The sequence below is a fragment of the Lycium barbarum genome, chromosome 9, assembly GCF_019175385.1.
Source record: "Lycium barbarum isolate Lr01 chromosome 9, ASM1917538v2, whole genome shotgun sequence".
Lineage (NCBI taxonomy): Eukaryota > Viridiplantae > Streptophyta > Magnoliopsida > Solanales > Solanaceae > Lycium > Lycium barbarum.
In genome coordinates, this window is record NC_083345.1 from 125,176,817 (window position 1) to 125,236,779 (window position 59,963).

Genomic DNA, 59,963 nt, shown 5'->3' on the forward strand with positions numbered 1-59,963 from the left:
TGTGGTAAAGAAATTTCCATGAAATAGAGTACTTAGACTTTAACAGGACAATTGTTTTTTGGAGGTATATGACTGCTTGATTAATTAGTACGTAATCAATATATATGGTAATAGCGCACTAATGATGAACTGGAATCGTCCCACCTTTAATTATTCTCCTAGCTAAGAGTTTAGTGAAATTTTCGCAGTTTATCCCTTTTCGGATAGTTATTTAGTAACTGATCTTCATTTAAATTCTTTTGTAAGGTATGGACTTTTTAGATCATATCTAAAGATCTCTTTTAAGCAAATTGAAAATATTACGAGAAAAATATTAGATCGCCGTCTAAAATTTTATAAGTTATTACAATCGTTAGACAACAATTCAATGTTTTGTTTGTAACGTTGAAAGATATGTGAGAAAACATTAGACGTGAGTCTAAAGTTGTGCGGAAATGTAATTTTTCAAGGCCTGTATTTTCATAATTTTTAAAAATAAAGACAAAATCTAAATGTTGACCTGAAAAGGGGATTTCGCGTAAATCAATGACAAAGAATTAAAGTTTTATGCACGTGCACTCACCGTGTTAAAAATATTTACACAATTAGATCATTTAAAAGATAACTACAATGCCAAAAAAGGACTTCTACTGCCTCGCTCTTTTCCATTTAAGCTGATTTAATTACGTTTGAGTGAAAAGGAGCTTGCAACTTAGTATATCAGAATATTTTAACTCGGAAATTGGATTGAATCATGAGCGACATTAAATGTGTAATAACATGTCGAGGATATGACCATTGCATGCCAACAAAAATATAAAGTATAATATAAGTATATTCTGGGCTGTTTGATTGCTTTTTTTTTTTTTTTTGACAAAAACTACATTCTAAGTTTTTGTCACACTCTTGTGGGATCGGATGTGTATATTTTATAATTTCTTATTTTGAATTAAAAGAGAATTAGTAGGAAAATCGTACCTTATCTCCAATTTAATACTGCATCTATGACGATGATACAGAAAATAATTTGGTTCTATCCAAATTAAATTTGCAACATACATGTAACGGTATACCTGAATAGTAAGTCTAGAGAAAAATACTTAATATGTCACTAACACCCCAACAGATATAAAGAAAATGAGATTTTAGTTATACATTGATGATGTAAAGAAATTTTATATCATTAATGCAATTTAATTCGTTGTAGGAGATTATCACTACGAAAAACACTAAAATTAGCTAATGAGAGCATTTTCGTAGCTAAACTGCTTAATTCCATTCTAACTATCTATTTTCGTTGTTATTACGTTGGTAATATGTCCATAGTTAACTCATCAAAGTCTGACGTTAAAATTAGTTTTTTTTTCGTGAGCCATATATTCCTTCCGTCCCATAATAAGTGTCACCTGAGCCAAATTTTTTTGACCCATAATAAGTGTCACCTTAGGAAACCACGACATAAATAGTCTATTTTTTTCAATTCTACCCTTGGACAATAAAGTAACATCTAAGTGATGATTGGAAAAGCCACATAGTAACTTGGTATTGTTGGATTTCCAATGTCAAAAGGTTTACTTCTTGTGCATGCTCTAATCAAGAGGCAAAAATAATTTGTTTTTATTATATGGGGGTAATTTGATAAACTTCACATTACATTATTGGTTTCTTAATATGCATGTTTTTTGCTAAGGTGACATTTATTATGAGACGGAGGGAGTAGTACTCTATTTCTCAAATTATCTTATTAGGTTGGTTATGAATTTTTTTTTATACCATATCAGTATACTAAATTTAAACTAGTTTAAAATAATTACCACTGACTTGTGGGAACGAACAATGAAACTAGTGGTTGTCATCTTCTTGAACACGTGCTATGTTTTTGCTTAAACATAGAGTTAGAAATTGAATTAATTGGACCCACACGTTACATGTTGAAGGCCAAGGGTATCTTCAAAAATAGAAAAGAAATATGATTAATCCATTTTTCATTTAACTCGTTTGCAAACTCTCTAATAGTTATAGGATATGCGGTGGGACAATCTTTTCGTTCAAATTCTTCTCTACATATCAATCAATCAACTACAAAGGTAATTCACTAAATTCATTATACTACTCATTACTGTATGGATTTATCAAACTTTATCCACTTTTTCTCCAAAATAAATATAGTGAAGAATTTTCGATCCAGATTCCTGAAGTAGTTAGGGTCCGTTTGTAATTTTGAGGGGTTTGAATTTGAACCGTTCAAATTCCAGTCAATTAAGTGCATCTATTTCTTATTGTCACTTTTTTTTTGTGAGTAGGTCTGATTCACTCACATTTTGTATTGGGTCTTAAAATTATTAAGATGTTGCTCATGGCTTAAAGATCCCTGCAAATGTGATATTTCACGACATTATGTCCATTATTACCCCGCGTATAAATAGGGGTGAAATCAAGAATTGTGACAAGACGATTGATAAAAGTCCAAGTATGTCCCTCGTGGAATTAGAACTCATATTTTTCTTATGTTATGGGAATTCAATATATATATATTGATAGCGCTGAAGCGATAAAAACACAGTAATTAACGTAGTTCGGATCTATGTGATCCTAGTCCACAGAGAACGATCGACACTTTTATTAATATCAAGGGAGAAAGTAAGTTACAAGATTGAATATTCATAGGTTCTATGTTTTGTCTTACTTAATAAATCCTAGCTAGCATGTATTTATACTACTAGGTCTAATCCTTTCCTAGAAAGGATCTAAATCCCAATAACAATCGAAAACCAACAAAGAAAAAAGTTTTCTTTTATTTCTTTCCGCTTTTGAGTAGGAATTGGCTTGAATATCTTCTCAATTTCACAATCTCCACCTTGAGATGAATTTCGAGCTTCCATATGAATGTCATTCAGTCCAATGTCCCTAAGCCTACGTGAGCTAACTCCGTGTAGGAAACAAGAGACACTAACCGAAACCTTGTACATACTAGTAGCTCTACCTTGCCCTGCCGTTCTCCATCCTAACGTATCAGTTGATGCGAACTCCCGCCAAATTCATACAATGACTGAACTTGACAAAAGGAACCACCTTGGTCAACATATCCGATGTATTGTCCTTTGTGTCAACCTTCAAGACCTTAATTGTGCCTTGTTCAACAACATCACGAATAAAATGGAATCTGATATCAATGTGTTTGGTGCGATCATGAAATCTCTGATTTTTTATCAAGTGAATAGCACTTCGGCTATCACATTTTAGAGTTGGTTCATGTTGAACCCTACTCAATTCTGACACCAAACCTTTCAATCATATAGCCTCCTTTACTGCTTCTACTGCTGCCATATATTCAGCTTCTGTTATGGACAAAGCAACTATAGACTGGAAAGTTGCCTTCCAACTTATGGCACTACCTACAAGAGTAAAGATATAGCCCGTTGTTGATCTCCTTATATCAAGATCACCTGCAAAATCAGAATCCACATAACCAAGGACCGAGAAGCCTTCATTTCTCATCCTACAAAAAGTTAGACCAACATTCGAAGAACCTTTAAGATATCTCAATATCCACTTAATTGCTTCCCAATGTTTCTTACCCGGATTAGACATGAATCGACTTACCATACTCACTGCTTGGGCAATATCAGGCAGAGTGCAAACCATAGCATACATAATGCTACCAACTACACTAGAATAAGGAACTTTTGACATGTACGCCACCTCTTCCTTTGATTGTGGTGCCATCAAAGAATAAAGTCTGAAATGTTGTGCTAACGGTAAAGTAACGAGTTTACATTTATTCATGCCAAACCTCTAAACTACCTTCTCAATATGCTTTTTCTGTGAGAGATGTACCTCACCGTTCTTCCTGTGAATCTCCATTCCAAGGATTTTCTTAGCTTCACCTAAATATTTCATGTCAAACTCCTTACTTAGCAGTTTCTTCATATCATTTATCTTTGTCATACTATTTGCAGCAATGAGCATATCATCAACATATAACAGTAAATAAATATTTGAATTACCAGATACCGTCATGTGATACACGCAGCTATCAAATGCATTTCTCGAGAAACCTTTAGTAATCATGAACGCGTCAAATCTCTTGTACCACTGTCGTGGCGACTATTTCAAACCATACAAATATTTCTCCAACTGACAAACCTGGTCTTTTTTTCCTTCAATAAGGAAACCCTCAGGCTAATTCATGAAGATCACCTCTTCAAGTTCACTATGTAAGAATGTTGTCTTGACATCAACCTGATGAAGCTTCAAGTCATAATGGGCAACCAAAGCTAGCAACAAACGAATTGAGCTATGCTTCACGACTGGTGAGAAAATCTCATTGTAGTCGATTCCCTCCTTCTGACAAAGCCCTTAGCAACCAATCTCGCTTTGTATCTAGCATTTTCTACACTCGAAATGCCATCCTTTTTTCTAAAAACCCCTTTGCAACCAACAGTTCTTTTCCCCTTTGGTAGACTCACAAAATCCCATGTCTGGTTCTTGTGCAGAGAGTCCATCTCTTCGGTCATGGCTAAACGCCATTGATCAGCTTCACCACACATAGTAGCTTTTGTATAGCTTGAGGGTTCCAGATCCTTTATTTCCTCCTCGGCAGTAGCTAATGTATAGGCTACAAGATTAGCTTGTGAAGGCTGAGGATAATATTTTAGATTAGGCTTCAGAGTTCGTTTGTCCCTTCCAGTAGCTATACTGTATGGTTCACCTTCAGGTACTACTGTGTGAGATTTTTCATTATCGAACTCCACCTTACTCACTTGATCCTCCTGCTCGGTGAGTTTCACATTTTCCTCCACCGTTTCTGTTGTAAGAACTTTCTGTCCTATAAACTCAATAGAAGTTTTTCCAGGATCAAGCAAAGAGGCCTCATCAAAAGTAACATCTCTACTAATTACAAACTTAAGAGGATCTAAACTCCATATTCTATATCCTTTTACCCCTTCAGCATATCCCATAAATAAACCTTTTCGAGCTCTAGGTTCTAGTTTTCCATCACTTACATGATAATATGCGGGACATCCAAAGATTCTTAAGTACGAGTAATGAGACGGTTTACTTGAGCATACCTTATTTGGAGTTTTGAAGTCAATCGCCGATGCTGGAGAACGATTAACAACATAACAAGCAGTATTTACTGCTTCCGCCCAGAACTCCTTAGGCGTCTTGGCATTAGAGAGCATACATCGTGCTTTCTTAAGAAGAGTGAGGTTCATCCTTTCAGCTACTCCATTATGTTGTGTTTTATGCCTAACAATTCTATGTCTCAATACACCATGAATCTTGCAGAAATTGTCAAACTCTTCATTGCAAAACTCCAAGCCATTATCTATTCGAAGAAACTTAATCTTTCAGTCACACTGATTTTCAATTAATGTCTTCCAGTTTTTAAAATTCTCAAAGGCATCACTTTTAGCCTTTTATGAAGTATACCCAAACCTTGCATGAAAAATCATCAATGAAAGTAAGAAGATACCTCTTTCCACCCTTGGATAGAACTTAATATGGACCCCATATATTTGAATGAATGTAGTCAAGTACCCCTTCGGTTTTGTGCTTGCCCACGCTAAAGCTGACCCGTTTCTGCTTTCCAAGGACACAATGCTCACAAAAATCAAGTGTGTTAATCTTCTCACCTTTTAAAAGGTTTCGATTGCTTAAAATTGCCAACCCTTTCTTGCTCATGTAACCTAATCTCATATGCCATATCTTAGCCTTGTCATCATTTGCTAACTGTGAGGTTGCAGCATTCGCAGTACCTATAATGGTACTGCCCATAAGTACATAAAGACCACCCTCCAGTTTGGCCTTTAACATGACCAGAGAACCCTTGGTCACCTTGCAGATTCCACCTTCACCTGCATGCTTATATCCGATCTTATCAAGAGTACCAAGAGAGATCAGATTCTTTTTCATATCAGGAACATGTCAAACATTAGACAATGTTCTTATGATGCCGTCATGACACCATATACGGGCTGAACCAATGCCTGCTATTTCACATATTGTATCGTTATCCATAAGTACAGTCCCACTCGTATGCTCGTAGCTAGTAAACCAATCTTTTCTGAAACACTTGTAAAGGTACAAGTTGAATCTAAAATCCACTTGTGTGTCTGAATGTCATGTGTTGAAGCAGTTAGCACATAATCTTCTCCAGATGTCTGAGCTACCTGAACCGTAGATGCACTGGCTGTTATTTTATCAATCTTCTTATTCGAGCAATCCCTCTCAAAGTGACCCTTTTGATGACAACCCCAACATTTAGCATCCTTCATATTCACCCTTTTCCTGGACTTTGACCTAGCAACTGATTTGCCTCTCCCTCTTTGGCTCGAGCGACCTCTAACCGTCAAACCCTCACCATTGTCCTTTTTCTCACCATTGTTGATATGGTTTCTTAATTCATCCGAATTCAATGCATGTCTTACCATCTGTAACGTGACCATCTCTTTACTGTACATCATTGAATTAACTACGTCTTTGTACGCCGGTGATAATGAAAACAGTAGAGTGCACGCTAGTTCTTCATCTCCCACTTTAATATCAGTATGAGAAAGATCCATAGCGAATTTATTAAAAGCATCAAGATAATCCTGTAAAGTTGTACCTGTCTTCATCTTGAAGGTGTGTAAATGCTGCCTTAACAACATTCTAGTTGTTACTGATTTCTTCTGGTAGAGATCTTCAAGTTTCTTCAACAAACTCGTAGTTGTTTTCTCGGTAGTGACTTCACATAACACGCTGTCTGATAAGGATAATTGAATTGAGCTAAATGCATCCATCTCAATCTTCTGCTTCTCGGCTTCTTTCGTATTTCCAGGATACGAGTCGTCCAAAGCATAGACTGATCCTTCTCTCCGTAACAACGCTATGATCTTGATCTTCCAGATGTTGAATTTGTTACTTCATCCTTCAAAATTCGTTACCTCAAACTTCATAGATGCCACAGTCTCCTCGTCTCCTAGATCTCACGACCTGTAGGCTTCTGATACCAATTGTTAGCGCAGAAACGATAAAAACACAGTAATTAACGTGGTTCGGATCAATGTGATCCTAGTCCACGGAGAACGGCCGTCACTTTTATTAATATAAAGGGAGAAAGTAAGTTACAAGATTGAATACTCTTAGGTTCTATGTTATGTCCTACTTAATAAATCCTAGCTAGCATGTATTTATACTACTAGATCTAATCCTTTCCTAGAAAGGATCTAAATCCCAATAACACTCGAAAACCAACAAAGAAAAAAGTTTCCTTTTATTTCTTTCCGCTTTTGAGTAGAAATTGACTTGAATATCTTCTCAACTTCACGTGTATATAATATATATACACGCACAAACTTTATTCAAAAGAGATCCAAATCCCTTGATTGCAAGTGGCTCTGTCACTATGCACAACTATCACCATTGCCCACCATCACACAACCACGACATATTATAAAATTGGCATGCATGTGATCCTGGCAGTGATGGGTTGAAAAACTTGTTTCAAACAATTAAATCACTCTTACAAGGGTTGCATTATTCATATATCTAAACTCATGAAAGGTCATGGTGGAGTGGTAAGTACTCTTTCGTTATTAATTAGAGGTCTCTTATTCGAGTTTTGGGTATGAAATCACATTTATTATGAAATATGTTAACTCCAAAAGTAAGACTTTTAGAGGTGAATTTGAATTAATCAGGCTCCAAAGCGAATATCAGATCAAGCAGATAGCGAAAGAATCTAAAATAAGGACAGCGAAGAATAACTTGTTCCTGAAATCATGCATGCACTATATTTCAGCAAGATCGTAGTGCGTTCCCTATGAAACTTTTTTGCTACAACAAGTAATAAGTATAGGCTTTTGACTTATGTAAATTCAAACAGTGAACTACGTGTGGTGGTTGGTTTTTCTCGGTCCACTAGTCTTAAGCAACAATTGGTCGAATCAAATTACACTCTCTACTGACAGTATAAAAATATTTACACCATCAGATTATATAAAATTAGTAGTAATTATAGATTACATTATTGATAAGAATTGATTAACAATCGATCAACAAGGATTGTGGTGGAGTGATAAGTATACCTTCATTCTTAATCAGAAATCTTAGGTCCGACCTTTAGGTGTGGAGTCATCTTTCTTAGGGAGTGTTTTACTGTCAATATGAGACTTTCCGCTGCGAATTCGTATTTAGTCGGACCCAATATGAATACCGAACAAATGATGAGAAGCCAAAAATAAAATAAAAAATTAATTAATAATCTTGAGTAATTGATAACTAATCTACTATAACACATTTAGATCGCACAGATGGTGTTAATAACCGTTTATTGATTAACAATACTAGACGGCGTATGCCCGTAACACTTTGGATTATAGTGTATCTATGCGTATGTAGTTGTGTCTGCGTAGTGATAATATATAGTATATTTTATATTGCTAATAAACATACATAAGTTTGCACTGTTATTATATATATATATACTATGTTCAAAACACGATTAATATAACATTGTAGTTTGTGCTCCGTATCCAAAACTTTTTTATATTAGTGTTTGCTACGAATGCAAAGTTGCAAAAATTTATTAATACTTTTTAGAGAAAATACATAACCCCCCCCCCCCCCCCAAACGTATAGCCAGATTAATTATGACGCACCCAACCTTTGCGGGCGACCTATTACCCCCCAGTCTTAATTTTTCAGTATTTTAGTACCATTTTCGATTGACGTGGCAAAAAAAAATTATGGCGAGTGAAAGCAGTAAAAATATTTTTTATATTTTAATAAAAAATAATTTTTAAAAATTTATTTATATTTTATCCTCTCACCCACCCCCACCCTCCCTCTCTTCCACATTTCAATTGTTAAATGCAATTTATTTTTCTCTTTCTTCTTCTTTCTCCTTTTTCTCTTTCTTCTTCTTTCTCCTCAACCACTGTCGTCGCCACACTGCCGCCGCCGCCACACCGCCGCCACCGCCACACCGTAGCAACACCGCAGCAGCAGAAGCAACAGGAGCAACAACAGTAACAACACCAAGATGAAAATGGGTCTGACCCATTAAAACATAATGCCATTTTGGTGGAGGAGATATTTTGGTGTTTGATTTGCCTTCAAATGAATGTGTGCGTTAATGGAGAAAGAAAATGGGTTGAATGTGTGTGTGTTAATGGAGGAAGAAAATGGGTTGAATGTGTGTGTGTTAATGGAGGAAGAAAATGGGTTGAAGAAAATGGATTTTAATGGAGGAAGAAAATGGGTTGAATGTTTCTTGAAAATAAGCTCTTTATGATTGATGATTAAATTGAATGTGTGTATTAATGGAGGAAGAAAATGGGTTGAATGTGCGTGTGTTAATGAAGGAAGAAAATGGGTTGAATGTGTATTGTTAATGGAGGAAGAAAATGGGTTGAATGTGTGTGTGCTAATGGGGGAAGAAAATGGGTTGATGGATTTCTTGAAATGAAGAAGAAGAAGAAGAAGAAGAAGAAGAAGAAGAAGAAGAAGAAGAAGAAGAAGGGTTTAGTGACGAAGAAGAAGAGTTTAGTGATGAAAAAGACAAAATTAATGGTTTAATGGTTAATTAGAGGTTAATTAGTGTAAATATAATTAATAAAAGAAAAATCAAATGAAAAAAAAAAAAGGAAAAGTGGCAGTGACGTGGCAGCAGCGTGGCACCAATTTGGCGGAGAGTGTGCAACACTCTTCACTGTGCAACTGGGCTTTAATTTTTTTTTTGTCACGTCAGTCAAAAAATGGTACAAAAATACAGAAAAATTAAGACTGGGGGGGTAATAGGTCGCCCGCAAAGGTTGGGTGCGTCATAATTAATTTGGCTATACGTTGGGGGGGGGGGGGGGGGTGTTATGTATTTTCCCTACTTTTTAAAAGAGAAGACTTGTTTAAAAGGAAACTATTTTCCTTTCTTTGAGACAACACAATAGCAATATTTAAGCATAAGTTGATTGAATTTTAATTCGATTAATTTAAAGGTGTAAAATATTCTATTGTTAATGTATGTAGATTGGACCTAAACAATACTTATTATTTTTTTATCAAATTTTGATTTGGATAATTCTAATTCAAATTATTAAATTAATTTTACATATTTAAGACAAAACAAAGTAGAAATTTGATTTCTCTTTGAGATAAAACAATAACAATATTTAAGCATCAGTTGATACTTTGAATTTTAATTCGATTAATTTAAAGGTGTAAAATATTCTATTGTTAATGTATGTAGAGACAATACTTATTATTTTTTATCAATTTTTGATTTGGATAATTCTAATTCAATTTATTAAATTAATTTTACATGTTTAAAATGAAACAAAGTAGAAATTTAATTTTCTATTTAAACAAAGAACTACTATTTTTTAATTTTTGGTAAATATTCTTGGTTTATCTCATCTTACTTGTCATGTTGTCTTTTGCACGATTTTTTAAGGAAACGTCAATTAGAATTAGAATTTGACTAATTTACCTTATTAATTATTTGATCTCCATTTAATATTATTTTTTCTTTTACGACATTAATCTCTTTTCACATTTATTAGAGTAAGGAAAAAAATGAAAAAGTAATTAAATTCTTTCGTTTTAAAATATAAATAAATAAACATAACAAATAAATGACATGGCGGAATAGCAAATACAACAGTTAAATATCTAGATTAGATCTCAGGCTAATATAAGAAAAGAAAGGAAATTGTATGGTTTAACTACTTAACTTTTTGAAGAAAAGCAATAACATGGGGTTCATGTTTTTTGTTGTACAATGATTTCATTTGCTCCCACTAATGGATTGATACACATGTGACAATGAATCCACCATTATTTACTTAATGGGGATACTTTGGGAATTACATGAATATTGTTTAATTTTTTAATATGGGGTGCACGTTTTTTTTTACATTACTTGTTTTTTTAATATGGGGTCCACTTTTTTTTAACATGAGTTTGGTGATGGTGGGGTCTATTTTTTTTTTTTAATATTGCTTGGTGTTTTAGTAATGGGCCCACCCTTTTTTTTTTTGAAAGAGTGACTGACGACGAAGCATGGGTTTTACCCATGCTTCTATATAGTAGTAAAGTAAAATGCTTTGTATTTTGGTGTATTTTAATTTTTCATTCATTTACTGTACTTGAATTAGGTTCATTTGCTTCTCCATAGTGGTTAATTATATTATCATCATTATTCCTTGAAATTATGAGAATTTAAATTATATCCACTCAGTGTACACTCGATTTAATTAAGTGAAATTTTTTCTTTCTAAAATATCAAATAGTCTGATCAAAACTACCATAGTCCAAAGCTCTTACGAAGAAAAATATTTGGTCAGCATGCTCATAAATAAACAACGTGAGAAAAAATCGATTATTGGTTGAAATGTTTAGTCTATTTTGGTTAAAAGCAAGAGGAATATTTGCAGACTACGCAAGTGAGGGAAAAAGTGAAACATGTGATTTATAAGAAAAGGCTTTGGTTCGTTCATTGAAGATGAATTGAACTTGTACCAAAAACTGGGGGAAAAAAATTATAAGTAAAATAAGAGGAGAAAATGGTCAAACATCATGTGGGGGTGGCATTCTTTATGATAATTTTCTATAGTCAAGTTGAATTGCTTGGCTCTCAGTTTCTAATATACTAAGTTTGAACGCCAAAGGGGTATGGGGGGCAGTTTGAGATATTTGTCCATCCTTAATCAAATATTACGAGTTTGAGTTTTCGTACAGTATTTTAATATAAATATAAGGTTAAGAGGATTACGGATTTCTCCTTGCGAAAGTAGAAATCTTGCAACCACAATTTAAATCAATGTTCGTTGGAATTCTCATAAAATAAATGAATTCCCTTATTTTCACAGCCTGTCATTGACACAATAAATGTTTCTGTATAGCTAACCCTAACCGTTGTTTGTTTCTCGCAAGAAATGTTAGCTAGGAAAATCTTAATTTTTTACACACTACTAAAAAATCATTATTTTCCCATTGAAATTTTCCACTGAAAAATGTTCAGTGACTATTTTCATCGAATGTCAAGGGGAAAACCTAAATAGAGTGTTTTCACACGAAAAAATTAGGAAGTTTTCTAGTGTTTCAATGGGAATCTGTTTCCCACCATGCGTTTTCCCAGTGAGTTGGTTCTGTGGGAATGAAGTGGGAAAATCATGTTTTGTAATACAAATCTCCCACTGAATGTCGGGGAGAAAAACCTCTATTTTTAATGGTGGCACCCATAATGAGCTAGTATTTAAGTGAAAGATTAATAACTAACTAGCACCTTTTATTAGTGGACTCGATCCAATAATATTTTCCAAACACTTTTGAAATGGAGAAATTCTTAGTAAGAACCACTCTACCCCTTAGTAGGACTATATACCTAGCGCGAATCTAAATTAATCGGGTCGGTAAGTATCAAATGCTCAATTGTAAGAAAAATTATGCAGTTTCAACTTAGGTTTTCAGGTCAATATAGATCTAACTAGGAATGCAGCCCTACGTTGTGCTGAAAGTTGACAATCAACATTTGTAAAATCTCAGTCAGAAATTTAACTATTTTGGGCAATGTTGGACTTATTTTAGCACTGTCTTTAAATAATTCTTGGTCAATTCCTCACATGATATATTGCTTTCAGAATTGAGTCTCCATTTCCAGAACCATTCTTTGGTCAAATCCTTCATATGACATGTCAGATATTGGTCCCGATTTCCAGTCATTCTCCTCCAAAAACCTGCATGTTAAGGAGTCAATTGGTTCACAACGTGAGATTTTCGGACACGAATTCGAATAAAATCGGGCTAATGCAGATACGAACACTAGATGGAAAATAAAATAAAAAATGAAAGGAATGTTATACAGTGAGAAAATAAAATAAAAAATGAAAGGAATGTTATACAGTGAGAAAATAAAATAAAAAATGAAAGGAATGTTATACAGTGAGGAATAATACAAGATAAAAGGAATTATATAATTTACCTCACAAAAAAAAAAAAAAAAGTAATTAGCGATGGACAACTTCTATCATCAAACAGCAAAATTTTATTTCTAAATCCTATTTAACGATGAATTATCACAAAGACATGTTAACTATTGGTTATTCGACAATAGATTCGACGAATACTAAATAGCTAGTTCCTTTTTTTTTTTTTTTTTGTAGTATAGCATTTTTCACTTTCAGTACTTTTTATCTCCGTTTAATTATTGATATACTTATAGCCTGTTTGGCCAAGATTTTAAAAATAGCTTATTTTAAAAAGTACTTTTGGCTAAAAGCAGTTTGTGTTTGGCCAATTAATTTAAAAAATACTTTTTAGTAGCAATTAGTGTTTGACCAAGCTTTTAAAAAGTGCTTCTATGTATATTTTTCTCAAAAGTATTTTTCAAAAAAGTGCTTTTGGGCAAAAGCTATTTTTTTTAGCTTCTGAAAAACTGTTTCTGCTAATCCCAAAAGCACTTATTTTCTCTCAAAAGCTTGGCCAAACACCTCACTTTTTTTAAATTAAGCACTTATTGAAAAAATAAGTACTTTTAGGGAAAAATAAGCTTGGCCAAACAGGCTATTACTCATATTTCACATTTTATCCCGAATGAAATAATGTACATATTCATGCATAACTTAATGTGGATACTATTTAATGTCGCCAACTGGACATTGTACTGTTAGTTATGTGGGGATTATCTTTTTCTTATGCAATCAAGTAATCGTAGTACGTATTAGTTATGTCAAATTTATTTTTCCTAATATCTCTAACTAAACATCGTGCTTGTATTAGGTTGTCTACATCACACTTTTGGAGTGCGGTCCTTCCCCGGACTCTGCTAACGCAGGATGTTTTGTGCATCGAGCTGCTCAAACATCGTATTATTTGTTTTAACGCGAAATTTTATGATGAGATTTTATTTCCTAATCCATCCAACCAAACGATAGATAAGGAAATGTCCACATACAAGGCAAAGAACAAGATCATATGGTAACCTAAAAAAAAAAAAAAAAAACTTCAACTAGGATTAATCAAAGCTGGAGCTTATACTTAAATTTTTTGTTAAATTTTTAAGGCTACATTTCTACTCTTGGCTAGCAGACTTGGCCGTTATTCAACATGAAGACTAGACAGGATATTATTTGACTAGGAAAAATTATAGGAACATATGTGTGTGTGGAAAGGGAAATGTAACTTAATCAATTAACTAATATCATAAGAAATGAGTTAATTAAGAGCCAATGGGAAATAGATGAGAGGTATTATGTCTCTGATCTTCAAACAAATTGACCGAGTCTTCTTTGAATTGTTGATTAAATATAATATATTATGCCTAAGTTGGAAATAAATTAAACCCCTCATAGCAAATTGCACATGTTACGATTAAAAAAAGAAAAAAAAAAGATGTTACGATCATTTAAAATGTTAGTTGTTTAGGGCGTATACAAATTTCTTGCCGTTTCAATTTGTGTGGCGGTGTTTGACTGGCCATAAAGTTCAAGAAAAGAAAAGAAAGACTTGTAAAAACTTGTAGATTAAAACAAGCTATAGATATGTATAAATCATCTCATTAAAGTTAAAATGAAAAGTTTAAATTTATATTATTTCTAAATAAAAAAGTATAACTTTTTTTTGGGGACAAATTCCCAAGAAAATTATAACACGTAAATTAAGACAGAAGGAATATTCCTTTTGTGACGTTCTGGATGGTTAGATACTACATGTAAGTGAATCGATTTTATAGCAGTAAAACAAAAAAGAAATTGTTAGGATCATGATTTTGTAATCTAACATGGCGATTAATTAAAAATGGCATGAAATAGAAAAGCAGGAGAGTTGAGAATCAATGTTATGCATCCAGGCAATAATACTCGAAGATTATGATAGGGGGTCAAATGAATCTCTTTTCGCCTCTTGCTGGAATTCCGATTTCGAACAGTTTAAATTTTGAATCTGCCTCTAATACATTTACGTATGGTTTTCTAGCTTTTATCATAATTATAAACCACTAATAATGCTAAGTTCTTTTTTTTGCCATTTGGTATCCGAAACCCACTGGCCAAGATTTTCACCAGGTAAAAATGTATGATTTTCCAGCTTTTATCATAATTATAAACCACTAATAATGCTAAGTTCTTTTTTTAACCATTTGGTATCCAAAACCCACTAGCCAAGATTTTCACCAGGTAAAGTGTAAGGGTTCATTCAAGGCAAAACATTTCCTGCCAAAAATCACTCTATCCCATAGCTCGAACCCGAAACATATAATTACAGGAAAATGAATCAAAGTACTTCTCCCACATCTAATACCACCTACACAAAGAAAACCATATACTCTATGCATGTACTATACTATCAATGCTCATGCAGAGAAATCTCATCCAACAACATTTTCATTGGTGTACATCTCATTTGCTATATGACAATTGCCAAGCAAGCTCTTCAGAGTTTTACAACAACATGCATCTGCATCATCACAACAATATTTACAGAGCTATGCAGAAAACCAGAAGATTTTAACCTATTTGGAAGTTAGTCAATCTTCGAAAACCAAGTTGTTACTATCCAGTTTGTACTATACTATCAATGCTCATGCAGAGAAATCTCATCCAACAACATTTTCATTGGTGTACATCTCATTTGCTATATGACAATTGCCAAGCAAGCTCTTCAGAGTTTTACAACAACATGCATCTGCATCATCACAACAATATTTACAGAACTATGCAGAAAACCAGAAGATTTTAACCTATTTGGAAGGTTAGTCAATCTTCGAAAACCAGGTCGTTACAATCCAGTTTGCAACCGCCACATTTCGCGTTTTCTCATCGCTGCACTTAACCCCCCCCCCCCCCCCCCCGGGGCCGCTTTCCCCACGGGTAGCATCTTAGGTGGACACCTTAAGATGCTTGGATCCATGCTCGGGTGCCAGATTTTCAGCAGCAGCTCGCTTTGGTCTCAACTGCAAACCAAAACAAATTAAAAATCATCAAAGGAATCAGAGACCAAGCCAGGATTTGAACCTTATGGATTCTAAATTCTAGGATACCAACATCAGGTGTTAGTAACTAGGTTCTAATCTAATATTGTAAACATTTATAGTGAATTTCTTAATACAAATACAGGGTTTTGCCGAACTGGTACGCAATAGAACAAATATCACAAAGGATTTAACTTATATACATCGACAATGCAAAAAACTTTTACACTATCAGCTTAGCGTATCGTAACCAGATGTAGCAAGTAACTTCCTTATTTTCCAAGTTACTAAACCTACTTTATATGGATAATTATGTGTAGTTATCTTTTCAGTGAGTGTAAAAATTATATACAGTCAGTATATAGAAGTTAAAACTCTTTCACAAATTGCCGAAATATCTATAGTAGAAACGAGAATGAATGTCGAATAAAAATGGATACTGACCTTCTCTTCAGCACGCTGCTCAAGGTGTCGCAGAAGTATATTTTTGGCTTCTGAACAAATAACTGGAAATTCAAATGCAGGTCAATAAGATATATTTAGTTAGAAACAAGATATGTTGAGTTAGAAAAGGATGATGAAGCAACTAAAAGAAAAAAGAAAAGATTAATGATAAAGCATGGGAAAGTAAACCGTCAACGAACTTGCGCATTCCACATACAGATTTGTACTAATAATATGAATGTACTTTAGATGGCTATTCATAGTTATGATACGACTATACATACCAAATGTTGCAACCTAAGAGAAATTGCTTTTTCCTTTTTGGTAATGGGATCTTACATATAGTTACTAACCATATCTAACTAAATTAAGATAACGCCCGCTAGCGCTACTGAGAAAGTAATCTTTTTAGTGCATTTGAAAGCAGTCTCATAGTCGAGTATAGAAATGCAGTAACGGAGCAAGATAATAATGTTATCCGAAAGAACTAAACGACAATTTTCTAAAAATGAAAGGAGATGAACCTGATAAACAGTGACTTGTCTGTGCAAGTTATATTTCTAAAGGTAGCACCAACAAATCTAACAGGAGAAGAATACTTAGATTGCTTTTATTTAAATTCTTACCAAAAATGTTTGCAATATATCTTAGCACACTTAACACTTCCTCACCACAGTTGATTATCACAAACAGGCACTAAAAATCTCGAGGTCTTATTAAAGTTTGTCGAGATCATATCACTCCAAAACTAATTTGTTGCTTGTTCACTTGCACTTTAGCTTCCACCACCAACGCCCCACCCAAAAAAAAAAAAAAAATTACTGGAGTTTCGAATTAAACATATCCATAGCAGAAAAGGGAAGAGCTGCATTATTTGCTTCAAGGACAGGACCCTACCCTATTCTTGAACCCTCAGACGAGCTATATCCTGCCAGAATTTCCTGGAACCGTTTTAGTAATAAAAAGCTTATGCACCTAGCTCGTTGGAAGCCATGAGTCTTATAGCCCAAAATGGTAATAGAGGTTTTAGTAGGTCCTTGCTTAATATACTTATCTATTTATAGTCGATCAAACCTTTCACCTGGCTAACACAGAACAAAGCACCGGCCAGGACTCTCTTTGTTTCGATGAAAGCCTCAACGCTCGCATTCTAGGGGAACTTTTTTGACTATTTACCTTCATCAAAGCCAGAAGCAAAGGGCGAAAACTCCAAAACTAGTAAATAGAGAGTGCTTGATTCTGCATACACATACAATTCATTGCCAATTGGTCATCCTGATTAATCCATACCCAATGGTGTTCTACTCATAAGACTTCCTAATAGTATCTCACGGGATCAATTGACTTGATGAACATCCTATCAACCTCCCCAAACATCCAGATCCAGGCTTGATAAACTTGTCAACATCTAGACAACTACTACTCTTGAAAATGTAGGATACCTAATTCAAAAATGAGTTTAAATTTTATACACCGTCAGTATAAGGAATTCTTTATACTATCAGGTCAGCCTAAGGATATTACAAGCAAGATTTCTCAGCATGAGAGATCTTTACTCTCGAAATAAGACAGGTTACCTACAACAACAGGTAAAGATAACTTAAATTTTTTACATTTGACGGTGTATATCTCACACTCTTAAAAGATATCTTACAAAGCATAGGCTTTTGAGGCACAAACTGTTTTTGAGGTTGCATCATTTCTACAGTAAGCAAACTGAAATTCAAATTCCTCAAGAGATGATTGGCTTAATTTGCATGGCCAACACATAAGGATAAATAGCAGCACTGCAGCAGCAGCAGAGATTAAGTAATTCCATTCAATTGGTTTTTCTGGGGGGGGGGGGGGTTAAGTATTCTAGTAAAATATAGATCTAAAAAAACCCAGAGAGTGAGAGCAACTAATAGATAAATGTAAATTATAGTGTCAAAACATGTCTAAGGAGAAAAAAAAAAAGAATCCTTTTCTTGATTTACCTTGATTTGGTGGTGGAAGAGTCCGATCATGAGTAGGGCGATAAGTCACAGGTGTCATTCTCTGGAAATAGGAAGAACACAGAATTAGATATATATATAAACTTACTAGAATCCTCCAAATTAAGAAAAAAGAAAAAGGAGGATGCACTCCATCTACTAAAAAACCAATATACAAATATTTACCGCCAGGCAACTTCATCATGGAACACTTTTTCTATTGCGAAAAATAATTTTTAAAGAGATTTTTAAGTCCATATGCAGGTTTTTATATCCTTTTGAATATAAAATTGGTTCACTTTACTTATCATGCCATTCAAAGAAACGTACTTCAGGTGAAGAGTGTTTCGTTACAAAGTTACCATACTTTATCATTAGTCACCTTGCATAAGTACAAGTCTGTGGCATTCGCTTAATTGGTACATTAAAAAATTCAGCTTAACAGCAACTCCTTAGGAGAGACATAATGAGTTTCAGTCTATGACTTAGCCACGTAACTTTATCAGCAAACACTCCATTATTTTTACCTTTCTAATTTGTGATAACTACCAGAACGGGGAAAACAAAACGGTAGAGAAAGATGAATTGCTTCGTGAGGCTTGAAATCCGAATGATCAATGGTCAGATCATATTCAAGGAGCCAAGCAGCACAAAGAGAAAAGGTAAGACGGAACTAAAAAACAAAAAGGGAAAAAAGTTGCATCAATTTTTGTATGGTAATACAAGAACCGAGAATGCTTCTTCTTTCCGCTTCTCTTAGAAGTAATATTTCATAATAACAACCTATAGAAACAAGTATCATGTAGCTTTTTTACAGAGTCGTAGAATATTATGGTTTTGGTTTCTGATTCCTCTCGTACATATTTATCAGTCTGAGTTCGGAAGTAAGAGTAACTGACATAGCAGTAACATAAGCAGTGCATACTATTAATCAATGCCATAATAGATCAAAATCTAATACGTGGTTATCATTAAGCTGAGTGTACAATGCATTATGGCAGCATATGCCACGTGGCGGACATTGAGTCCACCCCAGCAAAGAGGGATTGTTTATGCAAAGTCACATAAGCAAACAAATCTAACCGAGATACCCCCAAACCATCAAGAAGACGGCTCAGTTCATATAGATCGTGTTCAATTCTTTTTGTTGTTTTATTTTTCCGCTTAATAATGACCAACGTTGTTGCTTGAGGTAATATGATATCTCTACGTGCATTGAGTATTTGCCAATGCCATCCAAAATCCGCGTTAAATTACTTATAGCATAACTATTCCTCTTTTACAGATTATGCACCATTATGGCAATCCTAGAGCTCATTAACGAATCAAACATCATTACACCAGAAACCAAACAGGCTTAATGCCCTAAATCAGAGTATTCTATGCTAGCTCTAGTAACACGGCGCCACATAAGCATGCAAAAAAACAATCAATCAACTAGATCTCAATCCCAAATTAGCTAGGTTCAGCACTTCAGCCAAATTTTCCAAGAACTCATTTTTTGTGCATAAAACAAACATAGCAAAAAAGGGTCAAACATAAATCAGCAAAAAAAAAACTGTAAAATTCAAAAAGAAACTGAATTGTGAAAAGGGTGTTCACTAAAATCAATCAAGATTGAAGTTATTAACTTTTTTTTTAACAAGAAATATACAAAAACCTATACATTGATTATGTATATCAGCTAAATTGCTCCAAGAATGCATTTTTTGTACATAAAACAAACATTAGCAAAAATGGGTCTTGCATAAATCAGCTAAAAAGACTGTAAAATTCAAATCAAGATTGAATTTTTTAGTTTTTACAAGAAATTGAGAATAAAAAAAAATGCTGTAAAATTCAAAAAGAAATTCAATGAGGAAAAGGGTGTTCAGTAAAATAATCAAGATTGAATTTTTTTACTTTTTACAAGAAATTAAAAGGGTCGAACAACAATCAGCTAAAAAAAACTGTAAAAAAAAATGGGGAAAAGGGTGTTCAGTAAAATAATCAAGATTGAATTTTTTTTATTTTTTACAACAAATTAAGACCAAAAAAAAAAAAAAAGTAAAAATGAAAAGGGTACTTACAGAAGGAGTAGAAGGATCAGAAGGGCGAAGCTGACTAAAATTATGAGGGTCAAAAGAAGGTAAATCACCTAACATTGACCCCATTGGTATAACACCTAAATTGGGAAGAACAACAATGCCACTTTTTTCAATTATTAGCTACAAATGTATACTGTGATGTTGGCAAAAGCTCCTTATTTTGAGCCTGTTTGGATGGGCTTAAAAAAAGCAGTTAAAAAAAAAAAAACATATTGTGTAGGCTAACTTATTTTTTCATTTTTTTGCGCGGATTGCCCTTCGTTTGGGGTGGTCTTTAAATTTTGCCCCTTAAATTTGTGGTCTTTAAATTTTACCCTTTGCTTGAAAAGATGGGTGAATACATGAAATTCTGGGTTCGAATCCCCGCTCAGGCATAAAATAAAAAAATAATTTCGCAAGGCAGGACTGGGGGAGTGTATGCCGGATCCAGCATACAATCTTTAAGAAAAAGTTAAAGTTATGCCGGATCCGGCATAACTAAAAGTTTTCCCCTCAAGGCAAAGTCTGCCCCTTCCAGCACACTTTTAGTTAAACATAACTAAAAGTCTGGCGGAGGGGGCATACAAAATTTAAACTTTGCCTTATAAGGCAAACTTTTAGTTATGCCTTAAGGAAAACTTATGCCTTATGGGGCATACTTTTAGTTATGTTTTATGAGCACACTCTTAGTAAAGGTTTACCTTGAAAAGTTTAAAAAAAAAAATACATATATATGCTTCAAGGCAAAGTTTACCCATAAGGCATAAGTATGCCCCCATTGGCATAAGTTTGGTAATTCCTTAACAAGTTTATGCCGATGGGGGCATACTTTTAATGGGCAAACTTTTATGCCGGATCCGGCATAAACTTGTGAAGTAATTATCAAAGTTATGCCGGAACCGGCATACTTATGCCAAGTCTGCCCATAAGGCATAAGTATGCCGAGTCCGGCATAACTTTGCTAATTCCTTCACAAGTGTATGCCGATGGAGGCATAGCGAAATTTAAACTCTGCCTTGCGATTTTTTTTTTTAAATTTTGACTGTGTGGGGGTTCGAACCTGAAACCCATGGGATTTAGCGAAGGGCAAAATTTAAAGATTTCAAATATGAGGGGCAAAATTTAAAGACCACCCCAAAAGGGCAATTCTGCGAATTGCCCTTATTTTTTTGGGGTTATAAGCTGTTTTCAGCTTATAAGCTGCATTAGATAAGCTAAGTCAAATAGACCCAATTATTTTTTTGGGCTTATTTTAAGCACAAAATGGCTTTAAGTTGGCCAGCCAAACACTCAAAAAAGCTGAAAACAGCTTATAAGTCAATCCAAACGGGCTCTTTATACTCCCTCTTTGCTCTTTTTTTTTTGTTGCTTAAAAGGACATACTCCCTCCGTCCCAATTTATGTGATATAATTTGATTAGGTACAGGGTTTAAAAAAATAAAATTTTTAAAATTTATGACCTAAAATAAGTATAGATATTTGTGTGGCTGTAAATCATTTTATTAAGGGTAAAAAGGGAAATTTTAAGTTAAATTATCTCTAAATATGGAAATAAATCATTTTTTTTAACAAACTAAAAAGAAAAGTGTATTGCATAAATTGGGACAGAAATAGTATTTGATAGGGTTTTTTTCATTTTTGGACCCTCAGCAAAGAATTAATTACGGGTGCTAGGCGGGATATACAAAATCTATACATTGATTATGTGTACTTATACTTGATATACAAAAGGCGTAATACATAAATAGGCCCTTAAACTTGGTCTCAGCTGACAAGTATGTCCTCCAACTTTGAGTGTGCACAAGTAGGCACCTCAACTTGTATCCACTTTGTCAATTGAACACTCCTACTTACAAAATGATCATCTAGACACCTTCAGAATTTATGTGCTACGTCAGCATTTGTGCTTACGTGTTCAACTTTATACAAGTTGGGGTGCCTACTTGTACACGCCCAAAATTGAAGGGCATACTTGACAGCTGAGGCCAAATTTGAGGGTCTATTTATGTATTATGTGTATACAAAACCTATATATTTACTGGCTATTTTATAAATTAAATAACCGAAAGGCATTGAACTTAATTATCTCTCTCTCTCTCTATATATATATATATATATTAACTAGTACTTATAAAAATGTAACCATTCTCCTAACTACCTGATTTGAAGGACATTTACAATGGAGGTGTGTGTGGGGGGGCGGGGGGGGGGGGGACCGAGCCTATAAGGTATGGTTCATGTAAATCAAATAACTTTTGTTGAGACCCTATATTTATATTAAAAAATCTGCAAAATATTTTGCGAATATTTGATTGTGAACCCAGTTATTATTGTATATGAACTTAAAAGCGTTATAGAAAGTAGAAACCCACAAATTTCAAATTTTGAATTTTGCCTCTGAAATTAATATAATAATTACTCTCTCAATTTCAATTTATGTGATGGTGTTCGGATTTCAAGAATCTAATAAATTATTCTTTGGACAAAAAATCAGCCACTATGGGGAACATATAATTTTCTAGGATCATCAAGCAATGTTGTTGTTGTTGTTGATCATCAAGCAATGACCTGTAATAAAGATGTGTGAGTATTTATATTTATCTAGTAGAAGTAGTATTTGTTATAACGTTGATGATTAGATCAATTTACATTTAACCAACTAAACTTTTTATGACAGATGTATGAATCATCAATTTGCATGTAGCAAAAAATGTCTAGCGGGACTTTGCTGTTAAGAGAGATGTCTATCTTGTTACAACGATAGCTAAGGGTATCTAATTGGATCTTGTTGTTACTTTGAGTGTTTGTCTATGTATTTCGCCTATTTATATTTCAAGAAGGGTAAAGGTGTAAATATACCTCTCAACTTTACGATTTAGAGCACATATACCTCTCATTACAAAAGTGGTGCATATATACCTTACCGTTACAAATGGTGCAAATATACTCTTTTCGCTGAAGGGAATTTTTTAAAATCATTTAGGTTATTTTTTAATTAAAAAAATGTCACGTGACTTTAAAAAAAAAGTCTACCTATTTTTTTTTTTAGTAGCCATACTTTTCTAAAGCCACATGGTAATTTTTAAATGGGTAGACTTTTAAAGTCATGTGACATTTTTTTCATTAAAAAAATAACCTAAATGATTTTTTTTTAAATCTCGTCAACGAAAAGGATATATTTGCACCATTTTGTAACAGCAGGGGTATATTTGCACCATTTTATAATAGCAGGGGTATTTATACACTACTTTTATAATGAGGGATATATCTGCTCTAAATCGCAAAGTTGAGGGGTATATTTGCACATTTTTCCTTTAAAGAATTTTATTATTTGAGCCTTCATTAATGAAAAGGCTTAATTATTTTCTTCTACAATGAATTTTCATTTCCAAGTTTTCAATTTTTTATTTCAACTTTTAAGTTCTTGCAGTGTTTTGCCTAACATTTAAGACTTTGAATTAAACTATTCAAATATTTATATTAATAAATAAAGTTTTTGACCAAAAGATTCAAGATACCGTATTGCAAATACATGGCTAATATATTACTAAATTGAAATAACCTAAATCAATAATAAATATTACTAACATATATTAATGTGAAACTAGAGTTTTTATATCTTATAAGAAAGATTTAAGAACAAACAAGATGATTATTAAAGATCTACAAAAAAGAAAGAAAAACTTCATATATAATCATTTCAAATGAAAAAATTTACAATTTTGATTCTTTGAGTAATAAGATGATTATTGAAACGCTTACGAGTTAAAATTTTGTAACACATCAAAAATTCATTTCAAATTTAAAAAAGAAACAGACATAAAAATAGAAAATGAAAGAAAAAATTTAAACCTTATTAATTTTCTAATTTTCGATATGTACCAGAGCTTCTTCGATAAGAAGCGAATTAGCTTTGAGAACCTTCATATCAGCTATGAGAACCTTCATATTTTTTCCTAGCATTTTTGAGATGCTCCCTCTCGTTGTTCCAAGACTTCCAACTGGTTCAGCAAGTTTATCATATCCCCAACTGCTGTAAAGGCTTGAAAAGCTATAACCTTCTTTGCAAGCTGTTCTAGCACCTGCTGTTGCTGAATTAGAGTTTGATGTCGTGGAAGATCGAACTCTCCTAGTTCGTCGTTGGTGTCAAGACTAACTTAGTAGTCAGTTGGCTGCTGCGTAGCAAGATCCAGCAGATGAGGAGTTGTTCCACTATCTTGGACTCCTAAGCCAGGTCAAGCAAGTTGCTGATTTGCGTTTCTATGATGCAAATCGTGCCCTCAAGTTTATCGATAATCCTTTCAATATTTAAATTTCAAATATTAAGTGTCAAATATCAGACTTATCGAAACCATTGGATTGAAATACAGTACTTCTTTGCTGGTGTCTTCTTGATAGTTGATAGGATAATGTTTTCATCTTTGATTGAAATGACATTTGGATCCTTATTATGTTTAAATTTAAAGTGATACGGAGGGAAAAAAAAAGAAGAAGAAGAAGAAGAAGAAGAAGAAGAAGAAGAAGAAGAAGAAGAATGGACTAAGCCTGTTTGGATGGGCTTAGCTAAAAAAAATAAGTTGGATAGTCTAACTTTTTTTTTTTGGCTTATAAGCTGTTTTCAGCTTATAAGCTGCTTTAGATAAGCTAAGTCAAATGGGCTCAATTATTTTTTTGAGCTTATTTTAAGCACAAAATGACTTTAAGCTGGCTAGTCAAACACTTAAAAAAGCTGAAAACAGCTTATAAGTAACTTATAAGCCAATCCAAACGGGCTCTAAATTATATCTGGCTATAGTGGAACTGGAGAAGTGTACAGATAAGAAATTTCGCTCATTCACATGCCAAATTAGTATTGTGCTCCTATTTTATGGAGGAGGGATGCTTTTTCAGAATTTGAATCCCCCGTGTTCAGTTGTTATCGTATTCGTCAAGCTAATAGTTTGTCTTTATTGTAGTATTCTGTATTCTCCTTCACATTATAAATATGAAAAATCAATAGAATGCATCATTATGTCAATGATTTGAATAATAAGAAAGTAACTATAGCAAAAAAAGCGAGATTCAATTTGAATTTGAAAAGGGCGACGAGAGGCACGAGATAGCCAACAACTTAATGAGGGCAATGATAGCTTAGACCCTGTAGCATATGTGATTTCTACGATGGATCGGTCCAATGTGATTGTGAATTTTGGAAATGGATTGGAACTGAAAAAATATCTTTGGGTATTCGATATAGATTCTTGTTGTGCGATCTTACCTTTTTTTTTTTTAAGGCCATAAAATATTAATTTGTAATATATGTAAATTTAAAGTAATATAGTTACTACTGGAGTTGTGGTTGTTTTTTAACATGAAGGCAATAGAACACTAAGGTAAATGAACTATAAAAGTTGGAAATCTTTTAAGTACTTCGTTGTCATATCGTATGTTTTTGGTGCTACACTAACGGCCAACCATTTGTAGTTTGAAAAGATTCATAGCCACACAATGAAATTTCATCTCAAAGCTGAAGGTATTTTACCATAATGATGGCTATTTTGTTGTTAAGTTTGCTAGTATGCATGACAGGAATGAAGTGCTATATTCTAGCCCTCAAATTATTAATAATAGATTTGTGATTATCAAGACTTAAACTGCTGAGGCTGATTTTGCTAATGAAGTGTTTAAGACCATACCATTGTGGGTTAAGTTCCCTAACCTACCCCTATGTTGCGGGAGTATGGATTCATTAAGTAGGAAAATTAAGTAGTGGATTAGGAAATCCTCTCTATGTTGATGAGTACACAACTAAAATGGAGAGCATTTCATATGCTAGGGTGTAAATTGAAATGGATGTGACAAGAACTTTGCCTATGACTATTAAACAGGACATGATTGCTGCAAGGAACAAATGAGGTAAAATGATAATCAAGTTAAGGTAAAGCCCAAAAAACTAGACAAGAATGGAAATTCAAAAAAGGAACTATAGTGGTAAGTCAAGAGGAAGCAGGAGGAGTAGTAGCACATGGACCCCAATGCCAAGCTGGACCTCAGATAGCTGAGCAACAAGTTAAAGGATGATGCACCAATTACTACTAAAAAAACAGGAAATTAGCGACGGATAAATTTTGCAGCTAAACAGCTATTTAGCAAGAGATTATCACAAAATTTTGTTAGATACAAAAAAATTATCGATGAATCAGTGACAAACTTCTTAGCTAATTCCTTTTTTTTTTTTTAAGTGAATGTAAGATATACTAGTGGGTATGGCAAGTGGTGATGGTAAGGATAAATATATGGGGGAATAGAAGTTGTTCCACATCCTCCTAACATATCCCAAATATATTAGTTACTTGACAAAAAAAATATAAGCACGGAGAGAGTGAGGGAAGTTTATTATTGAAAATAAGGTGGAATGCTGGTAGTTTAATAACTAATATGGCATTTATAAATGTAATAATGTAATAGCAATACATGTTTTTACTATTTAAATATTCCTTCTGGTCCAATTTATGTGATACAGTTTGACTATGCACGGAGTTTAAGAAAGAAAGGAAAACTTTTGAAAAGCATAGTCTAAAAACAAGTCATAAATATTTATGTGGCTGTAAATCATTTCATTAAGGGTAAAAAGGAAAGTTTTAAGTTAATTTATTTTTAATATAAAAATGTATCATCTTTGAGACAGATTAAAAAGAAAAGTATATCACATAAATAGCGACAAAGGGAGTAAGATATTTGTGTGTCCATAATTCATCTCATTAAGAGTAAAATGAAAATTTTATCGTTAATTATTTTTAAATTAGACTAGAGAGGAAAGTGCTTCACATAAATTGAGATAGGAGTAGCTCATTTCTTCTCATCCAAGTCTTGGTGCGCCGAGTTACCTGATACCTATGTTGGCAAGGAGTATTGCAACAATTCAACCTTCAGGATATCTATAAATTTCTCTCTTATTTGACCATATCTCGGATTCTTGAAAAGATTTTATTTAGTGATGTCAGGATATAGTTATGTTGCATAGATTGTACTCCCTCGAATCAGAAAGAGTGTTCACTTAGCCTTTTTTTTTTTTTGGTAAAAAAGAACGTCTACTTATCAAATTAAGAAAGAATTAACCTTATTTCAAATTTACCCCTATTAAGTGCTATGTAATCAAATTTCAATACTTACCTAATTAGAGGCAATTTAGTCTAATCACCTATTTTTGTTTAGGAGTTAATATTTTCTGAAGGAATGTGAATGCCTAAGTGAACACTCTTTTCGATCCGGAGGGTGTAACATTTAAGAGTAGCACAGTGCGCCGCTATTACCAACATCAAGTAGAAACGTGGGATTTCATGATATATGTAATGTGCCAAGCGCGGTGGATTACTAATAAAAAAATCAGGTTATATCCAGGCTTGATCCTAAACTTCACCTGCTATAATAGTGAAATCAGAGACTACTTTTTCTCAAAATAAAAAAATCAGGTTATATCCAGACATGATCACTGAACTTACCCACCATAACAGTAAAGTCAAACTATAGTGTATGAACTAGGAGCTGAGCAGTACTTTGGCTTGGAATTTACAAAAGAACTGCAGGATGTTTTCCCTATCTACCTGTTACTATGACACTGGTACGAGGTATCTGTACTGTAAAGTGACGCCTTAAATACACCATTGCCTACCAACATGTCCTAGTTCTACTGAATTCCTGAGGAACGCTCGGGTAAAACGCCTGAAGCATCAGATGCATTGGCGGGTGCTGTAGATGGAAGATTCACTGGCTGCGTATTATGAACGCCTCTATTTGCCAAAAGAACTTGCAGTTGGGGTGAAAGATTAGGTGGAATAGATGGTCTGGCAGCTTGAGCTTGCTGTGTTGGCTGAAGCATGAACTGTTGCAGTGCTTCAGAATAAGCTCGTCCTGAAAGGCTTCCACGCATGCGGCCTGTAGGGCGCCAGTTTGGATCTAGCTGGGGATCCACGGAACAATCCGTCCTTGTGACTGGTGTTGTGCCTCCTGTACTTCCCCTATGGTCGGGGGCCAATGGTGTCCTGAACCTGTCAGCACTACCTGGGAGTGGAGGCGCACTTCTAGGAGAATGACCAGGTGGAGGCGCACTTCTAGGAGAATGAACAGATGGAGGCGCAGTTCTAGGAGAATGAACGGGTCTCACCACTTGTGTGGATTGCTGTGTAGCGACAACTCGGGCATGTTGTCCACCAGCAAAAGACTGATTAATACCAACTTGTGAACCATTCTTCATGGCTTCCCATCTCTCCCAAGTAGCTTGAGACTGGCTAGTCGAATAGGGTGTTTTCAGGTGCGGAGCTTGACGGCCAACAACCTGTTGAGATGGTGGAGGAGAAGCAAGAGGACGCTAGCAGAAGGAAAAAAGGACAATTAGAAGCCATAGACACTAGACAGAATAAAGACATATGCAGAGACGCACAAAGTTGGATATATTATAAGCAGCCTCAAAAGAAAAGTCTGATAGTAAGCAAAACAAGCAAATTTAGGCGGTCAAGGAAATCCTAGAAAGTGGAAGCAAACACACCCTATACAGACAGGTGATGGTCTTCCCAACCAGAGGACACACACAATGTTTCAGCAATGACACAACAACAATATACCCAGTGTAATCCAACATGTGGGGTCTGGGGAAAGTGGTGTGTACGCAGCCCTACCCCTACCTTGTGAAGGTAGAGACGTTGTTTCCGAGAGATCCTCAGATCAAGTAAAGCATATCAAAATCAGTAGGAAAGGAAGTACACTAGATACAGTCAGTAGTGAAATAATGGAGAAAAGAAACAGTGCAACGACAAATAGTACGATAACCGACACATGAAGGAAAATCTCAGAGACCAAAACCAGCAAGAAAGACTTAAATCATATTTTAGTCAAAACTTTAGAAATTAGCTGCCACTCACCTTCTGTGGTAATGCTGACGAGGCCATGCGTGCCTGAAGCAGGTCCAATTCAGGATAGGAACGTACCTCCAAGTCACTTCTTAGATTGGAACCATCCAATGACACAGTAGGCATAGCCTGAGTAGCTGCTGGAGGGGCAGCGTAGAGCAAGGGATTCATTGCGCTTTGTTGTCTCTGCTGAGGAACAGGAGTGTTCATCTGGACTGGAAGGGCCTGAACTGCAATAGGAGTTCTGTTTGCAGGCCTGGCTGCAGATGGAAACCTTCCATATTCATTGATTGCAGCGTTACCAAATTGGAACTGTTGTAACTGCAGCAAATTGGAAGAAGATAGTCCACTCTCAAGTACAGCGGTTGGAATAAAAGCATTTCCCTCGGGGTTGAGAGCGGGAGACATTCCATCCATCAAAACAGGCGCCTGCACCGTGTTGGTTCTTGCATGCTCAGAAGCACTGCCAGTTTGCATACTGGACAAAGAACTAGATGTCCCTATTCCATACGAGGACAAATAGATTCTTGACCAGAAATCATCCCCCAAATCAGAAGCACCTGTTTGATTGATTTCACTTGGATTATTCACAGCTGTTGCGCTCTGTACATTAGATTGAATTTGAGAGATCGTTGGGAAATTTTTTCTGTCTTCCGTTTCAGCAATAGTCACGGGATTCATGTCCTCATCTATGTCAGTAAGATCTAAATAATCACCGGGGGTATTTGAAGGGCCATCAGAACCGCGGCGCGGACTATCTTGAGCAATGTCAGGGGTTTTATCCCTGGGCTTTTCAGTATGGTCATCACCTTCCATGATTGCCTTCCATGAACCATCTGAGGAGATCATGACATATGTGACATCCTCACTCACCTCTTTCAAAACCTTTAAAAGGAAAATAATGTTACTTCTAGACAGTAATTGGTAAAAAGCATAATACAGTATGCAACTTACCTTGACCATATCTTGATCAATACGAATATCAGTGAAACACACGTGCTGATTACAATGAGGACAACGCCACGATGGTCTCCTTGAATTTATGTCGATATAGTTGTCAAAATCGAAACACTGGCAAGAAAAACACGTACAGTGCAAACTGGTAAGAGTAGGGGGAATTGGTGAAGAAAAAATGATTAAATCAGATATCACATGAAGTCCACATAAGCTGCACTCATGAAGCTTCTTGCTAGGATTTTCCTAACTTAAAATATCTACCAATGCTAATATGAATTCATAATCTTAATGAAAATTTTCTGAGGAACATATTAGATCATTAGATGTCCTTTGAAGGATTAACCACGCTCATATTTCTAACAGATTAAAGACCTTAAATAAGAAACCAATCAAAGAGGAAAAGCAGAGGCAAGTTTTTAACATGCATGCGAGTTATACAACACTCTAGAATGAGAGGTTGGATAAGAATTTATTTTGGATCACACAAAAGGGCATGCACCTGAAGATGTTTGCAAGAATGTCCTTTTACTGGAGTTTTAATACGTGTGAAGCTGTAAAGGAAAAGAAAAGGTAATCAGTGAATTTAACAAACCACAGCCAGCAATACGAAAAGAAAGAAGCGTATATTTTGGGCGACGGGTAGTTAAAGAAGTAAATATACTTGAACTCCCAAGGTTAATTACAACTATGTGGGTTCTCTGTTTCGAAAAATGAGAGATACCACCCCTCTCAAATTATGAAATGACCAATGCAACCTTATTTAAAATAAATTATGCTGACGCAAACCAAGTATGCTTATAATCATGACAGAAGTACCTTATCTCAATCATGTTTACCCCGTCATTCCTAATTCACACACCAAAATTTTCATAAACCTAAGTCTGTTCCTGAATAGATTCGGAAGGGGATTATGCCAGTCCTTATTCGTTAGAAAATCTAGGGTTCAAGACAAACGGAAAAATCGTCGTGAAACCATGAAGACCTTAAGGAATATATATAGACTATAAAGTAACTCTGCTCAAAACGTCGGACAATTCTAGCTAAGAGCTAAAACTTTATCTTTGATATATTATTATCAAAATAGGTAACATAGCTCATCAGCTTGCTGGAATGGCAATAATGCCCATTCGGATTCTTTTTCTTCCTTACTTTGGGGGGCACAGGGGAAGGCGTCTTAGAAACAAAACTTGGATCATCAACTTACTAAAATGGCAGATTTCTTCCTCCTCCTATTTTATTTTATTTTACCAACCTCTAATAACTGAGGGTACCAAGATGGAAGTCATCTCTTCGCGGAAGAAAGCACAAAAAACAGTGTCATTTTGAGTTTTGATATAATAAGGGGTGGGTTGTTGATCCCCAGACCCCACTTGTGGGATTACATTGGGTATGTTGTTGTTGTATATAATAAGGGGTGGAAAGAAAACAAATTTGAGCACAGAAATTTGCATCTTTTACTATCATCATCAAGAATGAAGAAGCTAATCATGCACAAGGAAGACAAGGAAAAAAGAAAAAATAACACACATGTCAAGATAATAAAAGCCACTTCATATAGATAACCTTGTCAAATTCCAAAGCAACAAAGATTGGAAGCATACCTTATGGGGCAATTCAGAGAAGTTCTTGATGGCCCCTCAATAATTTCAGAATCTGCATTAACAGAACAGCATGTATTAATCATTTCTCCTTCTAAGGAGGTCTCTTCGGACTTCCCATTGGGGGATGACGTGAATGGCAAACTCGACCAATTCATCTAGTCAAGCGGGATAACAATAACATGTAACAAACTCAATGTAGAAGCACCAAAAAAGGTGAAAATAGAATAAGAGCAAACCTGGATCGACAGAAGAAACAGGAGCCTGCTCATAATCAGGGACTGTGGCCTGAACTGGGGTAGAGATCTCACTCATGAAAGCAACAGCTATGATATAATTTCCTTCACAAATAGCACAGAGAAGAGTTAGTACTATTCAGTTTCATTTAAAAAAACTGGAATATATCTTCAAACACACCGTTAAACTGGCCCACAGCTTGAAGAAGATTTGTTCCAAATTTAAGCATATGAGGTACAGGAGATGGAAGCTGCGGTCCAGGGTCCTAGCAAAAGAAAACATAATTTAAGTAATTTGAGCCCTAGTAAGACCAAGACATTCCTATACTAACACATCTGCAAAGTTTTAGCGGTAACGGACCATTAACACATTAGTCCTCCTTCCGACGGGTGTCCCATTCAGAAGAAAGCTGCAGAAGTGAAGTGAACGGCAATCAGAATTGTCAGAGTAATTTCACCTGGCAAATATGGAGTCAATATGCCAAAGTCATTTCAATCAGTAAAAAATAAAAAACTTTCATACTTCACTTGAGGCGGCGTTATAAGACATACTGAGGTCTCCAGATTATCTGTTTGTGCAACAAATAGTCTCTGCAGATAAAAGGAAACATAAAATTGAGCAATATTTTCCAGAGGTAATCAAGGTTTCCAATTTTGATGAGTTGCTGCCTTGCTGGAATGAAAAATAAGAAGTCAAGCAACGCACTGATGAATAACAAAATACAAATAACGAGAGCACACAGTGTCCTGAATAAAGACCGAGCTGCTGCAAAGGAAAAATGATACATAGATATAAATTATTGTAATTATGTAGGAGTTTTCTTACTACTTTCTCTCCTTCAGAAAGGTTCATATTCTTCGTTATCTGGAAATCATTCACGTAGGCACCAAATCCAGGCTACAGATTGACAAAACATATGGCATCAGTATCACCAGCAATATAATTACACCAGCTCACCGGCCACTCCTAGGCGATGCAATTTTAAATTATTACCTTGGCTTCCAGGAAAGAAATTATCTGACCCATCTTCAGCCGTGGAAAAAATCTGCCAATTCACAAAATGTAGCTAAGCACATATTCCAAGGAAAATAACTGTACTAACCAAGTACACTCATCTATGGAAAATTTGACCTCTAACTGAACAGTGGAAAAAGCCATGAGATATAGATGTCACAGCACCAAATAAGAGTCAGCAGCAAATGCTGAATATGAGTAAACTATAACTTTAGTGGTTATCCAAATGAAAAGTCCCCAGCCCATGATATCGGACACTTCCTGAAGTCCAAAGAGAAATATATACCAGTTTTTGTATTAATTTAACTATTTATTGAGTACCACTAATAAGCCAATGACCACTATACAGTATGAGTAGGCACAATTTTAACCACTCAATCACTTTACCGATCTATAAGAATTATTTCAGATAAACTATAGGAAATATTTTGAGATAGGAGTCTAATATTAGGTCGATAATACCTTCTTCCTTTTTAAACTGGTAATACTGTATTCCTCAGCATTAAGGATATGCTGGAGACCACAAAAAAACCACAAAAGGAGCATAAATAATTATAAAGATCCTAAGATCAACTATCTGTTGCACTTCATCTATACATTCCTCTTTACACCAAAAATACAAGGATATAATACAATTCCATTTAACTTTCTGTGTGGAATTAAATCTATGCTCAAAACATCTCCATTCCTTTTTTCTTCAAACTGTCCACCATATGCATGCTGGAACTATTCTCCACCACTTCTTTTTGCTCTTACTTCCCCCTCTCTTGATCCAGCAACTAAGTAAATCAGCAGTATGCTCTGGCATTGACCATTTGATGTCTGCGAAGCTTAAAAATAGGGACCAGATCTGTGAAGTTACTTTACAGTGTAGAAATAAATGACTATTAGTCTCTTCTGCCTCATTGCATAAAAACATCTAGACACTATTTGGAACCCCCTTCTTTTCAAGATCTCCTGTGTAAGACATGCTTTCCTGGCCACCAGCCAGACAAAGCACTTAACCTTAGCTGGTGTCAAGCTTTTCCACACCTGCTTCCATGGTCCTATCCCACAGCCTGGCTAATATCTTTAGCCAACAGAAGTACTGATCTTAAAATGTGCAAGACTAGAGAACACTCATTTGCATCAATACATATTCTCACTGGTTAAACCGGTTGGAATTTTTTTTTCCCTCACCTGTGACTATCCACTTTCATCTCCTTCTGGAATAACGTAGATATTCGCTCTCTCCATCTTGACTCCTCTTCCTTCTAACTTGTCATTTCACCAACCAAAGACAACTACTGACAACTACGTAAATCACATTGGAGACCCCTACTTTATCAATGTCTAGATTTGAATCCTTAAACATCGTGTTGCCTATCTGGGCTCTTGAAGGACAGGTTAAGTAGCAGTAAAACCTTCAACGAAATAGAAGCTCAAAGAACTACATTGACTTTCAGAAAATTAAATAAATCACGTCAAAACTCCTAAATTGTCACCCGCAAGGGTGACTCAGTTGGTTGAGCATGGGGATTTCATAATGGAGGTCTCAGGTCAAAACCCCCTGCCTACGACAGACAGCAGGGGATTTGCCTTCTAGGTCGAGCTCGTCGCACGGGGCTTGCCTAGTGCGGTTTATCTCTCCTGTGTGGTTTGCGAGCTATTGCACAGAAGCTGGGTTTACACTGTGCGCACCCGAAGGGTAGCGGCTGCGGGTTCCCATGTCATCAAAAAAAAAAAAAAAACTCCTAAATTGTCAATGTCAGCATGTAAATCCTTAAACGTTGCCCTTTCTCCTTTGGGCTTTGAAAGGACAGGTTAAGCAGACCATCAAGTAAAACCACAAACATTTTTACGAAAATTAATCTTTGATATATAAAGCAAATTATTAGTCCGAGGTAAGTTGATCATACACCGTTGCATGAAAGATCGGAAATTAAGATTTCAGTGCAGGAAAAGATGCCTACCTTGACATTACCGTCGAGATAATTGTCAGAGAACTGCTTGGTTCAGTTTTAAAATCTAATGTGCTGCAGAAGCTGCTGGAAATCTAAACATGCAAACAGAAAAGGAAGACAAATCAATGTAACATCAATTATAAGAAGCAAGATAGGTAAGCCATGTAGCAAACCAGCAAGTTTATCCACCTCATTTGCAAGATTACAAAGTTCCTCGGCATCTTTCTCTGTAAACCACCCGCTCTGACTAGCATTCTATCAAATAAAGAACATGGTCAATGAAGAAATTGCAGGAAGTGTCGATAACAAGCAAATTTAATGCATGCAAAGTGGTAACCAGCAAGGTCAAGTATGTTGTGGGAAACACCATATAGTTTAATGAACAGAGCACCATCCCAGGCTTAGAACTTTGCAGGTTATGTCATCCACAAAAGTGGAGGATAGAAACACTCGAGCCAATGTCACAGGAGAACGTCACTGGAGGTGGATCTTTTATCCGACCAATCAATCAACTAAACCTCAATCCTAAACTGGTTGAGTTTGGTAATAACTAATATGAATGGGAGCTTCTTAGCGCTTGGCAGTGTTTTCAAAGGTGAAAAGCTCTAAAAAAGCGCTCCAGGTCTATTGGGGCTTTAAGCACAATATAAGTGTGGTCTTTAGTAACAAAAGGCGCAATGAAGGAAAATAAGAATATATATGTGATTCAAGGAAAAGCTAACAAATTCAATTATAATGCATCCCTTAACAACTAATACACTTATTTGCCGATTACACTTTGTGTTTAGTACTGCTAGATTCAATATAAAATTCATGGGCAATGAGGCACACGTCTTAGTGCCTTGCCTACACTGAAGCGCAATTCAAGCGAGGTGAAGCGCCCTCCCTGAGCTTCAGGGCTTAAACGTGCCTTAAATGAGCCGTTGACAAATTAGGGTTCTTTGAAGTTAGAGGCTCTCCACATCTAAACCTATCCCTACCAGAACTTAGTAGGCGTTTTGGATATGAATTTGGTGATTTTTTTTTAGAGTAGTATTTGAAGTTGATTTGAAAAAGATACTTGGAAATTCAAGTTGTGTCTGGACATGCATTTCACTTGAAAAAATGTTGAAGTTTGTGAGGGAAAAGAAATTACTTGAAAAAGTGGTCAGGTCTATTTTTTTCAAATTTGAAAAACTCAAGTTCAACCATTTTTTATGCTCTTCAATGGTTGTTCCCTTACAGTACTAGCTTGGGGTTGATTGTTGAATGTTATTAATATAGTTTCCCTTATTAAAGAGAGATTGATTGCAATCTCCTAATACAGAATTTTTTCATGAAATTTTGTGCCTACCTCATCCCTTTTCAGCACATTCAATTATCACGGAAGTCTACACAGCACATGGTCAAACCATATCAAGCGACCTTCTCTCATTTTATCCTCTATGTAGGCTACATCCACTCTTTGTCTCTAATGTGATCATTTCTAATCAAATCTATTAACCAAATTAAACTCAACACAACATCCAACAACCAAGTAGAGGAATTCAAGATGTTTTGAGAATATAGAGAATAGTATGCAGAAGATCAAACTGAATTGTCTTTTGCTATTACGTTTTTGGTGTAAACCGATATACTCAGATGATACTGCTACCATTATTGATGTGCTAGATTCAATATGAGGTAGATCAGTTTAGCTTCTGAAGTACAATTGCAAATATGGTTTCAGTACAACCCATGTACTGTCTTGCCCACTTATATATATATATATAGTAGTTGCCAATTTCACAAAAAAACCAAGTAACTTGACTTGGTATCTATCTTTTGCAGAAACAAAAGCTGAAACATCACTTGCAATGTTTTGTGATAGAGGAAGCCAGCAAAACACACATTTTTTCAAAATTATCCCATAAAGTCGACTAGTGTCCAGGAATATTACCTTAATAGATATCATAAGGACCATGACATGCGCTAGCAGTAAGGTATCACACGGTAGTCTGCATACCTACATGATGCCGTGAATTTAGAAAGAAAAAAAAATGAACTTAAGCTTCAGTTATTCATTTGATAAATAGGTACATCGTTCAGATAGGAAACTATGGCCTATATAAGAAAATTCATATAATACGGATTAAAGAGTGCACAATATTCGCATAAGCGAATTATCCAGATCACATGGTCTGCAATCAAGTCAATTAATTGCAGCAATTCACAGCTCAATTAGAACATTAATAGATTTAGAGTAAGAACGTGATAGGAAGGGAAATACTGCATGTAAATTGACTTCCATTAAATTAACATACAAGTCATCCATAGTAGATGAAAAACAATGCGAGTGATCAAAAGAAAAAAGAAGTGATTGAAAAAAGAGCAATATACAAGTCTTCAATAGTTCTATAGTAATGAAAACAATGTGATTAACAACAGATTAGTATAATTTGGGCTACCAACGCCAAAAGCACAAGAAGGAAGGTTCCATAATTTTTTTGAGAAAGAAGGAGGTACCATAAAATACTAGGATATAACCAAATATGCGACAGCACAGACAAAGCCCAGCACACAAATACGTCAATCCCCCTTGGCCAAAACCGGAGTGTTTGACAGCCAAGAAGACTGGGTCATTCAAGTCATAATCTGCCAACCATTAAGCTCACTTCACTTTTTGGTGTTAACTATTCTATTTTCTGCACCATCAGCATTCAGCACAATTTAAGAGAACATTCACTTTACAGTATTACCCAATCAACTAATCTTTAAAAATTACTGCTCTATAAACCCAAATTTTATAACATCGAACAATGCTTTTTAGATCCAAGAGTACCAGAACCAATGACCCCCCCCCCCCCCCCCCCCCAAAAAAAAAAAAAAACCATACTGGGACCCAGGTATAGAGCTTAAGGAAATATTAGTGTCATTCCAACGAAGTCGCAATAAGTTAATAGAACAAACATTAACCGGTTAGCACCCCCAAAGGTAATTGAGACGGTCCCAAAGCTCCGTTTGTTCTCAACTTCTCATACTCGCACTGTCATTAGCATGGATCCAAAAGAAATTAAATTGGCAATCTCATATCTTTTTTTTTAGAAGGGATTGGCAATCTCATAGCTAGATTTAAAATTAGCTTAACTTCTCCACAGATACCAATGCAGAGAAATGTTTCCAATTATGATCAAATGTAGCTATCTGACTGAAGTTTAATTGGAGAACGAATTACTGCAATGTAAGGATAAAAACAATAGAATATGACGAATTGTGAATCATAAGAGGATCTTCATAGTTCTCTTTCTAAGTTATTGGTAAATTATAAGCCTAGATACGTGAAAAGTTTGGACTTAAATAAAATACGCCAACTTCCACTCATGACAAAGAAATTTCTTCCAATGGGCAAGAATGGATGAAACAGCATCAGACTCCATAAGGTTAAACAAACCCAGACTTTGTACTGACTTCAAGGGAAGCCAAAGGAATAGGCCACTCAAAGTCCAAGAAAGTTGATCACCATCATAATCAGGAAGCAGCAACTAAAGAACTGACAGTTTTCACAGTTCCAGAGGTAGTTTCAAAATTTAACACTGGTAATTATTAGGTTTGAGAAACATAATTTGCCAACATATGAAAGGTCATTAGGCATTCAATAACATATCCACTAAAAGAAGTGCATAAAAAAAAAAGAACAAAGAATAGTGTGATATACTTCTGATACAGTGGCAATGTTCTGAAAACTAGTGTGATACTTTTTCTGAGCAGCATATATCCCTTTATAACTACGGAGAGGAAAAATCCAATATTTTCTCAGCCTATTTACATGATGCAGGGCTGCACCCATTTCCCACAGATTCAACAGAGAACAAAATTGACAATGTTCCTTTACCTATTTTCCTGATTTTTTTTTTTTTTTGAACTTGTACTGTTACCTATTTTCCTGATTTAAAATTAGTGCTTTATGCTAAACAATTCATAATCAGATCAATGAAGTTATTGCAATGATGAAATGACGTCCTGTTAAAAGAGTACCTGTTTCACCAGTAGAGGTAAATCTTGAGCTCTATTTGGGACCTCCTGGTTTGCAATAGCAAAATCAATGCCTCTGCATTTATCAAAGATCCAGTCATTCAATAACAGTTAGCATGATAAAGAAACATAGCTTATGTGTCTCTTCTGTACATTCTAGAAAGGAACAACATACAGAAAGTGAAAATGAGTTAAAATCACCACTACCACTTTACTAGCTGATTTGACACCATGAACAACAAAGAGATACTCATTTTCCTAATTTAATAGCAGGATTCTGGAAGAGATGGAGGAAATAAAACATTTTGCATGATGAATTACCAATGTGTTGCTCTTGCAGACAATGAGCTAATGAGAACTAAATGAGAGATCATACAAGCTTTAGCCTTTCATTTCCAAATACCAAACATACTGAAATAATACATGTGATCATGGTAAATCTACATTTACAATAACAGAATGGTCAAGGATTACCATTCAGAACGAAGTTTCAAATAGGATATAACAAGTCCTTTGAACAAGTCATATATCTGATTTGCTCTTTCTCAAAAAAAAAAAAAAAACGATTAGAAAGTAATTGCCTACTTCTTTTTTATGCTTTTGCAGTAGTACTTAAAAGGCAGTATGATATCACTAAGAGAGCATCTTCAATTTAGAAAGGTGAATCTATCCAGCTAGGTGAATATTACATGAAATTCATTACTCTTCTATGACAATGGAAGCCCCCACGCTTACTACTGACAGCCTACATCAACCACTAATATTGAAGTCTTTGGAAACCGTCCAAACAATTCATTTATCTGCTTAAACAACTAAAACTCTCAAACTGAATAAGTAGCGAATAATTAGACACCTCATCCTCCAAATTCTTCTGGCAATAATTCTTGTTATGTTGATCACAATTAAGCACAAAACGCACTGTAAAATGTGTCAATGTCCAAATTTTCATACTTTTAACATGGCTTGGCCAAAATTGAAAGAGGAGTGAGCAAGAACCTATATATTAAGCACAAACAGAGTTTTTTTTAACGCGAGAGAGCTATATATTTACATAAAACAACAACTTCACCTCACTCCCAAACAAGTTGGGTCAACTACATATCACTTCTTCATTTAAGCTCAACAAGTTATTACGCAAAGTATGCACGAAATGCAACAATTTGCCCAAAATAATTAACGCGCAAGAGCCAACAGTTCAAAGTAAAATGAGCAAAAACCTAACAACTCTACGCATATAATAAAATCAAAAAAAAAAAAAAAACAATTTACGATAGCAATTACAAGAGTAGTGTATTCCATATTTCCGACCAAAGAAGGTTCGAGAAGAAAAAATGGACCTAACAAGCAAAAACCTACACATTAAACCTAACAACTCTAAGCGCAAATACAAAAATGAGAAAAAACCTAAATATTAAGCAGATATGCGCAAAATGCAATAATTTGCCTAACAATTTGCTAAGAACTTCCACATTAAGCCTAACAAATCTGCACATAATAAAAATCAGAAAGAAAAAAAAAGTTACAATAGCAATTACAGAAGTAGAGTATCTATATTTCCGGCCAAAGAAGGATCCAGAAGAAAAATGGGCCTAACAAGCAAAAACCTACAGATTAAACCTAACAACTCTAAGCACAGATACAAAAATCAGGAAAAAAAATTACAATAGCAATTACAGAGGTAACGTATCCATAATTCCGGCCAAAGAAGGTTTCAGAAGAAATGAGAAAAAAACTAGATATTAAGCACAAAATGCAATAATTTGCCCAAAATAACCGCCAGAACTAAAATTTCAAAGAAAAATGAGTAAAAAACTAGATATTAAGCAAAAGTACGAACAAAATGCAACAATTTGCCCAAAGAAGTGTGTTTTAAACGCTCAAGGGCTAAGAACCTACACATTAAACCTAACAACTCTAAGCACAGATGCAAAAATCAGAAGAAAAAAAAATTACAATAGCAATTACAAAAGTAGCAAAGCTAAAAATTCAAAGTAAAATGAGCAAAAACACAGATAATAAGCCAAAAACACAATTTTCTGAACAATAAACCTAACAACTATAAGCGCATATATAAAAACCAGAAAAAAGGAACAGTTTACAATAGCAATTACAAAAACCTAGATATAAGCAGAGTACGCACAAAATGCAATAATTTGCCCTAAATAACTAAAAGTTCAAAGTAAAATGAGCAAACAAACACTTTTATTGAACGCGCAAGGGCTAAAAACCTAACAAATTAAACCTAACAACTCTAAGCGCAAATATACAGAAAAATAATTACAATTAATAACAGAAGTAGCGTATCTATATAAAAGATTCAGAAAAAAGGAACAATTTACAATAGCAATTACAATTTTCAAAGAAAAATGAGAAAAAAAAACTAGATATTTAAACAGAGTACGCACAAAACACTATAACTTGCCCTAAATAATTAACGTGCTAAATCCTACACATTAAACCTAACAACTCTAGCGCAAATATACAAACAAAAAAAAATGTTCACCTTGCAAGTAAGCACAAATTGCAATAATTTACTAAATAATTAACACACAAAAGCTAAAATTTCAAAGAAAAATGAGCAAAAAACTAGATATTAAGCAGAGTAAGCACAAATTGCAATAATTTACTAAATAATTAACGCGCAGAAGCTAAAATTTCAAAGAAAAATGAGCAAAAACCTAGATATTAAGCAGAGTAAGCACAAATTGCAATAATTTACTAAATAATTAACACGCAAAAGCTAAAATTTCAAAGAAAAATGAGCAAAAACCTAGATATTAAAGCAAAAACACAATTTTTTGAATGCTCAAAGGCTAAAAACCTAACACATTAAACCTAACAACTCTAAGCGCAAATATACAGAAAAAAAATTACAATTAATAACGGAAGTAGCGTATCTATATATAGTTCAAGCGAATAGAAGGTTCTAGAAGGAAAAAAAAGAACAATTTACAATAGCAATTACAATTTTCAAAGAAAAATGAGCAAAAACCTAGATATTAAGCAGAGTAAGCACAAATTGCAATAATTTACTAAATAATTAACACGCAAAAGCTAAAATTTCAAAGAAAAATGAGCAAAAACCTAGATATTAAAGCAAAAACACAATTTTTTGAATGCTCAAAGGCTAAAAACCTAACACATTAAACCTAACAACTCTAAGCGCAAATATACAGAAAAAAAATTACAATTAATAACGGAAGTAGCGTATCTATATATAGTTCAAGCGAATAGAAGGTTCTAGAAGGAAAAAAAAGAACAATTTACAATAGCAATTACAATTTTCAAAGAAAAATGAGCAAAAACCTAGATATTAAGCAGAGTAAGCACAAATTGCAATAATTTACTAAATAATTAACACGCAAAAGCTAAAATTTCAAAGAAAAATGAGCAAAAACCTAGATATTAAAGCAAAAACACAATTTTTTGAATGCTCAAAGGCTAAAAACCTAACACATTAAACCTAACAACTCTAAGCGCAAATATACAGAAAAAAAATTACAATTAATAACGGAAGTAGCGTATCTATATATAGTTCAAGCGAATAGAAGGTTCTAGAAGGAAAAAAAAGAACAATTTACAATAGCAATTACAATTTTCAAAGAAAAATGAGCAAAAACCTAGATATTAAGCAAAAGTACGAACAAAATGCAACAATTTGCCCTAAAAAATTACAATTGCAATAACCGAAGTGGCGTATCTATATATATAGTTCAAGCGAATAGAAGGTTCTAGAAGAAGAAAAAAAATGTTCACCTTGCAAGTAAGCACAAATTGCAATAATTTACTAAATAATTAACGCGCAAAAGCTAAAATGTTCAAAGTAAAATGAGTAAAAACCTAACACATTAAACCTAACAATTCTAAGACCAAATAAAAATTACAATTAATATATATTTCAGGCGAATAGAAGGTTCTAGAAGAAGAAGAAGAAAAAAATGTTCACCTTGCAAGTGAGAGACAAAGGTGAACGAACTCTTGAGGATCAATTTTAGGCTGATTATTACACACGTGTGTTGCTAATCTATCAGCAACGGCTGAGATTCGAAACGAGTTTACATATGACGGATTTAACGTGTTTGCTCCGGCGTTGACTCCGGCGTTGACCGTCGCTGCTCCGGCCATATTAGAATATGATACTGAGAACTTTTTTTGGTTTTTCTCTGCTTATATATGAGGCAAAATAGTTTCATTTAAGTAGGTTCCTTATGTTTGAAGTTGGGTGCAATATGGTACCTTAAGAGTGTGGATTTAACGGTTTTGGTCCTTTGAGTTTTCTAAAAGTTAACGTTTTTATCTATTGGATTTGACGGGAATTACTATGAAAAAAGAAGGAAATTAGAGGTAACTTACATATGGAAGTATTAATTTTTGTAGCTTCTGTTGTTGTTTTTTATTTAGTTTTGGAGTCTGGTGTATCGTTTTGAGGTGTAATTTCTGATAGTTTTTATACGGGAGATCTCATGGATTGGAAACAATCCTTATGGTTTGTTTTGATATCCGGTAGAAATAATAAAAAAAGAAAATAAAACAAAAAGTGTAGGTTGTTTGGTGAGACTAGTGATAGGAGACTAGCTAGCTTGATTTGGAGAGCACTTTTTGAGTGAAATATTTTTTTTTGTTGCTAAATGTTACGACCTAAATGCTGAACTGTTGACCCTATTTCACAGTTCCCATCGAGCTAACAGACAAAGTTGAATAAATAATTTACTTAATATAGAAACCGTAACTTTTGCAAAACTAAAAGGACTAAAATAGTTAAAAGCACACATTATACCTTAAGGGGTCGTTTGATATGCGGACTAAATTATCCCGGGATTATAATTCCGGAATTATCCTAGGACTAATTTATCTCATCTCTCAGATGGGATAAAATAATCCCAAGGTTAATGAGATAAGGTGAGATATCTCATCCTTAAGTATGAGCTTCATTTTATACTCCGTTTGGTAGAAGGTATAAATTAATCTCGGGATAAATTTATACCTTCTACTAAATCTCAAAGTTAGTGCTGGGATATCCTAAAGTTAGTGCTGGGATATCCCACCTTATACCGTGTACCAAAAGACCCCTAATGAGTCAAAAGAGTTTCACTTAAGTAGGTTCCTTATTTTTGAAGTTGGGTTCAAAAAAGTCCCTTAAGTATGGATTTAATAGTTTTGGTCCTTTAAGTTTGGTCAAAGTTAACACTTCCAGTCTTCGTTCAATATTAAAGGAATTTAGTAATATTAAAGGAATTTAGTTAGTCTGGTACGCCGTCGTTGCACTCCTTAATGAGTCAAAATAGTTTCACTGCACATTTCTACTACAGTCAAACTTCTATATAACAGCATCGTCGGATTCGAAAATTTTCAGCTGTTATAGAGAATGGTTGTTATACACCTATAACAGCATTGACATTTAAATAATACTTCACTGTTATAGGCAAAAAAAAAATCATAAAATCTAATTTTCATATTTAGTTGTCAAATTCTAAGTTTAATCACACTTTGTATAATAAAGGAAGATAGTTTAATGATGAAAATATATATATTCATATGATATTTTTTGTCATAAATAGTGTATTAAATGATCAAATATTTGGTCCAAATCTCTACACTTATAATTGGTAATCATAGGTATTCTATTTGTATAAAGATGGTTAATTATTATATTACCAAAAAAGAAGATAGCTGTTATATGGGGGACAATTTTACAAAAAGTGTATTGTTATAAAGTTGGTTGCTGCTGTTATAGGTGAAATGCTGTTATAGAGAAGTAAAATATAACATAAAAATCGATTCCGAAAAAACTTGACTGTTATATGCGAGTGTCGTTATAGAGAGGTCTAACTGTATATTAGACGAGTGGGTTTGGTTGTCAACCACCCACTCTTCTAATATAGTTATTATTAAATTTAAAAAAATTAAGGTGGGGTCCACGTGAAGAATTAGGAGACAATTGGAAAAAAAATATTAAGGTAGGGTCCACGTGAAGAAGTAGGAGACAATTGGCAAAAAAAAAGGACATTTAAATAATGATAATAATTTCAGAAAATGGTAAAGGTACGCTTAGAAAAAATTTAAAGAAGAGAAAATCAAGAAAAAAGAAATAACGATTTAAATTGAACACAAAAACCGCTAAAGAAGTCGTAAAACCAAAAGATTTAAAACTTATACCTTTGGGTAAGGATAAAAATGCACTAATTTTAGACAAATACGTCTCACGCAAATAATGAGGAATAACATCAAGAAGACGAAATATAAACGTTCAACAAACGTATACACATATTTTCTTAAAATGATGAAGTTGGTCGATACTTAAAAATTTAAGACTACAACAGATGTTAACACATGAAAGCGTTTTTCAGTGTTGTTGAGTAGAAAGAGATGATGGCATGAAACTCGGTAGGAGAAGATGTATTTCAAATCTTTTAATTGGAGAACCAAATAAGGAAAGTCATATATGGGAGAAGCGGACTAAGTAAAATAATTTATTGATATTGTCAATTAATTGAATTATAATACTTTCTATAATAAAAATTTCATAATCATATTACTAAAAGGTACTCTCTCTGTCCTAATTTATGTAACTTAGTTTGACTAGGCACGAAATTTAAAAAAGAAAGGAAAGATCTTTGAAACTTGTGGTCTAAAACAAGTCATAGATATTTGTGTGGATTTAAATCATTTCATTAAAGGGGAAGTTTCAAGTTAAATGATTTATAAACATAAAAATATATCATTCTTTTTTAGACAGACTAAAAAGAAAAGTGTGATACTATTTTTTGTGTTGGGCCCGTGCTAGCACGGGCTTTCATCATCTAGTAATATTGAGATAATGACGTCGTTGCTTATATGTTTGAGATAAGTTCAAAATAGTCTCTTAAGTATGGATTTAATAGTTTTGGTCCTTTAAGTTTTGTAATAAGTTTAAAATTTTTAGTTTCCTTTAAATATTTAAGGAATTTTGTTAGAATTGACGGGAATTATGATGGAAAAAATGAAATTAGCGGAAACTTATATTTAGAGATAGGATTTTTGTAGTTTCTGTTATTTTTTTTTATAGGAATTTGTTGTTTTTTATAGGAATTACTATGGAATTGACCGTGGTTGTTCCGGCCATATTAGAACTCCTTAATGAGTCAAATAGTTTCAGTGTATATATATATATATATATATATATATATATATATATATATATATATATATAGGACAAAAAGGTCCCCTTATATGTTTCAAAATAGTCCTTTTAAGTATGGATTTAATTTAATAATTTTGGTCCTTTTAAATTTGCTAAAAGTTAACATTTTTAGTCTTCCTTATATATTTAAGGAACTTCGTTAGATTTGACGGGGATTACTATGAAAGAAAAAAAAGGGAAATTAGCGGAAACTCAACATTTAGAGATGCAAGTTTAATGGAAAAAACAAAAAAGGAACCTTGCAAGTGAGTGGCAAAGGTGAACAAACTCCTGCGTGTCAATTCAGGACTGATTATTACAAACGTGTCTTGCCAATCGATTAGCAATGGCGGAGATGCCGGCCGCCTGAATCGAGTTCACATTCGTTGTTCCGGCCATGTTAAGCTCCTCTCCACACTGAAATTTTTTGGTTCTATTCTAAGGAGTCTAAACAGTTTGAATGTACATATAGATATAGCGCGCGTGTATAAGATTGTGAGAATCTAAATTCTATGTCTCTTAAAGTATGCTGACGCAGAAATAATTACGTGGACTGAGGAAAAAGGTAATTAGAGGCTTGGAAAATGGTAAGTAGAGGCTTGATTCTTATGGCATTCTTCCTGGATGGAAGGTTGATCACAAGGTTAGGTGCTCTTTAGGTGTACTTGGTTTTATTTGTTAATAGTATTCCCCCGTCTCATTTTAAATGTCTTAATTTGATTTGACACAAAATTTAAGAAATAAAAAGAAACTTGTGAATCTTGTATTGTTAAATTAAAGATGCGTGTAGTCATCTAAATTTCGTGGTCTTAAATTTACCGTATGGAATATTGGTTGAAAAACTTAATAAATTTAGAAAGAATCATTTTTAAAGACCAAAAAAAAAAAAAGTTAGACACTTAAATTGGGACGAAGAGAGTAATATTTACATTTGTTATAAAAAAAAAATGAGAAAATAAATAAAGAAGGCGACAAATACAATTAAATACCAAAAAGATTGCAAAAATAGATAATATATACTTCCTCGGTCTCCTATGAAGGGTAAAATGGAAAAGAGTAATAAACTTTATCTTGAACTTCTAAAATGACATTTGACACAAACATTTTTGACAAACACGATAGATAATTTGATACAAAGGGAGAATGTATATTCTGATTTTCATATTATTTTTGGAATAATTTAAATGTGAATTTTAGTATAATAAGTCAATTTGTACTCTTTAACACCAGCTTTGAATCCAACACTTGCTTTAGTCTCTGTTTGTGGTGACATAAATCCCTCCCTACAACTCATGAATTAAAAATTCTCACAACTTTAATGTGCACACCTATTGTTAACGTAATTATAGCTTAATTTTCATAAATGAAATGAATTCATATATGTATATATAGATTTAGTTTAGCAAAATGTAACTACATAACTATGTCATACATACAGGTAGATTAAAATTACAACTGACTCCTATTTAAGTCGGTTTCTTTTTCTTGAGTCGTTTAATAGTGCAAATAGGTTGTTTATTTCTATTTTTTGACCAGGGAACATTAGGGAATTTGAGAAGGAAATACTTATTAGTTCTTCTCTCTTTATTATTATTATTATTATTATTTTTTTTTGGAAAATATTCAATTTTGATTGGAGAAGTTCGCTGGTCTATAATTTTTGTGTTAATTTTATAATGAGCAGGTTAACTTAAATTGCATTTTAGAAATTAAATTCATGAAATTTATTTGTGGAATGTAACTTGTAAATTGCATTTCTGAAATGGAATTTGTTCATTTTTTTTTTGTATTCATTCATGATTAGTATACGCACATTTACTCATGAATCGTGCTTCTAGCTAACTTCATTAACTTTATAATTGCTACTGCTGATATAGATAACTCATAACTAAATGTCATTTCTACGTATTAAATAAGAGTTGGTTTCAACGTGTCAGTTTTTGGGCATAAATGAAAATTAAGTATTTTAATCTTTGAAACATATTTGCAAAATTAGCTTGCTTAGGATGGTTGTCTTCTCTGCTTTATGATTTGGACCTTATCAACAACTCTAGAAAAAAGTCCATGCTTTTTGTTATATTACAGATCATGCCCTGGTGGGGCCATTGAACTTCCAAATGGAAATTTGCAGGATTGGCGTTCGCTAGGGGTGGTTTTTAATTTTTGTCCTCAAATTGGTGGTCTTTAACTTTTGTCCTTCGTAAAAAATTCATTGGTTTTAGGTTCGAACTCTCGCTCAGTCAAAAATTTTAAAAAAATTCGCAAGGTAGAGTTTTGAAACAAAATTCTGCCTTGTGATTTTTTTTTTTACTGAGTTGGGGTTCGCACTCACAACCTCGGGGCATTAGGCGAAAAACAAAACTTAAAAACCAATAATTTGAAGGGAAAAAATTAAAGACCACCCCAAATGAAGGGCAATCCGCGCAAAAAATGCTTCCAAATCACGTATGATTTATAGCCTGTTTGGCCAAGCTTATTTTTTCCCAAAAATGCTTATTTTTTTCAATAAGTGCTTATTTTAAAATATTAAGGTGTTTAGCCAAGCTTTTGAGAGAAAATAAGTGTTTCTGGGAGTAGCAAAAACAGTTTTTTCAGAAGTTAAAGTTAATAGCTTTTTTCCAAAAGCACTTTTTTGAAAAGCTCTTTTGAGAAAAATACACTTAGAAACACTTTTAAAAAGCTTGGCAAACACTAATTGTTGCTCAAAAGTGTTTTTTAAATTAATTGGCCAAACACAAACTGCTTTTCACCAAAAGGACTTTTTTGAAAAGCACTTTTGAAAAAAATAATTTTGAAAATAAATTGATTTTAGAAGCTTGGCCAAACAGGCTATTAATCTAATTTCTTGCACATATTTATATTTGAATCTCGTCAAGGATTTGAATATATTTATACCCAGATTTATATCATCAAATTGTGTAAATTATTATGTTAAGGGATTTGATAAGGTGATAACTGATACTAATTAATCATGAATAAATACTAAAAGTTTATGTATAAATACATGTTATATACTCCCTCTCTTCCTTTTTACTTGGTCCGTGTATTAAAAGTTGAAGTTCTTTTATTTGTCTATTTTAGCAAATCGGGAAAAATTTATTACTTTCTTTCAATATTATCGTTATCATTAAGTAACGACATACATAAAATATTAATAGTCAAACTTAGATTTTTAAAGCATAATTAATGAGATTAATTCAATAAAATAAAATCCTAATAAATATCTTTTCAAGGGGAATGTCGAGTCAATTCAGCCAAGTACAAAAGAACGAAGGGAGTATTTATTCACAATACGGATAAGATTTTACTTTTGTGAAGAATAAAAATAATTCGCTTCTAAATAACGTGCAATACTCGATATTCTTTTATATGCAAAACAAATCAATCAGTACTTGATCAAGTCTAATATTCCTCTGAGTTATCGATTATTACATATACTAAAACTCAATATTGAACAGAGCAGATTTTCACTGAAAAAATATTATTGGATCTCTCTTTCTTGCACACACACGTTAATAGATTCCATATATCCTTGAACACATGCATGATAACATATGGGTGACATCCTTCGTGCATACCATTTATTTAGAGGCAAACATGTTAACACAAAGACCAAAGTCTGGGTACCATGTCAATAATGTTCTACTTTACCTCCTGATCTTATGTGTATTTTGTATCTCTATAATATTAGAATGGTTCAATTAGAAAAGTCATATATATTTGCGTGACATCTTATTAAGGGTAAAATGAAAAGTTTAAAGTCAAATTTTTATTAAATATATAAAAAAATATCATTATATTGATTAAAAAAGTCACATAAGTTGCGATAAAAAGATTAATAAACAATCGATTCAATTTTCACAGCACGGGCCATAACCACCTAGTATTAAAAGAAAAAGTAAATAGACAATTATCATAAAAAATTATAGTGGAGTGGTAAGTATTTTCTTTTCTTATTTAAAGTTATGAGTTTGTGCCCTAAGAACGGAGTCGTCTTTGATAAAAAAAAGACTTTTACCCCTCAAATTGAAATTTTACAACACAATCCGAATTGTTATATCTTATAGAACAATAAGAAGTTTGGTCATGAATATACAATATCATCAACCTTGTCTAATTGAATAATCTTATATTTGTGCTGAATTTGCAAGTATGTAAAAAGAGTAATGATCAGTATAATTTTAAGGGAAAAGGACATACAATGGCCAACAGGCCAAAGTAATCCCACATAAATGGGCCTAAAGCTGGCCGGCCCAGCAGCCCAAACGGCTTTTGAAAAAAAAAACCTTTCTGTGGCGACTTTGTCTTGTCACCACTAAAGATCAGTTTTTTTTTTTTTTTTTTTTTTTAAGTAGCAATTCAAAAAGTCTCCACTAAAGGTTAAAATTCATATTGAGCCTTCAACAAATGTTTCAAAACATGTATAATATGTGTATACTTATACAATGATTGAACTTTCAAAAAATATTCCAAAACATGTATAATATGTGTATATTTATACGTTAATTGACCCTTCAAGAAATATCTCAGAACACTTGTGGTGACTTTTAAAAGTCGCCACTAAAGGTTCGCTGCAAACTTCCGTTTATTTTTCTATCTTCTACTAAGGATTAAAAAAGAACAACAACAACAACAACAACAACATCCCAGTGAAATCCCACATCGTAGGGTCTGGGGAGGGTAGAGTGTACGCAGACCTGACTCCTACCAAGGTAGGACGGCTGTTTCCGAAGGATTAAAAAAAAAAAAAAGAACTAAATAAATAAACTAAAGTAACCATCATCGAAAACTTAACAAACTAAAATAAATCAGCTACAAACTAATAAAATTAGTAAGTATACATTAATTATACATTTATTAAACATAAATTATACGTTAATTATACATTTATTATACACATATTATGCAATAATGATACAGTTTCTATACGTATGATACATTTCCTATACATATACAATAGTGATACATATTCTATACAATAATAATATGGCGTCTATACGTATATGTATGATAAATTTTTTATATGATATATTTTTTATACGTATGATACACTTTCTATACAAAAATGATATAATTTATATACATTTTCTATACAAGAATGATACAGTTTATATACATATGCTGGAATTATATATACACTTTCTATACAAGAATGATACGGTTTATATACACTTTCTATACAAGAATGATACAATTATACATATGCTAGAATTATATATACACTTTCTATACAAGAATGATACAGTTTATATAAAAATGCTGGAATTATATATACACTTTCTATACAAGAATGATATAGTTTATATACACTTTCTATACAAGAATGATACAGTTTATACATAAATTATACAACAATGATACAATTTCAATACTTATGTATGGAATATGTATAATATGTGAATCAATGTATAACTAATGTATAATATATGCATGATTAGTGAGTATGCGTGTATGGAATATGTATAATATGTGAATCATTAGTGTACAATCAATGTATAATGTACATACTAATGCATAATATATGTATGATTAGTGAGTATACGCTGATGATACATTTATTATACACAAATTACACAAACAATTATAAAAATCTATGATACGTTTTCTATACATATATGGTAGGGATACATATTCTATACAACAATGATATATTTTTTATACGTATGATACATTTTCGATACATTTTCTATACATAGTTGATCTTCAGTGGATTTTACCAAAAAATAAAATAAAATAGATCTTTAGTGGTGACTAAAGCCGCCACAAATAGGCCTTTTTTTGCAGCGGACTTTTAGTGGCGACTAAAGTCGCCTCAAAAGGTCGTGCTGGCTACACTTTCGGTTTGGAGAAACGTGGGCCATCCGGTGGGAATAGTTTGGGCCGAACGACCCTTTATGTCCTTTTCCCTAATTTTAATTAGATCCATCTTTGAGATCGAACAAGTAACAACAACAACATATTTAGTGTAATTGCACGTGTGTTAATTTTATAGAATTTTTTCCTGTCTTATTAGCTCAGAAAATGCTAGCATGTGTTATGTTTGACAATGACAAAGGAAAAGGAGCAAAGTATCAAGAGGAAGCATCATCTGTGCTTTCAAATTCAGAATGTAAGTTAATTTTTCAGGTCCCTTAATTTTTAAAATTCTTAGTATTGGACATATTATATTTGTAAAATTATGGATGCAAACATATAATTTTTGTAGGCTCAATAATTCTTTACACACACATTTATAATTCACATCGAAAATACAGGATTCAGATAAACCCGCGACTAAATAGTTGCATCAGCCCTTGTGTGCTTTCTGTTATGTCTTTTTTCCAGAAAGATCTTCTTTTCACGCATCCTTTGGTCTCGAAATTTAAGTTATATATATCGATAGGGTAAAAAGATATATTTATAGCGTATTTTAATCTGTTTAGCAAGTAATGTAATTTGATTTTAATTTACTTATCTTTAATTTGTAAGTTATATACATTATTAGTGCAAGAAATTTTCGCACATCATGTTATTTTTATTTGTTTTAGCAGGTTACATGTCTTATTCTCAAGATTATAATTTACGAGATCTACATTTAAGAAAGCTTACATATAAGTATCTATTGAATCTTGATGCGTAAAAACAACAAGATATAACTTAATTTTTGTTATAATTTCGAATGTATACTAATAATTTTGATGTTTACAGTAAAGTATATATAAGCCATGGCTACAGTTGAAAGAACGACTAATTACAGGTGCTTCGTATGTTCTTTTAAGGTCTAAATAATCGGCTATAACGACTAACGAGTCTAAAAATAGAAGCATGTATTATCTTTTAATATTTTTCTCTTTTTTTTTTTTTTTTTTTTGTATTTCCATTTATTATTGAAGTCATAGCATTGCAATTTTGACAATTAAGGGACTAAATCGTAGTGTATAGCACACCACCTAGAACTTTCAAACCTCTTACACCTTTTAGTTTCAGTTACATCACAAAGTCTATTAGAGTAATTAATTAGTCTATTTCTTGCCCATGTTTTAATGAAGCTCAATAATTAATTAATTCCAATTTCATGGGCAGAAAAAGAAAACTACATCAATGGGAAAAAATGACTAGGTAAAAGTTTGGCAGTTGCTAAGCTCTCCAGTATTTTTTCTTATAGAAGCTTCTTCAAATCAATATTTCTTGACAAGAAAATGAAAATAGCAACAAAACTATCCATTTTAAAAATAAATATAATCTATTTCTTTCTTTTTAACTTTTTTTTGGAGAAAGACGAACAACGTGAACAACAAATCAAAAAAAAATTGTAAAATTTGAACCTCTACCCCCGTGGCGGATGCAGGATTCTCACTAATGAAGTTCAACAACTGTTATATAATACATAAAATTTACCATATGTATACATGAGTAGGATTTTCCAGACAAAGGGGTTCAGATACTGCCACAGATTCATCTGAATTCATAACTTTTGACACTGAGTGTACATATATATGTAAAAACACACTAAACATCAAGAAATATTATATCTAAACCCTTAGTTCTGACAATATAATGAGTACAACACTAAGAAGCTTAAAAGTAGAATCCATTAAATTATATCCTGGTTGATCCGCCTCTATTTCCGCCCCTTTAGCTTCGCCCTACACCTATTTGCTGCAAAGATTTGTTTAAAAACTAGGCTGCAATTATAAATCATAATATACTCCTTTTTGACAAATATAATTGCTTTAATAATAATTCACGAGGAGAAGCTTCCATGACTATAATAATAAATAGAATAAAGTCATTGACAAAAGAAAATAAAAATTTCAACACAATTGTCCCACACCAAGTCAAATATTCAAAGCCGTGCTAACGCGGTTAATTAGTACACTATAGTCATGTACCAAGGCTTCTTTTATATAAATTCATCATTCCATATCATAGCACAAAAATATCATCAATTCATCAATCTTTCAATTTATAAAGTTTCTAAATATGTCTCCACCTCAATCCCCAAATTCATCTAGGGATCAAGTTCGTCCTTTGGCACCTTCATCCCATCGTATACACGTAGAAAATGAAGAAGGCATTAATTACACGTCCACGTCCACATCCAGTACAGAGTTAGCAAAAAAACGACGTCGTAGGAGGTGCATCAAATGTTGCGGTTGCTGCGGAGTTACGACAATAATCGCAGGTATCGTCATCTTGATTCTTGCGCTCACCGTTTTCAAGGTAAAAGAACCTAAGATATGGATAAACTCGATCAAGTTCGAGGGGTTGAGTGCCCTCACTAGTAGTTCCAATCTTCAAACCAACGTGAATATTACGGTCACTGCTGATATTTCCATTAAAAATCCTAACGCGGTCTCGTTCAAGTTTAAAGCTGCAACCGCTACTCTCATTTACAGCGATAGAGTCATCGCGGATGCCCTGGTGCCACCAGGGTCTGCCAGGGCTCGACGGACGTTCCGGATGATCATAAAGGTCACAATTATGGCTGAGAAATTAGTGGGAATTCCCCGGCTAACGAGTGATTTGGTAAAAGGGGAATTGCCTATAAGTATGTCCACAAATATTAATGGAAAGGTCAACTTGGGTTTGTTTAAGAAAAATGTTCGTATAAGGATGAATTGTAATATGGTGGTAGATTTACAAAGCCAGGATGTTAAGGACATGAATTGCGAAAGGAAAGTTTCTCTCTAGTTATTAGAATTCGAAGGTGTGACACTACAGTAAATTGAGTGATCTTCCATTGATTATGAAGGGTCAATTCTTGGAATTCGAACACTACAATTTGAACTATGACGTTTTGACTATTATATATGGATGAGAAATTCAATTTTAATTAACAGCGCGTATTATAAGCTATATATGGTATACTTAGTTGAGGTTAAGATCGGAGTGATATATGTAAGGACTTCATGGCATTGTTCTATATATATATTTCTTTAATTTGTTTGATTTTTTTTTTTGTGTTTTTTTTGTTTTTGTTTTGTGATTCATGAGTATTAGTGTGGAATATGATGGAGGGAAGGAAAAAAGAATGTTGTTTCGAGTCTGCTTTGTACGACGATTAATTAATCAAATTCTCTCCAATTAAAATATACCAAATTATAATTTCCATTATTGTAAACGAATTATGTAAGCATTAATTCAACATCATTTTGCTGCATGTTGATGCTCGTTTTTTACAAACATCATTTTTAAGCTTCATGTTCTAAATAAGTATATGCACTCAAAGAGACAAAAATGGAACTACTTTGATTCTTTGTTTTTCACTTAGTTAACTGGCAATTAAGGCCTGTGAATTTTCGAACATTTGTCACTGCAGGGCCTATAAAAATATTAACGTAAGTGCATTAACATTGTTTGCAAGTCATGTCAGTGTAGGCACAACGTAGCTTTAGCTGTGCTTGACTAACATGATAAGTCGTGTGATTGATTGGGTAGATATTGAGATGAACTTCAAACCGTTGAGTCGACGTGTTTTTCTGCTTGAAGTAATAAATAAGTGATCCCGAAATCTCTGGTTAAGGATGGAGTTGGAGGAATTCCAACCATCTCACCACATTATTTGTGGTAAGTGAGAGACCTTAACTAATTTCTTATTTAAACAACAATTACAATTTACTTGTTAAAAATTGAGCACAGTTTGTTTTATTGTTAAAATAGAAAATCTGCGATCTGCTTAACAAATCAGTCAGGATGGCCGAGTGGTCTAAGGCGCCAGACTCAAGTTCTGGTCTTCGTAAGAGGGCGTGGGTTCAAATCCCACTTCTGACAGTTTCCTTTTTTGTGTTTTTCATTGTTAAATTTATTATTATAAGCAATCTCTGATGATTATTACTACTTTAAATTCTCAAATCATAAGTTGTGTTAAATGTCAATTTTTTATTTATTTATCTCTCACTCAGTATTTGGTATTCGCATTGAGATCTTGACTATTAATCTCAATTGTACAATGTCAGATTCATTAATAAAGGGTGGCACGCGCCCTACCAAGAGTTATTCCCTATCTATATCCGAAACTGAGACCTCTGGTAAAGAGTGTTGTAATCCTATCTATCCCAACATTATATCTTATGTTGGTTTATGCCAGAGTCGGACCCAGGATTTTAAAACGGCGGGGGCACTATTATCTTAACATAAACGCCAACAAAAAATGTAATGATGATTGAGGGATAACACTGTGTCGGACTGGTAACTCATAACGTAGCAGTGACGAAAATACAAGTATATAGGTCAAATATGTGTAATAAATAAAATTTAACACAATGAAGCAAATGAAAAGAGAGAGCTCAGTGGGTAAGGCTGTGCAATATGTGGTGACAGTGCATGTTCGAATATGGGCGAGCTCATTTAACGCTTATTGTTTTTCTAAAAATAGGCTCAAAAAAATAATTTGAAAGATTTAAAGTAAAGTTGCAGAAAAAAAAAAGTTTAACAGCGCTGGACAAAGGTGGAGGGGAGGGGACAAGTTGGTAATTTTGGATTTATTATTTTTGTTTCGGAAAAGGGTAAAAAATGCCCTTAATCTACGTGAAATTGAACAAAAATACTCTTTGTTCATAATTTGGTCTAAAAATGCCCTTAAACTCTATGAAATTACAAAAATGCCCTTATTGTTTAATTAGGCATTATGATTGTTGTACCTCAACCTTAAAACCAAGAATGATATCAACAAATGTTTATCCAACTTCAATTCGGAAAACATTAAGAAATAAATATTTTCTATTTTATTAGGAAAAAGAATTTTATAGTTATCTAAATGAAAATTAATGATGGGGTTACTATGATCTTATATATATGACATATATTATCAGTTTAAAAAGTACAGGGGATAATTTTATTTTAATTGATAAAATGAGATTAAGAAGAAAATAAATTACTTTCTACTTTCTTATTAGTTAAAGGGATTTTTAAAAGAAAAGAAACAAAAAAAAAGGTTTCTTTAAAAATAATATTCTTATAAAAAGAATGTGTTTAAAAGAAAAGAAACAATATGTTTATTACGAAAAAGACATTTTTGACCCAATTAAGTAACAATAGGGGCATTTTTGTTAAATTTCATATAGTTTACGGGCATTTTTGAACCAAATTATGTACGGAGGACATTTTTGTTCAATTTTACGTGGTCTAAGGTCATTTTTGACCCTTTTCCCTTTTTATTTTAAATAAATATGGGACCAGGGTTAAAAATATGCAAAACTCATAGTTTGGTCAAACCCTGCTTCCCCTATCATTATTTAGTTGGGCTAAATATATTTTATTTCACAAATGATTGAAGCTGGATTAATTAGAAGACTAAATTATTACTTCCTCCGGTTCAAGCTAAGTGTTCAATTAACTTTTTTATTTTAATTCAACCTAAGTGTTTACTTATAAAATGAAGTAGGAATTAATTTTATTATTTTTATATTTACCCCTATTTATCCAAAGCAATATATAAATAAGAGTCTTATTAATTAAAGATAGTTTAATTTTTTTTTTTTAAGAATTAATATTTTTCATTAAGGATGTAAAAAAGACTAAGTGAACACTTATTTTGAATCAGAGAGTAGTGCAGCACATTCTCTCCCTTTCTTAAACTCATTCACTCAGTTCAAATGTAACACGAACTCAACTCCATTTTTCTCTGACTTCTTCTTCAAAATTCTAGTCCCTTTAGAAGAAAAAATCCTATATTCTTCAGATTGAAATCAATATTTTGAAGAAAAAAGTTGTTGATTTTGAGGCTTATTCTATTAATGATGATTGAAGGGGAGCCTTGGCAGTGGTGGAGTCAGAATTTTCAGTAAGGGGTTTAAAAATATAAAGAGGTAAATATACAAGAAGCTAAGGGGTTCAACACCTACCATATATACATAAAAAAATAATTTTAACTTTCAATATACACTGTAATTTTCTGTCGAGGAGAACCCCTCAACTACACTTGGCTCCGCCCCTGAGCCTTGGCGTAACTGGTAAAGTTGCTGCCATGTGACCAGCAGGTCACGGGTTCGAGCCGTGAAAATAGCCTCTTGCAGGCATGCAAGGTAAGACTGCGTACAATAGAACCTTGTGATCCGGTCTTTCCTCAGACCCCGCGCATAGCGGGAGCTTAGTGTATCAGGCTGCCCCTCTATTAATGATGATATAATAAAAGTACCCCTCTATTTTGGTTTATAACTCTGCTCTCCATTAGCTAAAGTGATCAAATATATCCCCGTTAGTCAAAGTGTTCACTTATAAAAAGGGCAGCCCGGTGCACTAAGCTCCCGCTATGTGCAGGGTCCGGGGAAGGGCCGGACCACAAGAGTCTATTGTACGCAGCCTTACCTTGCATTTCTGCAAGAGACTATTTTCACGGCTCGAACCCGTGACCTCCTGGTCACATGGCAGCAACTTTACCAGTTACGCCAAAGTGTTCACTTATAGTGGATGAAAATTCCCAATTCAACCAAAATTACCCATTTAATTAAAAATACTCATGCCCCATATTATAACCCGTCCCGACCCACAAAAAATAATTCCACCCCACCCAAATATATCCCTTTTACGTTCTAAAACATTTCAGTCCCATGTTTTGGTTCAGTTTTTAACAGTTTTCGTTCAGTTTTTTGACAGTTTTGGTTTAGGTTTTGTTTTAGTTTTTTATTCATGTTTTTGACACAAGTTTTGCAGCAGGTTTTAGTTCATTTATGGTTCAACTTTGGTTGCACGTTTTGGTTCAGATTTTGAGTTTTAGTTTTGTTCAGTTTTGGTGCAGGTTCTGTCCAGTTTTTAGTTCAGCTAAAGTTCATTTATGTGCAGTCATAATCTTCAGTTTTAGTTCATGTTTTTTGGTTCAGTTCACTTATGTGCAGTCATAATCTTCCATTTGATAATCTTCTAATACAAATCAACAAAAATTATGGGAATTTATGCTTACGTGCTTCTGGATGCCTAAGTTCTAAGTCCACTACACTTCAACTAATTAGTAATACACTAGTTTATCTGTTCTATCAGAGTCTGTTTTGCTGGTTTTCCTCAGATTTCATTTTCTTTGTAGTGATCTTGATGACATTTGGGAAATGCTCATAGCATTTTGGATTTTGTGCCATGGAAACTTTTTAGGAGGCTTTTGGCCATAGAAATAAAAAAAAAAATCATTTTTTTTTGGAATATTGGAGTTGGAGTTATGTTTGGCCATAGTTTTTGAAATTGTATTTTTTGTTGAAATGTAGTTGTTTTGGTTGTGAAGAAAGTGATTTTTTTAAAAAAAAAAAAAAACGAGTTTTCTTGTTTTTGGAATTCCGGAATACAACTTCAAGTTGTATTTGGAATTTTTATGGCCAAAAGCTGATTCCGGAAAAAAGTGAAAAAAATTTCCCGAATAAAATAATTCTTATGGCCAAACGGGCTCAATTGAGTAATAGTAAATCCACATTTGAGTTTGAGTAAGTTGTTAATACATGGGTGGTTATTATATAGCAAAGAATGATGATTTATTTTGCACAAATGCTGTCATTGCTAGCTGACAGTAGATATGACAGAATTTTTGCACTTTTGCACTTTTGAGTTTTGAGTAATAAGTTATTAATGGAGGGTTGCTATCTAGCCAAAGAAAAATGATTTAGTGGGGACAAAATGCTGCCAACTAGTAGCAGATTGTAGATATGCCAGAATTTTTGGACTTTTGAGTTTGAGTAATAAGTTATTAATGGATGGTTGCTATCTAGCCAGCCAAAGAAAAATGATTTACTGGGGACAAAATGCTGCCAATTTGTAGCAAATTGTAGATATGACAAAATTCTTGCAATTTTGAGTTTGACTAA

General features: G+C 33.7%; 3 protein-coding genes and 1 non-coding gene across 6 annotated transcripts; 2 read left to right on the forward strand and 2 right to left on the reverse strand.

Moving 5' to 3' along the window:
* Positions 1–15,328: 15,328 nt before the first annotated feature.
* Positions 15,329–20,600, reverse strand: LOC132609913 (DET1- and DDB1-associated protein 1). The gene is made up of 4 exons (XM_060324120.1): positions 20,418–20,600; positions 18,352–18,412; positions 16,376–16,437; positions 15,329–15,913 (listed from the first exon to the last, which is right to left on the reverse strand). The coding sequence occupies exons 1-4, from the start codon at positions 20,499–20,501 to the stop codon at positions 15,839–15,841; spliced, it is 282 nt and encodes a 93-aa protein (XP_060180103.1). The 5' UTR covers positions 20,502–20,600; the 3' UTR covers positions 15,329–15,838.
* Positions 20,601–27,819: 7,219 nt separating this feature from the next.
* Positions 27,820–43,183, reverse strand: LOC132609914 (E4 SUMO-protein ligase PIAL2). 3 transcript variants are annotated; one of them, XM_060324122.1, is made up of 16 exons: positions 42,985–43,183; positions 39,042–39,114; positions 36,967–37,032; positions 35,238–35,303; positions 35,058–35,140; positions 33,085–33,136; positions 32,917–32,988; positions 32,614–32,681; positions 32,452–32,500; positions 32,272–32,356; positions 32,094–32,195; positions 31,858–31,909; positions 30,756–30,807; positions 30,254–30,370; positions 29,312–30,184; positions 27,820–28,728 (listed from the first exon to the last, which is right to left on the reverse strand). In XM_060324122.1, exons 1-16 carry the CDS (start codon positions 43,161–43,163, stop codon positions 28,081–28,083), a joined length of 2,637 nt encoding a protein of 878 aa, XP_060180105.1. In that variant the 5' UTR covers positions 43,164–43,183; the 3' UTR covers positions 27,820–28,080. The 3 variants fall into 3 exon arrangements, with proteins under 3 accessions (XP_060180105.1, XP_060180104.1, XP_060180106.1); XM_060324121.1 differs by having other exon boundaries at positions 27,820–28,761; XM_060324123.1 differs by lacking the exon at positions 36,967–37,032 and having other exon boundaries at positions 27,820–28,761.
* A 10,976-nt stretch (positions 43,184–54,159) lies between these two features.
* Positions 54,160–54,870, forward strand: LOC132612328 (uncharacterized). The gene has a single exon (XM_060326616.1). The coding sequence runs from the start codon at positions 54,160–54,162 to the stop codon at positions 54,868–54,870; it is 711 nt and encodes a 236-aa protein (XP_060182599.1).
* Positions 54,871–55,866: 996 nt separating this feature from the next.
* Positions 55,867–55,950, forward strand: TRNAL-CAA (transfer RNA leucine (anticodon CAA)). Its single transcript has one exon. It is a non-coding gene; the product is annotated as a tRNA-Leu (tRNA).
* Positions 55,951–59,963: the final 4,013 nt, after the last annotated feature.

What these genes read in the sequence shown, in the direction of transcription:
- LOC132609913 (XM_060324120.1), bottom strand. Translation starts at nt 20,501, where the DNA reads ATGGGGTCAATGTTAGGTGATTTACCTTCTTTTGACCCTCATAATTTT. An exon ending in TCTTCCACCACCAAATCAAG is followed by an intron (nt 16,438 to 18,351) that starts GTAAATCAAGAA and finishes TTGAATTTCCAG; the next exon opens with TTATTTGTTCAGAAGCCAAA. An exon ending in AGCAGCGTGCTGAAGAGAAG is followed by an intron (nt 15,914 to 16,375) that starts GTCAGTATCCAT and finishes TTTGGTTTGCAG; the next exon opens with TTGAGACCAAAGCGAGCTGC.
- LOC132609914 (XM_060324121.1), bottom strand. Translation starts at nt 43,163, where the DNA reads ATGGCCGGAGCAGCGACGGTCAACGCCGGAGTCAACGCCGGAGCAAAC. An exon ending in TACCTCTACTGGTGAAACAG is followed by an intron (nt 37,033 to 39,041) that starts GTACTCTTTTAA and finishes GGCATCATGTAG; the next exon opens with GTATGCAGACTACCGTGTGA. An exon ending in ATTCTTGCAAACATCTTCAG is followed by an intron (nt 30,371 to 30,755) that starts GTGCATGCCCTT and finishes TTTTCTTGCCAG; the next exon opens with TGTTTCGATTTTGACAACTA.
- LOC132612328 (XM_060326616.1), top strand. Translation starts at nt 54,160, where the DNA reads ATGTCTCCACCTCAATCCCCAAATTCATCTAGGGATCAAGTTCGTCCT.